Below are 55933 nucleotides of genomic sequence, written 5' to 3'. Positions count from 1 at the left end.
AGAGCTTGGCTTGGCTGAAAATCCATGCCCAGTTTGGAAGAACAAACATCTGAAATGGGCTCTGTCCTTCTGACAGGCAGAATGTTTCCAGGCAGGACCCAGAGGACTCAGGAGAGGCTTAAAACCCTGCAGTCCATGGGCTGACCTTCAGACCTGCCCATATTGTCCCTGTCCTCGTCCCCTGCCACCAGGGGAGAGCAGCACTCAGCACTCAGCAGAACCTGGGAGCTGCCCTGAAGGCACCTCGGGGGTGAGGGGCAGTGGAGAGAGAGGCTGAGCTCTGAATTCCAGGATGCCCTGCTGGGATGTCCCTGGAGGAGGGGGACTGGAGGAGAGAGGTCCAGAGGGCTGGTGGGAGGAAGGGTGTGCAGGGAGAGTGGGGAACACCAAGCAGGGAGCTCAGCTTTCTGCTCCAGGGTGAGGAGCCATCCCTTGGAGCTCCCGGGAGCACCCGGAGGGCACCCGGAGCAGAAAGGTTCCCAGGAGGAGATGCAGAAGTCCCCACAGTGGGACCCAGGGCTGCAGGTGACCAGCAAGGAGCTGAGGGTCAGGCTGGGGGTTGGTGGGCAAGCTGCTGAGCTCAGGTGGTGCTGGACCTGCTGTGCACCAGCCCAGGGAACCCCCATTAGTGCCTGGGCCATGCATTAGCAGATGGGTGCAGCTGAGCCACGGCCCAGCACCCAGGAGGGCTCCTCAGGCAGCCAGGAACTGCAGAGGAGATGTCAGCAACGAGCTGGGATTTTTCTTGCCTGGACCCAAAAAACCTCCCGAGTCAAGTGGCCCAGCCAAAGCAGAGGAGCTTCCCAAAAATGACGGAGGAGGGAGGGAGGGAGGGAGGGAGGGAAGGTGTGTGACAGGGCTGGGTCCAGGCTGCCTCACAAGGGCAGTGATGGCGAGAGGTTTGTCTGGCTCATGATGGAAAGGTTTCAGGGCTCCCTGAGCATGATTCCCATCACTTCCTGAAGGGATTTTGACTCAGGTCACGGGCTTAGAGCTAAATCCTGACCTCAAGGCTCTGAGCTTCCACTCCTGCAAAACCTCTTCCACTTGCTGGGAAGGACTCCATACCAGGTGGGGATGGGTGTGACCATGACTGGGCAGTGCTGAAGGCATCTCCAGCCCTTATTCCTGTGGTTTTCACCTGGTGAATGCAGAATAAAGGAGAAGCAGCAGCTGTCAAGGTTCATCTCATCCATCAGCTGTGGGCAGAGGCACCACAGAAGGTGAGTGGTACTGAGCCAGCCCCTCACAAGGCTTCCCTGGGTCCTCAGGGGAATATCCATGGCTTGAACGTGGATGAAACCCCCAGCCCTGGGGCTGAAACAGCTCCATCCAGAGAAGGGGCGATGGGTCTTGTGCCCCCAGAGCAGAGGCTATGAAGGGTTTGGTAGCCCTGGAGCCACCAGGGCAATATCTGAGGTGACTTCAGCCACCTAGGAGAGAACCCTTCATCTCCAGGGAAGGAGGAGCCCTCCAGACCTCCTGCTTCTCCTGCCCACCTCCATGTATCTAAGCCCAAAACTTTGTTTCATTGATCAAGGCCCGAGATCAATGGGCACCAGAGCTCTGAGCCACCATCCAAATGAAGACAATATGAGCAGCAATAAAATAGCACCATTGATTTTAAAATTCCCCATCTAAGGCTTTATAAAGTATTCATTAAATGTCTATTAGGATAAATTGAAAGCATCAGGAGCACGGGTAACGGGCAAGGAGGATTTGTGAGTGTTTTGGGTTAATTTTATAAACACTGAGCCCACACCAGGGGAGATGAGCCCACCCCAAAGCCCTTCCCTGGTTGCTCTCTGTAACCCCAGTTTGGGGGCAGCCGGGCAGAACAGGACTGGTTCCCTCCTCTCCCCTGTTGGAGCTCAGCAAGCTGAGGGACAGGACTGGATTTGCCATCTGTTGGGAGGAACAAAGCCACCTTTGGAGCAGGCATTGGGTGGGGACCAACAGCACCTCCTGAGCCAGGTCCTGGCTGATTCCTGGGTCAGGGGGTCCCAGCACAGGGTGAGCTGTGTCCTGCTCAGCCCCTCCATGGGGCTCTGGGTCATGAGGGGCTACCAAATAGCAGGGCAACCAGCCCTCATTTCATGGTTGTCAGGCAAGCTTGGAGCCAGGCTGGGGTTATTGCTCCACAGCAGAGAGCAGGGAGGTGGGAAATGGGCTCAGAAAACAGCTCTTGAGGGTCTGCTCTCTGTGGCTGTCCTGGGCTGCCTGTTGCATGGGGAAGTCAGAGAATGACAGAACACCAGTCTGGTGTTCTGGAAGGGACCTCCAGGACCATCTGGACCAGCCCTTCTAATATTCTTGTCTGATACCATAACCAGTGCTGGTGCAGTGTCTCTGAGCCTAAGGGCTGCCCAGCTCCAGCCTGGATGGGGTCACCAGTCACAGCCCCAAGCACAAACAGACCATCAGGATGCTGAGCTCCATCTCCAGCCAGCAGCCCTCAGCCTGGCCCGGGGCTCAGCCCACCTGTAATTAAGAACTAGAGTGATTAAGCACAAAGTTCCTGTGCTGCTGCCTTACTGACCCCTGCAGAGTCTGGGCGTGAGGATATTGGTGACCTTGAAGCTCTTTTCCAAGCAAACCATTCCATGATACTCTGATTCATCAGCTCCCTCCCTGCAGCCTCCAGAGTGAGTGTTGGAAGCACCTCTGAGGAGGGGGCAGGAATAAAACCTTCCCTTCTCACAGACACCACATCCCTCTTGTGCTGCTCAGGGGGCTCAGCTCGAAGCCTCCTTGGCCAGCCCTGGCCCAGAGGTGGCTTCCAGAGAGCCCCAGCCCAAAGCACCCGGGATGCAGCTGTGGGAGGGTGACCCAGAGTCCTGCACCTCCTTTCGTGACTCAGTTTCCCCACTAGCAATGAGAGCTGGATGTTAGGGAGATGAACTACACTGGAGGAACATCCCCAAGCATCCCATAATACTTCAGCTCTCCTTTCAGCCCTTTCCCTCCCCATTCCTGCACTTCCTGGCCTCCCCTCTCCTCCTCTCGCCGAATGCTCTGAAAATACCTGGTTCTGCTGCTTTGTGAATTATTAGAGGCATTTACCATAGGCCCTCTCATTAATTATTCACCGCTGTTTTGTTCTGGGGCTCAGATGTAATTAATGGCTCAATTAATATTTAAATATTAACTATTTTTAAAAACCCAAGACATCTCTGTTAAAGCTTCGTCCATTGAGAAATAAAAGGCAGGGCAGGGGAGCTGAGCAGGGAAGCCTGGAGTGGACAGCCCACAACTTCTGCAGGCACAGGGCCACCTGGAAGCAAGCCCTGGAGCAGGAGCTGGAGGCTGGGAGAGGACAGCTGGGTGGTGATGGAGCCTCCAGCCCCAGCAGCCTCCCCAGGAAGGCAGGGAGAGAGGAGGAGGAGGAGGTTTGGTTTGGTTTGGTGAGATCCACCCGTGGTGAAAAGTGGGGGTTTTCCATAGAGCCAGCAGCTCCTGATCTCCCCAGGACTTTGGATCTCCAGCAGCACCTGGCATCTTGCAAAGCTTCTCTTTCCATTTGGTGTTTCCATCTTCTTCTCCTGCCCCACAGCCCAGCATCCCATGGAAGGAGAGATGGAAGGGCAAGACCCAAAGCTTGCAGGAGGATCGGGCCTGGAGCTTTTATGGCCTCACTGGGGAGCCAGGAGCTGCTCCCCTGGGGGGACTGCCAGGAGCTGATGGGGTTTTAGGGCTGTGCTGCTTGGGAGAGTTAATTCCACAGGTAGGTTGGGGGGACACAGGGAGCCACGTGGGAACTGGAGTGGGAAAGGCCAGGAATGGGAGTTCCTGTCCAAGATGGGGTGTAGAGCAAGGGAGGGGGAGGCTGGCTTGGTGCTGGGGCTGGATGGGATGCTCCAGTCTGACAGATCAGGGTTATCCTGGGCTTGAAAAAAACAAACCCCCCCCCCAAAAAAAAAAAACCAAAAAAACCCCAAACAGAAAAAAAGAAGAGCAAGGTGTAATGAATTGGAACCCAGCTGATGTGGAAACAAAATAAAACTGCTCTGCTCTAACTGGAAACATCAGAGCTTCATTGCCACCGACTCTGCTGGGGTCTGTTTGGTGTTTTCCAAACTGAAATTTCATCCTGACAGCTTTGTCCCCCCCAGCCCCATTTCTGTCCCCTTAGGAGCAGTGCAGAAACATCTCCTGACACTGTCCAGGGGGTCCCTCACTCACTGAGCATCCCCAAGGCTTTGATGCTGGCAGGCAGGGGATGTGAGGGCTGCCCGGAGCACAGAGCCCCAGCCAGGACACTCTGCCCCCCCCCCCGGACCCGCAGCCCCTCGAGGCTCAGCTTTATCCCCCCGATGGATTTTTTGCCCCCAGTCCGGGAGCTCAGCCCCAGCTCCAAGACCCCAGGGAGCCCCCCACCCCTCAGCAGCACCGCTGGGCTGGACAAAGCACCCCGGGGGGGGTCCCACCATCCTCCTCCTCCCGTCCCCATCACCCCAGCCACCCCGGTGATTTCCAGCGCCGTCCCCCGGCGGGCAGGGCTGAATAATGGATGTCTGGTGCTTTGTGAAGGTCCCGTAACCTGAGCTGCAGCCCAGGGCCACACGGACAGGAACGGAGCGGGGAAGCCGCCCGATAAATGCGAGCGGCCGCCACCCGATACCCATCCCCGGAGCGGGATCTGGTGCCCGGCCAGGAGATGTGCAGGGGGGGGGAAAGGGGAGCCCGGCTTCTTAGGGACCGGCTGACACCCCCCCAACCCCTCCCCCCCTGCTGCCCTCCCCACGCTCTCCAGCTGGGCTTCCTCCGTGTGCCCCTCTCCTCAGCATCCCCGTGGGGACCCAGGCCCCCAGAGCTCCCCAGGGGGGGCTGTGCCCTCCTCCAGAGTCACCACCCCTTGCTCCAGCTGAAGAGTCACCTTGGCCTTTGCCCCTCTGCTCTCCTCCAAGGAGGGTGGGTGAGGCACAGTCAAAGGTTGGGAAGAGCTGGGAAAAGCCAGGGAGCATCAGACCCTCCTTGAGCTGAGCCTCCTGGATGCTGGAGAGTGGAAGAGCCCCGGTGAGAATCCACAGGAAGAGGTGACATGTCCCAGCCCTGCTGGGGCCTGCTGCCCCACCAGCTCCTCAGGTGATGGGGCTGAGCATCCCTCTCACCCCCCGAACATCTGGCGCCAGCATCTCACCACCCTCACAAGGAGAATCCCTCCCCTCTGCCAGTCTCAAGCCATCCCCCTTGTCCCCTTGTCACTCCCTGGCAGTGTCTCAGCCCAGGCTGGATGGGGTTGGAGCACCCTGGGCTGTGGGAGGTGTCCCTGAGCATGGCAGGGGTGGCACTGGGTGATCTCGAAGGTCCCTTCCCACCCAAACCAGTCTGGGATTCACTCTGATGGGGGGAGCAGCAGGAAGGGAGCTCAATGACAGCAACCACCCCTCCTGACTGAGGTTTCTCTCCCTAAACCCCAACCCACCCCCACCCCCTCTGCCACCACTGTCCCTGCAAGCCCAGGGGACACACGAGCCGGGAGCTGCTCCAGGGACTTCCATCTGCCAGCAGCTCTGGGGCTGTGCCCTGGCCTGTCCCCCCCATCCCCAACCCCCCAGCAATTCACACACCTCAGCACAGCCCAGAAGAGCATTTTTTTTTTTTTTTTCGGGGACAGGTTTCGCTGCAGGCAGCAGTGGGCAGCATTCCCAGCACACACCCAACACCCATCCCAGCTCCAGGGAGCAGACGTGGGGCGGGAAGGGAGGTGGGGGGCCCATGGGGTGACCCCAGCAGTGTCAGCTGCAAGGCAGGGACACCAGGACCCATCCTGGCTGCTGGTGGCCGGAGGGGACAGGCAGGTGGTGGAGGTGGGATGGGTCTGGGGGTGCTTGGGGCTGACAGCAAGGTAGGGGAGGGAATTCTGTGGTGAAACAGCTCCTGGCCCAACCTGTGCCAACAGGTCCAGAGAAACCCTAGGAGGCACGTGGGGAACAAAATCTGTTTGGAAGGATGGATGATTCATTTTTCCCCCCTCTATTTGGTGAAAAAGGAGAGGTTATTCTGAAGAAGGGGCCTTCTCCCCTCTCCAAACATACCATTGGGTTTCATTTGGGCTGCAGCCCTAGCCTGTGTTCAGCTTCTCATTGCCCTGTTCAGGGCTCTTCCAGAGCCCAAGCACTGTTTTGAAACAAAAAGGAAAAAGAAAACAAAACCAAAATTCACCCCTAAATCACTGTCTTTGAACATTTTCTCATCCCTCATCTTTGCTGCTCTGGAGTCAGATCTTGACAAATGACTCTGGGGCCTTCAGGATCTCTGGGTTCCCATCTCTGGGGGTTCTCCTGGGAGTCTCAGGTGCTGCTGAGGCTCTGGCATGGGGTGACACCAGGGCTGTAGTCCTCCCCCTTGCCTCACAGCCACCTCTCCAGAAAAACTGAATAGTTCGGGGACATCAAACCTGTCCTGAAGGTGCAAAGTGGTGGTGGGTTGGTGATGCCCTTGCAAAGCACGTGTCCACCACTGCTTGTCCATCAATGGGAGAGAGGAGGGGACAGGGCTCCTTGTCCCCACGCCAGATAAAAGCCTCTTTCTCAGACCCCTCCATGGCTCCTGAGCAGACTTTCCCCCATCCCTTCCCCTCCCACCACCCTCCATCCTCCCCTCCTGCTCAGCTGCTCCCTGCCTGGTAAAACCTTTACACCCCACGCAGCTCCACTCCCCCATTAGAGCCAGGCTCAGCTGCCAGATGGCTTCTCCACCTCCATCCCCCTGGCTGCTACAGCCAGAGGGAACAAACACCCTGGGCTGGAACCCCCCTGTCCCACCCTTATGGACACCAACAGTTTCTAATGACCCTTTAAATCAGTTCTGCTCCAGGGGTAGTTCCCAAAGCCATTATCTTCTGACAGCTACGAGCTGGTTGCTCCATCCCTGCTGCTTCTGCAAAACCCCCTGGTTTCCCCTTCAGGAAACTGGTAATTCTCTTCCCCAAACATCTTCCCCAAACATGCAGCTGGGCTGGGAGGGCTCAGCACACCTGGTCTGGAGGGAGTGGCAGCCAGAAGGAGCTGGAGGGAGAAGGAGGGAATGGCCTTCCCATCACTTGGGTTTCCCCAAAAGGGTTGTCAGGGCCTGGCCCAGGCTGCCCAGGGCGAGGCTGGAGTCCCCATCATCCCTGGAGGGGTTTCAGAGTCTGGAGATGTGGGGATGAGGGACATGGGGCTGTGTTCCCTGGGCAGTGCTGGGGTCACTGCTGGACTGGCTGATCTGAAAGGGCTTTTCCAGCCCAACCCATCCTGTGGTTCTGTTGTTGGGTAAAGGATGAAGCCTTCCCCATCCACCACGAAGCCTCTTCCAGTGGGCAAGCACAGACCCCGGGATGCAAGAGACGAGTCCCAAACCCACCCATCCCTCCTTGCAAGGGGCGATGCACCCATCTCTGCACCCATCTCTGCACCCATCCCTCCCAGCAGAGCACCCTGGCCACCTCCAGCCCTGCAGCAAGCGTGCCTGGAGCTCCCCAGGGACACCACGGGGATCGGTCCAGGGACACATCGCTCCTTCTTCTCCCCACGCGTGTCCCGGGGACAGGGGAAATCACCTCTCGGGCCACGGCTCCGGCTGCTGCATCGCCCCATCTAGTGGCAAAGGGATCTCCCGTCGAAGGCCGGGGAGATCAATGGGTGGTTGCCCCCGGGTGGGTATTTTTAGCCTGCAAATGCTGCAGGCTGCGAGCCCTGGAGGTGATTTAGATCCGCTCCGTTTCCTCCCCGCATCCCGAGGATGCCGCTGCAGCCGAGGGGCCGGGGCTGCAGCTCTCAACAGGAGGAAGCACACGAAGGAAGGGGGCTGGGGGGTGCCGGGCTGCTGGGGGCTCTGGTAGTTCCAGTAAAGGTACAACGGTTTAAGTGGAAATGACTGGTATTGATCCTGGCAGGCAGATCCCAGCAGAAGTAAAAATAAGCTGCTCTCAATTAACCCACATTGATCTGAATTAAAAGAAAAATGGATCAGCCCTAAATAAAAGACCCAACCTCTGCCGGTGCTGGTGGTGGCTCTGCAGCAGGAGCAGGTGTTGGATGGGGAGAGGGAGGCTCTGGTTTCAAAGTGCAGCTCTGGTGAGAAAAGCAGAGCTCAGGGTGTCCCCCTGCCCCCCCACCCCGGGGTGAGTCCCCTTCCAGCAGGGACTCGGTGTGCAGGTGGAAGGGGACACTTCCCAGCAGCCAGCCCCTACGAGGCCACCAGGAAACTTGTCCCCCCCAGCAGTTCTGAAGAGCCCTGGGCCAACAGATGGGAGTCACTCAGCCCTGGCACCTTGCAGACCCCCTCTCTGGATTTAGGGAGACCCAGGAGAAAAGCACCAGGTCCTCCTCCCCCAGAAAGTCCCTGGCACCAGATCTCAAAAGGTTCTGCTTGGGTTTCCACCTTCTCCAACACCCCTGCCTGTCCAGCACTGGGACTTCTGCTGGAGCTTCTCCATCAGGTCCCTGTTCTCCTCTCAAGCTGGATTTCACTCCTCCTGACCTGTCAGGTCCTCGTGGCAGTCATGGGGACATCAGCCATGGCAGCCCCTCCCCAGGCTCTACAGACCCCCAAAAATCAGATAACCTCCTCCCCTCCCTTCTTTCTGTCACCAGGCTTGAGGAGCCACTACCCAAGGATGTAGAAGCAGGATTAGAACGTGGAAGGACATAGGACATAGAAGTGAGGAATATAAACTGGGAAAAGTCCAGGGATGAAGCTAAGAGATCTTGAAAAAGATGCTAATGGCAAAAAAACACAACCTCAGGATTGAGAGGGAGACACAGATGGGCCCTGAGATCCCTTGGTGGGCAGAGCACCCGCCCTCTGGAAGAGGGAACCATGACTTTCCATGGAATGGAAACCCAAGGAGAAAACCCTCTGGACACCTCCTGACCTGACTGCAAAACCAGACCTGCCCCACACCAGCACGGCCACCCCAACCACAATCCCTCCCCCAGGAACACATTTCCATCCCTGCACTCCCCCATCCCACCACACTTGGAGACGAGCCCCTGATCTCCAGGCTTTCCACGGACACGGGAGGCTGCGGGACCCCTGGGAACAGCACGGAGCTGCAGCTCCAACCTCACCTCTGTTTCCAGGCAGTGCCTATGAGAAGTTTATGGTTTCCACAAGTTGCAGAGAGACACGGAGTCTAACTTGCATCCTGGCACCTCGCTCTCATTGATTTCAGATCAGTGTGAGGTGCCAGAAGAGGAGCAAGAAGCCAGCCCAGCCCAGCTCCTGCCCCACCACCTCCTCTGCAGCTATTTCGGGCACTCCTGCTCTTCCCACATGCACACAAAATGCTGGGAAAAGAGTGGCCCAGCAGCCTGGGAGAGGGGGACACGAAGGGCCTGGCTTCTTGGTTGTGAGTGCAAGGAAGAGGTGAAGAGCAAGGCCAGGAGCGAGGCTCTTCAGAGGTGAGGTTCCTCCTGTTGGTAAAAGAGACAGAAAAAGCTCCCAAGCAAATCCATCTGCACCCAAACTCTCCTAAATTTGCATTTGATGCCCACAGAGCTGAGTCTTGGGAGACCCATGCAGAGGAAGGAGTAGGTCGAGGTGTTGCTTCCCACAAGCTCCATGGGCAAAGTCTGCTCCATCCCCAGAGTTCTGCCTTTCTCACACTCTGGCTGCTTTGATTTGGGATCCCGAGCAGCGTTTGAAGCTTTTTTTTTTTTTTTTTGGAGAGCACATTTATTAGGGAAGCCCTTTAATTTTTTCCGTTTTGGAAGGACCCCAAATGGGCTTCCCGGCAAAACTAATGTGCAGGCGCTCGGCATTAAGCACTGAGTAATCCTGGAAGTACAGACCTGCTGTCTCTGCAGGCAGCAATAAACTTTTCAGCACAATATTGTAACCTCAACTCTTCCTCCTTTAATGGCTTTTTCTCCCTGCCATTAGCAGCACTGCACGGCACGCGTGCACCGGGGCACAGGGGGGTCAGGCTGAGGATCTGAGGTTTCTCCAACCTTCCTGGGTGGGAAATGCAGCCTGGGGGGTTAAAAACACACAGAGAAATCCCAGCCAGGTTTGGATGCTCCTGGTCTTCATCCTTCACAAGACTCACCGGGCTGCTGCTGGTTTGGGAGCTGAGGATGAGGGTTGCCCAGGATGGACCCCTGGGTCTGTGCCTCACCGAGGCTCAGAGCATCAAAGGGTGGTTGGGAGGGGAGATGGGCAGAGCCTGAGCTCCAAGAGAACCTCACAGGAGAGAAGGAGGAGGTCAAAGAGGGGCTGAGCCCCCGGGCTCACATCACCGAGGGGGTGTGAGTGTCCCCAGTGAGGGTGACACCAGCAGGGTGGGTTGGGACCCCCGGTGTTTACATTAACATCAGGAGTTGTTTGCTCCTCCCTCGGTGTCTCCCTGGACCCACCTGCTCTTCCCAAGCACTGGCAAAGCCCTGAGGAGGAGGAAGGTCCTGGGAAGAGATGCAGAGATCCCCACCCTCAAGATGTGTCGAGAGGGAGGGAGTGAGCTGGAGATGGTGCCTGTGATCCCAGATGGAAAGGGGGGGTGACCTTCCCTGAGCCAGGCAGTGGATGGATGGATGGATGGATGGGGTCAGGCACAGGCAGGAGAGAGGAGGAGGCTGAGGGACCAACGCTGCTTCTCCAGAAGGGCTTTGCATCTGGAGTGCAGGCACCAAATACAAACTTTAAACATCTCCCTGTGCTTTGGAGCCATCACCCAGGCAGCTCCCCAGCAGCCAGGGAGGGGATGGAGCTTCCATCAGCTCATCCCAACCTGGAGTCACTGCCCTGGAGGAGGCTACTCTGCAGATGGCTCCTGAGATGGGTGAGGGCTTGGCAGGATGGCAGGGGGGAAAGGGGCTTTGCTCCAGTCTGGAGCAGGCAAATAAATAAATAATAAACAAATCAGCCGTCCCCAGAGCTCCCCAAAGGTGCCATTAAGGAGCAGAGAGTTGGTGATTAGTGGCAACAGGAAGGGGGGGGAGGAATTATAAACAAAGAAGTCATCGTCACGCCCGTGGGGACAGCGCTTCTAAAAATCCTTTAACAGGGCTCATTAAATATACATGGCCCCAGAGCCTGGCTTCACATTCTGAGCAGCCCAGGAGTCCTCTCCTGCAGGGTGCTGCTGCTCCTCACCCAGGAAGGGAAGGCAGGAGGTGACCATGATGGGCACCAGGGACTGGGGCTGAGCCACAGGGCGCCCAGAGAAACCAACCCCATCCTGCTGGATGAGAAAGGGGAGGAGAGAGCAGCAGGGACCAAAAAAGGTCGCAGAGACCCTCTTCAGGGGCTTCCTTCCACCTCTGACAGCCCCAGTCTGGAGGGGGGACTCAGGGGAGAGGAACCTTTGCTGGTACCCAACCTGCTGGGTGAAACCTGTGGAGCACTGCACAGCTCTGTGATGCTGTCACCCTCCAGGTGACCAGGTTTGTACCCCCTGCTCTCCATCCTCTCAGGGTCACTCACACTCCTTACCCTCCATCCTCCCTTCTCTCTTCTGCTGGAGACCAGGCAGCTCTCCCCCCCCTCCCTGCCTCCCCCAGGGAGCAGACCAAGGCCTCTCTCGTCCCCCTCTTCCCTTAAGGCCATGAATATTTTATTACTTTTCATTGGAAGGAACATGCAAATGAACATGCGTGGGAAGGCCCTGGAGTCTTCCAGTGTTAACAAAACAAGTAAACAAGGATTGTCCTCCTTCTGAGTGATGTTAACACAACACACAAGTGTTGTTCTACAATCAATAACCTCCTAGGAAACCCGGGTGGCTGGAGGCCCCCTTGCTGCAGTCCCTCCCATCCAAGGGTTCTGCTTTCCCCACTCAGATAATTTCCTTTCCTCAAGTAATGTGAGAATTCATTTCAAACACTGCAGCAGAATCAGCAGAACCTGGGGCTGCTCAGGGCTCCATGGCTTGAGGGGACCAATTCCTACCTCTCAGGAGCTCTCCTCAGCCCTCCAGATGTTCTGTCCTTCAGCCTGGACTTTGGCCCCAGGGTGATGGAGTCACTGACTGTAGCTTCATCACCTGGGGCAGTCGTAGTGTAGCAAGGAAAGCAGCAGGAGAAGGGCTTGAAACCACCACCAAAACTGCCCCGACATCTCCCACTGGGAAGGGAGATGAAACCAGGGATGCCCAGCTCTGTTCCTCCTGCCTGAGCTGGAGGAGGCTGCAGCTCTCTGAAGCTCTTACCCAGGATGCTGCTTGTAGGAGATGCTCAAACAGGGGACCTGGAAAGGCCCAAGATTAAGGATTGACCCAACCCCCCGGGGGAAGCATATTTCTCACTGCCAATTTTCAGCCTGATTAAAAGCTGGAGTCTGGTGGGATGCAAACCTTCCCAATCCAAGTCCTGCAGGATGCAAACCTTCCCAATCCAAGTCCTGCAGGCACTGTCTTTGCCAAAGGTTTTGTTGTTATCTTCACAGGGTCCAGGAGGGTTTTGTGTAAAAGTACAGCAAACCAGGGGTGTGAGCCCAGGAGAGGGCAGAGAGCAGAGGCAGCACCTGCTGGGGTGCAGTGGGGACTGAGAGCAGCACTGAGAGCAGGAGGAGGGGTGCAGAGCAGCCTGGGCCTGGGGACTGTCCCACACTCTGATTTCTGTGGCTGCCTAGGGTGTGAGGAAAGGGTCTGAGGTCTCACTGCCCCACCCCACGGGTCACCACGCTGTCACCCTGCTCCTGGTTTTCTTCTGCTTTTTCTGATCCTTCCTGGTCTCAGCCACCCCCCCACCCAACCCCATGGGTGGAAGGTAGAAATGGTGGTTGCCCAGCAGATCCCAGGGGGCTGGATCTCTCCAAAATCTGCCCCAAAACACTTCTGCCCAAGCAGCAGCAGCTGCAGGGAGCAAGGGGGAGGCTCAGCTCCAGCACAGCAGCCGTGGTCCTCAGGACCCTCTTCCCGTGGGGAGATGGAGGAGGTCAGTCCTTCACAGCCTCAAAAGTGGATAAAAAGGCTCAAATGAAAACACCATCCCCAGCTGGAGGCAACCAGCAGTGCCTGAGGCTGGCAGGGCCCAAAGTCCTTCCCTCAGCCCTGGTCCCTGCTGGGTGCCTCCCCAGGACCACAGCTTTTTGTCCCTTCTGCTTTGAGGTGTCCCCCACGGGATCTCCAGCGCTTCCCTGGGAAACCTTCCATGCTCTGACACCTCTCTCTGTCAGGAGCTTTTCCCAAGCATTTCATTTTGAATTAAAAGCCCTATCCTTCTTCCTCATGGTCCCTCCACCCCCTGCCTGCCATGTCCTCAGCAAAGCCCCCCAGGGATGCCCCGCTGTGTCACCCCGTGTCACCACTGCTCACACGTGTGTGACACACTGCTCCTGCCACACCTCTGTCCTCATCCTCAGCACCCACGGCACGGGTTCTGCCCCTCCAGCACAGCTCCCAAGCCCTCCGGGTCCGTGTTTCTCCCTGTGGGGACAACCAGAGTCCCTTCCCTGCCAGCACAGCCGGGTTACAGGGTTGGGACGAGTCCACCCTTCCAGGAGGAGCTGAGCTGTGACCACTACGGAGCAATTTGTCTCCTGCTGACCTGTCTCAGGCCAGCTCCTGCTAACTGGAAGTGACTCCCAGGGTCTCCCGGGGCCACCTCCCCATTTATCTCCATGAGAGCAGTGACATCCCGGACGGTGATGCATGAGCCTTGGCCACCATCCTGCCCAGCACACGCCACAGGGTTCTGCTCTGCTGCCTCTCACCACAGTGTCCCAGGAGGTCCCTGTCACTGCTGCGGGGGGACACTGCGGGCAGCAGGGATTCTGAGGAGAAAAGACAGGATTTGTACAGTTCAGAGGAGAGGGAAGAGAGGGAAGAGAGGGAAGGAAGAGAGGAAGAGAGGAAGAGAGGAAGAGAGGAAGGAAGAGAGGAAGGAAGAGAGGAAGAGAGGAAGAGAGGAAGAGAGGAAGGGAGGAAGGGAGGGAGGAAGGAGAAGGGAAAGGGAAGGGAAGGGAAGGGAAGGGAAGGGAAGGGAAGGGAAGGGAAGGGAAGGGAAGGGAAGGGAAGGGAAGGGAAGGGAAGGGAAGGGAAGGGAAGGGAAGGGAAGGGAAGGGAAGGGAAGGGAAGGGAAGGGAAGGGAAGGGAAGGGAAGGGAAGGGAAGGGAAGGGAAGGGAAGGGAAGGGAAGGGAAGGGAAGGGAAGGGAAGGGAAGGGAAGGGAAGGGAAGGAGCAGGGCATCCCGCTCCTCACCCCAGCGCTGTGCTTGCACTCGCAGCCTGTGTCACAAGATGGAGCAATTGTCCCATTTCTCAGCCTGGCCGGGAACCCCCCCGGACCCTCCTCGCCCCCCTCCCTGGGTGTCCCCGCAGCCTGGATCCCCGGGTCCTTCTTTGCCCAGGTCCCCCGGGGTCTGTGTCCCCGCACCCGAGGGTGTTGCGGGGCAGGGCCCGGAGCTGTGCCCACCCCGGATTTCGGGTGTTCCCGATGAGGAGTGGGGGAACGGGCCCGGGGCAGCCCCGGGGGGCTTCACACCCCAGTGCCCTCAAGCTTCATCCGGCAGCTGAGATCCCACCGGGAATGCAGAACTCCCCTCGGGAAGCGCAGGGGTCCCTGGGTTGGGCTGTGCTGCACCTCCTGACTGCAGGAATGCTCCCGGGATGCCTGGGACCATGAGGCAGACACCCAGCATGGCCCTGGGGACACTGATTTGTGCCAGCCAGGAGCCTCCCAAGGGAACATCAGGCAGTGGTGACTTGGGCTGGAGCTGCTCCACCTCTCCTGAGCTCCCCTCATCCCAGACACGTTTGCAATGTCCCCTTTCCCACAGACACCTTTCTCCCAGGACACCTCCTGGAAGCCTCTCTGCAGTTGGCTGTCTCCATGCCACAGCCTCTTTGGAGTGAGCAGCCCCAAAATAGTCCCTTGGCCACGCACTTACCCAGAGCTCTCATCAGGATGGGAAAGCTGTAAGAACTGGAGGAGAAATCCTTTCTCAGCAGCTTCGGCCACCAGAGACCAAGCCCAGCTGCTCCCTGGCCAGGCCAGGGCTCTGCCCCACTCAGGACCCTCTGCCCCACACAGGACCCTCTGCCCCCCACCCCGAAGCTTTCCTGGAAGCTCAGGGCCACCCAGCAGAAAGCAAAGGGCAGAGAGCTGCAGCTGTGTAAACATCAGGGGGTGCTGGCCATGACCTCCCAGCCCATCTGCAGCAACCCAGGGGGAACTGCTGGAGCCTCCAGCCTCTCCCCAGTGGGCTCCAGATTCTCTCCCACGGAGCGGGGAGCAGCTGGGGTGCAGCCAAGGTCTTGGTTTTTCAAGCAGCCCTCTGTGTTCATCCCGCTAACCACCCCCAAACCCTCCACCTCCTGCCAGCAGACCCAGGAGCAGGGATTAAAGTGTGACCCCCCCCGGGGCTGTGGGTGCAGAGGGTGCTGGGTGCTCCCATCAGCAGTGTGGGTGCAGGAGGAGGGAGGGATGGGAAGGAGGCCTCAGGCTGGGTCCTGGTGGGACAATGAGTTTGACCCCTTTGCTTGAGCCCACCCAGGTTTGTGGGTCAAACCCCCCAGTCCCAGCCCAGCAGGACCAGTGCTGACGGTTTGATGGGACTGGGACAAAATGTGTGGGTTCCTTCCCAGGGTTCCTCCCCAGGATCTTCTCATCCCATGGCACCTGCAGGGGAGTGAACAGACCCAGAGCAGGATCGGGTGTCCCCAGCAGGGACCAGAGACGGGTGGCAGGAGGAGCTGGGCAGCACTGAGGAGCTGAGCTTCCCAAGCTGCCCCCCCCCCCCAGCAGCACCAACAAAGCCCACACCAGAGCCAGGAGTCCCATCACCCCCAGCTGCCCCTCATTCCAGGCATGTTTCTCCTGGTTTCTGGAGGAATGCAAAGCCCTGGGGGGGTTCTCCCAGAGCAGCTCCAGCTCCAGCTCAGCGGAAAGGGATTTTTAACCCTATTTTTAACCCCCGCTCGGGTGGGGAGGAAGCGACCCAGAGGAAACACATCAAAAATAAACACACACAAAATAATTTAAAAAAAAAAAATTCCTCCTGGCAAGGCAGAGCCTGGCTTTGCTTTCAAGTTTTGCTGTTCCCAGGACACTGACTCTCTCCTGTCCCCATCCAAGAGGGGAAAGAGGGAGCAAGGAGCGTCCCCATGGACCCCCAGGGGAAACATCAGCTGGAGAAAGATGGAAGCAGGACATGGGACCTGCCAGGGCCATGGGGTCTCCAGCAGCACCTTCACCCTGCATGAAGATGGACACGTTGGCCAGGGCAGTCTGGCACTGTCCCACCTTGGGAGGGACCCTAAAGAACACCCAGATCCACCTCCCCTGCCATGGCAGGGACACCTTCAACCTCACCAGGATGCTCCAAGCCCCATCCAACTGAGACAGTATTGGACCAGATGATCCCTGAGATCCCTTCCAACTTGGTGCTCTATGATTTTCCTCCCAGAACTGAATTTCAGGCCAGCAGCTCTTCCCCAGACCTGCTCAGGGGAGTTATTTTTAGGCCAAGGAGAGCTTGGACCTGATGGCAGGAAAGCAGAGCTTGGCTTGGCAGGAAAGAGCTGCTGGGTGGGTATGAGGAGCACTCCCACTGCAGCCACCAAGGCTCCTTCCTCCATCCCATCCCATCCCATCCCATCCCATCCCATCCCATCCCATCCCATCCCATCCCATCCCCTGCCTGGGATTGGGCACAAAAGGACCGGGATGGGCTCTCACGTGGGGCCTGGGACAGGACAGGAGAGGGTGGACGTGGTGGGAGGAGAGGGGATCCCAGGAGCATCCCAGTCCCAGGGGATGTCCCCAGCCCAGGGAGGTGACCTCCACAATGACTTTTGCCCCCACCACAGCTGGTGGGAGAAGATGCTCTTCCAGCAGTGATGGAGGGACCTCGAGGCTCTGTCCTCCCCTGGAGCTGCCCCAGAAGCACCCGATGTCCCCAGGGTGCCCAGCGAGGTTCTCTGGGGGCTCACGTGGAGCTTTCTTCTTTCTTGCCTCGTAATTTTGGGGAAAGCTGGTTTGCCTCAGTGATGTGATGTGTACCTGCCATTCCTGGGACTCTGAGCTGAGCTGACCCCTGCTCCAGACCCATCTTCATCCACTGAGCAGGGAAACAGCTCCTGGGGTCTGATGGGCCTGGGAAAGTGGGGCTTGATTGTAGGGGAAGAGGTAGAAGGGGAGAAGCAGGGGTTTGCTTTGCTGTCCCTTGTCCCAGCTCCCTGAGATGGTCCCCAGCCTGCACCCCCCCCAGCTTTGATGGACAACTTCCTTCAGGCTGAGTGACACTTGGGGACCCTCCAGGGTGTGTGGGGGCTGTCGAGGAGGCTGACCCCATCTCCACCTCACAGCAGTGACAAGAATGAGCCCCCAGCCCCTCCTGCAGCCACGTCCAGCCCTGTCCCCTGACCTGCCAGACGTCAAAAGGCAGCTGGGGGAAGGCAGGACCTGCCCAGCGTGCCCATCCCCGGGGACTCGGGGCCACCCCCAGCGCTGGCCACCCCGCATTGTGCCTGGAGACCCCGTGAAAGCCCCTTTGTTGTGGGGCTGTCACCCTGGCCTCTGGTTTCCAGGACGATGGGAGGAGGAGGAGGAAGAGGAGGAGGGTGGGCTGATGGGGAGGAAGATGAGGGCCAGCAGCAGGAAGGGTTTTGGGGCATGGTGTGTCCTGCTTAGCTTCCCAAGGGCTCCTCTCCCCGCCATCCCCCAGCACCCAGAGAGGGAAAAACAGCCAAAACAAAAGGGCTCAGAAATGTTTTTCTTGGTCAAATCCCTCAAGCCCCATCAGCAGTTTCTGCCATGGCTTTTCCAGACCCAGGGAACTCTTCTTCCCAGGGAACATAAAACCCCCCAAGCCCCACATCACCACCACGTGCCTTGCTGCAAGCATCCTCTCCATGGCAAACCATGGTGTGACCAGGAAAACCCCTGGGGAATGCTCCACCTGCTCAAAGGGAGAAGGAAATCCCAGCCTGGCAGCCCTGTCCCCTGCAGCTGAGCCCAGGTGAGGGTGACAGAGGGGGTGGCTGCAGCACAACCCTCTGGATGTGTCCCTGTGTTCCTTCAGCTCCTTGCTTTGCCTGCTTAGCTACCTCTTAACTCACTCAGCTTCTGAAGGGTTTCCTGACCACCCAGGAAATCACTGAATCATTTTGGTTGGGAGGAGAAAACCTTCAGGATCATCACATCCAACCAGCATCCCCAGCACCACCACAGTGAGAGGTGATGCTGGACCCTCTGCTGACTTCCCAGCTCCCTCCCTTTCTTTCTCTCCCTTTCTTGAGGAGCTGAGGGACATTCAAAGCCCCACAGAAACCCAGCTGGGGAAGCCCCTAGGTGCTGGGCCCCTCTTGCATCCCTCCCTGGCTGCAAACAAGGAGGTTTTACCCCCCATGGGCATCCTACAGCACCTCAGACTCAGCCACCCCATTTCTCCCCCTCTGACACCTGGTGGGCTCCAAGCCCCAGAGCTGGTGATGGGCTGGGGGGTGGGTGATTTTTAATGCTCCCTTATTTATTTTTGACACCACAGAGGCCATTCCAGCACCCGCTTTATCTGGGGTGATCTTTGACCCCTGCCTGTCAGGAGTTCAATCTGGTACGTTCCACTCTTTGCCCCCACTTAATTCTTTTTGAGCTGCTCAGCCTTTGAAACCCGGTGCCATTTGCCAGCCCCAAAGAGCCCAGATCAATGCTGGGGGCACCGGGGCTGGGTGACCTTACAACCTGCACCCCCCAGGGCAGAGCAGAGCCTTGGCCATCTTCTCATGAGGAGGTTGTGCTGGAGGGGGAGGGATTTTCGGGCAGCTCCATCCATCTGGGACAGCAGAGCTCCTGCTCCTGCCTCCCTGCATGGACCTGAGCAGGAGCCAAGCACCAGGAATGAGGGGAGGGGAGGGAGAAAGCTGGGGATCTGGGGAGAAGAAGGGAAGGGTTCATGTCTGCCCTGGGCATTCAGCCAGGGTGCTTTGGGGGTGCAAAGTCTCAGTCTCCTTTGAAGGACCCCCCACAGCCCAGGTGTCTGAGACCACCCCACACCCTCGATAAGGAATGAAACCAGAGGGAGAGGAGAGGGAGGTGTTGGTTGGTGTGGCTTTGGGAGCCCGGTGAAATGCAGAACTCCTGGTGCCCCAACCACTGCCCCAGGGGCTTCCTCACCTCCACTTCCAGCTCCCCGCAGAGGGAGGGACCTGGGGTCCCACCAGGAATGAAAGCACTCCAGAACCATCCTTCCAGACTTTGGGGTGGGTGGCTGACACCCAACCCTCCCAGAGGACCTTTGGGGGCATTTTGGAGCTCAGAGGTGTGGGTGACTCCCTCCCTGGGGTGAGAGCCCCAAATCCTTGCTCTGCCCAGGATTCCTCCCCAAGGCTGGAGAGCCAGGGAAGCCCCAGCTCACACTGATCCACATCCCAAGTGTTTGCCCAAGGACAAGAAGGAGGGAGCACCCTACCCTTGGTGCTCAGCCACTCCCCCAGCATCTAATTAAGGGTCTAATTAACCCTTCTGGCAGCTGCCATTAAAAATAAAGGGGCCTCCAGGTCCCTGCTGGAGTGGCCTAATTTAAGGTGTGCATCTCCTTGGTCTGGCCTCCTCCTCTGGTGTCCAGGAGGCAGTTATTTCAGGATGAGGAGGCTATAGATAACTGATCTGCCAGCCATATCTCATCTCCCTTCATTTATTTTCAATTACTTTGTCTCCCCAGCCCCGGTGAGGATCTCCTGGTGTCAATTCATTTGGTCACCTCTGTGCCTGCAGCACCTCCCTGGGCTCCTTCTCCGGGCTGGTGTGATGGCTCCCCCAGGACCAGGCTCTTATAAAACAGCTCTGCTTCTCTTTCAGTCTCTTTCAGCTCCCCCTTGTTCACCTCTTCCCAGACACCCCCCCCCCACCCACCCACCCAACCTTCTGTCCCCCTTTGGCATGAGTTTCTGGGAGCTGCCATGGTGGAAAGCTCTGTGCCTGCAAGAGCTGCAGCCTCCAGGGTGGGACCATCTCCTTGGTGTGCTCATGGACACATCCCAGGGGTGGGAGCATCTCCTCAGCATCTCATGGACACATCCCAGGGGTGGGAGCATCTCCTCAGCATCTCATGGACACGTCCCAGCTGGACACCTGCAAAGGGCACCTGGATGTCACTGCTTCCCAGGTGGCAACTGCCCTGGCCTTTCTGTAGACCTCCCGTCATGGCTCTGGAGCTCACTGTCCCCTCAGGTGCTGCAGACTGGGACAGTCTGGGTCTCCACCAGCACAGGCAGTGACCTGGAGGTTGTTCCCCTCCCTTTGCTGGCTCGGGCAGCCCAGGACCTCCTGTCCCCTGCTGTCCCTGTCCCTGCTCTGGTGACACACACAGAGGTGCCTGGGGCTCTGGTGCAGAACCTCAGCAGATGGTGACCCTTCCACTGGGGACACCACTGGAGGTGGATCCCTGATTCTCAGCCAGCAGAGCAGAGGCTCCAGACACGTTGCTGAGCAGGGAGATGGAGGTGGCAGCCTCCAGGGTGGGCTCCTTCCTTCTGGGAACTCTGCTTTTATCCTGTTTCTCCATCTCACCACACACCTTCACCCTTCCTTACACTTCCTGGGCAGCTCCTCACCTGCCTGAGCTGCTCTCCAGGTGCCACCTGAGCCCTTCCTGGCATGTCCCCATTCCTGGTGACATCGGCTTGCTGCTCTGCCTGGTCACCATCAGCAGGCACGGACACCTGAGGTGACAGCAGCAAGGGCCAAGCAGGGCATGCTGTCATCTCCAGCTCCATCAGGAAGTTTGCAGCAGGGGTGGCTGGAAAAAAAAAAAAAAATTAAAAAGAGCCAGCAGCACTTTCCTGTGGAAAAAACAAAACAAAAAAAAGGGCACATTTGCTCCCGTTTCAATGAGAAAGAAATAAATAGCAAGGCTGGTAGTGACTGTCCCTAATTGATTAGTCATTTCTGCAGATGATAATTGCACATCAAAAGACTGAGATCCTGCTGGTTCATGCAAATGTCCTCAGCAGCGAGGAGCAGGGGAAGGGAGTGCAGGAAATAAAACCTCCAGAAGCTGCCCAGGAGAAGCTGGGGTTGGAGTTTTCAGGCCAGGAGAAAGAGTTTTGCTCTCAGGCTGCCTGGGAGAGATGTCCTTGACCTGAGCTGCTTCCCTTAGGGCCAGAAGCATGGAGAGGGAGGCTGGGTGGGTGGGTGAGGAGCAACCCAGGCAGGATAAGCAATGCTTGTCAAACCCCCAGGGAGAGATGGGGATGGGATGGTGCTGGCCTCAAAAATTAGAAAAAAAATCTCCCTGGAAAGGGTTGTCAGGGCCTGGCCCAGGCTGCCCAGGGCAGGGCTGGAGTCCCCATCATCCCTGGAGGGGTTTCAGAGCCTGGGGATGTGGGGATGAGGGACATGGGCTGGGGGTGGCCTGGGCAGGGATGGGTTGAGGGTTGGACTGGATGAGCTTAAAGGGCTTTTCCAACCCAAAGGATCCTCTGGGGGTGCTTGTCAGGGCTCAGCACCCAGGAGGAGCAGCAGCTCTCAACATCTGCCAAGGTCTGGGGCAAGGAGCTGAGGTGTCCAGAGGAAGGGATGTGGACTGTGACTGGGAGAGGGACCCCCTGCCCCTCCTGCCTTTTCTGCATCTCCCCCAGTTTTAGCTCCTTCTCCCCCAGGGCAGCTTTCTGCTCTCTCTGACCTTGTGTGCAGTCCCCAAGTCCTGCTGCCCAGGCTGCCACCTCAGGAGCATCCCCTGTACCCCCCTCTCCTGGGCTGGCAGGAGAACCTCAGTGCTCATGGAGTGGCTGGAGGGAGCTGCCAGCCCTGGTGTCTGGCAGAAGAGGAGGTGAAGATGACTCAGGCAGCCTCCAGCAGCCACCAGAAAAAACACCAACCTGCTCTGAGCTGCATCTTGATGTCTCAGCCCATCTCCTGATGCTCTGCAGGGCCATGGGTCTGGAGGATCAGGACAGAGCCAGGGCCCCCACCAAGCTTTCCTGGGGCTTGGAAGCAAGATGTCTGGCAAAAGGACCCTGACAGATTGTCACCTCTGGGGTACAGGGACCCTCTGGGCTGTGGGGAGCTACAGCCAGGGCTACAGCCACAGCATGGACCTCACCAGGGATGAACCTTTCCCAGGATGAACCTTTCCTGGGGTGAACCCCTTGCAGGGCTCAGGTCAGGTCAGGGCTGTGTCAGAAGGTCCCCACTGCCCTCACACCTCTGCTCCAGGTGATTCCCAACCCCATGAGCCCTTCAGGGCTTCTTTTCCCCAAAGTCCCTGAGCAGCTCTGAGCAGAGTGGGGCAGAGCAGACCCAGGGAACATTTCAGACTGTGCTCCCCTTCCCCTGCCTGCCCAGACCAATGCTGGCTCCTCCAGCCCAGTGACCACTGAGCTGCCCCCAGCCCCACGGGCAGGATGCCTCTGGCCACCAGGGAGGTGGTTGGGGTTGTGCCTCAGCTCCTGGTCCATGGTCTCTACAACCTAAGGGACAGCAGGGAAGTAGATTTGGCCTTCTGCATGGCCCTACCCAACTCTGCCCTCCCAGCTTCCACATCACCTGCAGCAGGAGTTCCAAACCAGCTGGAATTCCGTTCTTCCTCCCTCTCCTCATCCCCCTCACTGATGAAGTCACATCTGAAGCATCCCTCTGGATCCTCCGGGCAGGCTGCACTCCCCTGCTGACCCACAGGACCAGCTGGGTTCAGCTCCCTTCCCTTCAGATGTCCTGGGCATGGAGGTTTGCCCAGAGCTCCTTCCCCCTTCAGAGTCAGGGAAGAGAAATGGGCAGTGGGAGGGCGTGAGTCATCTGACCCATTTCCCCAGCTTGGGAGGAGATGAATGAGCCCTTCAGAGGTCCTGTTTCTTTCCACTGTCTAGACCAGCCAACCTCTGGGCTGTAGGCACCTGCCCTTGCTCTCCCGGAGGACCAGGCAGCCTTCCCAGCCCTGGGAATGTCTGCTGGGATCCAGCCATGGGGTCCCAGCTGGGCACCCCCAGAGGATGGGAGCTCAACCTCACTCTGCTCCCTCTGAAGCCAAGGGAAGATTTTGACACCAACAAAAGGGGGGAAATTCACCTCTGGAACCCTTCTCTGCTTCGTGGAGCTGAGCCTGGGCCAGCTCTGAGCAAGCGATCCTGATGGAGAAAGATCCATCAGCTTGGAGAGAAGAAGGGCTGGAGGGGAGCTGGAGAGACCCCCAGGCCCAGGAGAAGATGCTGGGGGTCTGCAGATGCAGAAGGGCAGCAGAGCCTCCCCCGGGAAATGGGAGGCACCAGATCCAGAAGCTCTGGGGATGCTCCTGGAGTTTGTGCTGATCCCCACTGGTGCACTGGGTGCCCAGCACCCCATGGCCCAGCCAAAGCAGGAGTCACCTCAGCTGTGCCTCCGGCCATCCAGGAAGGAACAAGAAGAGACCAGGTTCAAAATTAAGAGAGATTTTTAATTGAATAAGTTCTGTAAGTGGGCTCAGGAAGCCCACCCATGGAATTTACTTCTTCCTCTCAGCAGTGGTTCAGTAGACAGTTATCAGCTTTGCAAGAGGAGCAAAACCAAACAGAAGAGGGGTGGCATTAAAATAAATAGTGTTTTTTTTCTTTTTTTCTTAACTTTTAAAATAAACTTTTCAAAAAATACTTTGGTTGGTTGCTTTTTTAACTACTATATTTTTATTTTTAATTTATTTTTCCCTTTCCCCTTAGAAGGTACAGAGCTAGGCAGACCCCAGCCCCCAGGTTCCAAACATGCTGTTATAGCCTGCAGAGAAAAGGGACCCAGACAAGGCAGCTGGGAAGGGTCCTCCTGTATGCCACTGGGCAGAGAGCTTAGGACCCACATACCACAGCAGATTCCAGGCCTTTGGGTTCCTGGGAGGAGGACTCTCCGGGAACTGCCAGAAGGTGATGGCTCTATCAAAGAACTTTGTGCTGAGGACACCTGGGGAAGCAGGAGGCTGCAGAGCTGGGGCCAGGAGGAAATGTTGGAAAGGTTGGGAAAGGGAGGGGAGGGGAAGGGGATGGGGCTCAGCCTGGCAGCACAGGCTGCCATCCATCCATCCATCCATCCATCCATCCATCCCTCCCATCTATAGATCCATCCATCCATCCATCCCTCCCATCCATCCATCCATCCATCCAACCTCCCTCCATCCAGGTGACTGTCCCATCCTGGCATCCCACTGGCCTGAGCTCCATGGAAGGAGACAAACCTGAGCTGGATCCGATCAACCCCCCAGGATGGGCTTTGGGATGAGGCTACATCCCTTCCTGGCTCTCCTCACAATCTGATCCCAAAATGGGACCTTCCAGCACCTGAGGACCTCAAAAGAGCTGAGGGGCAGAGAGGAAACCAAGGAAGGGGTGCTGGGAGGAGGAGGTTTGGGCTGTGCAGACATCAGCCCCCTCATCCCCTTCACTGCACCTCAGCAGCTCTTTATGTTCTCCTGGGCTTGGGAAGCTCTGGAGGATCAGAATTCCCCAGGTGGGCTCCCAGGTGGGGATGGGGAAGAGCCAGCTCAAGGGGATTTTTTGGGAGCCTGAGAGCAGAGCCCTGGCAGAGGGGTTTCTCAGGGATTAGGTGGAGAGCAGCCCAAGAACCACTCCTGCCTTCCCAGCAGGAGGTTTATGGGAACTGGGATGGGATGGGATGGAGACCCCAGTGAGCCCTCCCCACACCACGTGTGGCAGCAAGGGAGGAGGGGAGCAAGCACCAGCAGGAGCCCTTGTGTGGATGGACCTTTGGGTTGGAAGAGGAGCTCCTGGATGGGGAGCAGAGCTGGGGGAGCTCAAGTCCTGCTGAGCAGCTCCCTGTCTCCTGATCTGTGGAACCTGAGCCTCTTTCCCCACCTAAATCTGCCCAACAGCCCCACAGGTTTCCTGGCAAAGGAGCCCATGATCTGCAGAGACACAAAAGGTCCCTTGAGAGGGAGATCTGTCCTCAAAGCCCAGGAGGAACAGAGAGCCCAGCGTGTGATGTTCCCAAAGCAAAGCACAAGACAAACCCCCAGTGCCAGGGCAAGCAGCTGCTGGCAAACATCTGGAGCAGCTGGGAGCTGAGTCACGATGGGGTGGGGCAGGAAAGGGGCTCCCAGCCCAGACCCAAACTGGAGTCAGCTGCAGGGAAACCAATCTGCCTGGCAGCTGGGGCTGGGCAGGGAGCAGGATGGATCCAGGCTGAAGATGTTGGGAAAAGACTGGGAGAAAAACGTGTCCAGAGGCTCCCCACAGCTTCCAGGGAACTGGAGGTGGCCTGGGGAATCCCAAGGGTCCTGTCTGCTGAGAGCAGGGGGAGAGGAACTGGAGAGGAACTGGAGCAAGAAATGGGAGCAAAGAACAGGAGTAAGGAACAAGAGTAAGGAAGAGGAGTGAGGAACAGGAGTGAGGACTGGGAGCTCTCCTCCTCTCTGATTCCCTTCAACACATCCCATATTTCATCAAACACCTCTCCCAGGTTTCTCATTTCCCAGGGATGAGCCATTGAGGAGGCCCAGCTGGACTCTGGCACCATTCCCTGGCAGAAGCAGGAATTCTGTGCTGACCCAGAAAAATCCCATTGTGCGGGAGGGTCCTGGAGGTGCCCCGGGGGGCAGGGGCTGGGGACAGGGGCTGGGGACAGGGCCATCTGCTCCCCCCCCCAGCTCCAGCACCCGGGGGAGGTCACCCCCTCGTTCGCACGACTTTGGAGGCCGTGAAAATGATGAAGCTTCACATGTTGAGTCATTCCACCATCAGGAGAGGAAGCAATGAATCGCAGAGATACAGAGGTGGTAACTAAATTTACAAGTAGGAGCCATTTAAGAAGGAGAGGGGGAAAAAAAATAATCAAAGTGGAGCAAGTTGGAAAACTGCTCATTAGTTTTCTTTAAAGAAAGTTTCAATGAACTGTTTCACATTCCCATTCAAGTTCCTTGCATCCTCAGTGAGAGAAAAAAAAAAAAAAAAGACCTTTTTTGTTTTCCCCCTAAAAAAATGTTGCATTTTTTTAGGAAGGAGTGGAATCAGCACCAACAGGAAAGTGAGCTGAGTGTTCCAGAGGGAAGATATCTCTTGGTGGAAGCCTCTCCCCCAGACATGGCTTGGAAGTAGGGAGCCAAGCAATTATTGGCCTACAGATAAATATGATTGCAATCTATTTTCTAAGTGCTGCCCCAGAGCCAGGGGCTGATCCCAGGGGCTGATCCCACAGGGGTGCACACAGCCACGGGGCACCCTCAGAGAAGGTCGGTGCCTCAAAACCCAAACGGCTTCAGAGTCCAGGGCCAGGCTCTGGGGATGGGAAGGTCTCTCCAGGACCAGGAGATCTCTACCCAGACCAGGGCATTGTCCAGAATTCCCTCCATGCGTGGAGGTGGGGTCCCCTCTTTGGCCAGAGGAAGCTCCTTCCAGCATTCCCCTCGCTCAGGCTCCGGGTGGGAGCGAGATGGGGGTTTGGGGTCCTTCCCAGGCACACCAGGGGTGGGCTCCATCTCCATCAGCTGGAGGGGCAGGCAGGAGGCAGAGCTGGATGCAGGACCTTGGCACAAGGGATGAGTCCCTGCCTGGGCAGAGGGAGCCTGGAGCAGCCACAGGTTTCAGAGAGCAGATGTAGGGAAAGAGGAATCCCACGGCCGGGCTCCGCCTGGCCCCACAGCCAGCAGGAACCCAAACCTTCTCCTGGCAAAGAGACCTCCCCGTCCCCCTCTCCCAGCTCCAGGGGAAGGGGAGGTTGGGATTAGCCCTGAGCAGAGCAGGAGCTCATCTCCCAGCATGTGCAAGAGGACCAGGAAGCCAAACCTCGCATCTGGCACCCTTCACAGCAGTCTCAGGAGTATTATTAGCACTAGACCAAGGCAGCCTAACGGGGTATTTATATATACAAAAATAGATCCACAGAACTCTGAGTTGAGGAGGGGGGGGTGGGAGGAGCTGAGGGAAGGTGACGGATGAGCCCCGGGGTGGTGGAGGAAGCCAAGGGACACGTTGCATATATATCTCCTGGGGAACCATCTGCTTCCCTCTGCACTCATACACACACCTCAGAGGAGACCCAGCACTGGGACATCACCCCAGATCCTGACCCCCCCTGAGTGAGGGGATGATGGGGTCACAGCTCCACACCTTGTCAAGAGGAGATGGGGCTGAGCCCAGCACCTGGAAGAGGTCCCAGCAAGGGCTTGGGTTTATTACTGTCACAGCAGGTAAACCACGAAGGCCTGACCCTCACTCAGGTCTGACCCTCACTCAAGTCTGACCCTCACTCAAGTCTCCTTCTGCTCCACAGATGGTCCAGCCCCGGGGCTTGGCTCAGACCCATCTCCAGGCAGAATACCCTCAGAGGGGTGACACTGGTGGGGGGTGACACTGGTGGGAGGTGAAGGAGGCCCCAGGGACAACATCTGCAGGAAGGGAAGGTCCAGCTTCCCCCTTTCAACTCCCCCTTCTGCTCTCTGCTCCTCCCGGGCCCCAAGCAGGGGCTGCAGGAGCCCCCAGGGGCTTTTTTTTGTTCAAGTGAAGCCAGTGCTGGTGGAAGGGAGCAGGGAGGTGGTGGCATCTGCTGGGTGGTGGGATGGATCCGGGCAGCAGGTCCCACCCTGCCGGGCTCTGGCAGCTCTTCAAGGCATGGAGACATGAATGGCAATTTCAAACCAGCTTCTCCTTCTCAGCCAGATCCCATGGAGGGCCCTTCCCCTCGCTGCAGTCGGGCAGAAGCGAGTGGGCTGGGCTGCCTCCAATAGCTCCTTCCCCTGCCAGAAGGCTTCTAAAGCTTCCCACACCTTTCCTTCCTCTTTGAGACAGCAAAATACGATGCTGCCTCCCCTGGAAGCTCGCTTGCTTCTCTCCAGTGGCTTCCAAGCCTGGAGGGAAGGCACTGCCACCGGTGGGACCCCCTGGCTCCCGGCGGAAAGCAGAGCCACATGAGAGGAGAGAGACCACCACCAAAGGTGCTGGAGGGAGCTGGAGAGGAGGAGGTCTGGCTCTTGGAGGGCTCTTGCACGGGGGTGTGTTGAGCTGCCTCTTCCCCTCCATCTAGCAGAACCACACTGTGGGGCAGCAGCAGCTCCTCAACCCCCCTGAGAAGTCCTGAGGACCCTTCATGTCTCCCTTCCCAGCGGGGCAGGGCCAGGGAGGCCACCAGCAGCTCTCCTGGTCCCTCACCCCTGCATTGCAAACCCACCCTGTCCCACCAGCTCCGTGCTGCCTCCGTGGTCCCGGGGGCTGGAGGGGCCCCCAGTTCACCTTCCTGGGAGGTGATGGTGGGGAGTGGGGAGCTTGGCAAGGCTGAAGGAGGAGGAGGACGGAGAGGAGGAGGAGGAGGAGAAGGAGGAGGAGGAGGAGGAAGTTTGCTTCTCCTCCCCGGGAGGGTCATACCGGCTTATCCAGCGTCTTGGGGAAGGGGGTGCTGGAGGAGGAGGAGATCTTCCTGCAGACCGTGTTGGTGTGGCTCTGGCAGCGGCAGCCGGGCCGTTTGAAGCCGTCGTAGCCCCGCTGGCAAAGTTTGAGGCAGCCCAGGGTGGGGAAGTAGCAGCAGAGGCAGGGCATGAGGAGGGAGAGGAGGCTCATGGCAGCCCAGCGGGCACAGCAGGAGCCCGGCCCGCAGGAGCAGGGGTCGTCGGCGCAGGTGTCCTCGTCGTCGGTGGAGCAGTGGTAGAAGAGGCCCTTGACGCAGCAGAGACACGTCCCGTAGTCCAGGAGGCTCTCGGGGGAGCAGAGGCAGCGCTGATTGCAGAGCCAGCAGGAGGGGAGGCTGCGGGCGGCCGTGCAGCGGGGACACTTGCAGCGCCCGCACTCCTCGCACACCAGCAGGAGGTGACCGGCGTGGTGCAGGCTGGCGGTACCGGCGGTACCGGTGGCGGCGGTGGGCTTCTCCCCGTCCGCCCCTTTCAGAGGGGATTCCTCCTCCCCTTTCAGCTCGCCTGGCCGGGGCTGCGTCCGGATGAGGGAGTGTCCGGAGTGGGATGGGGTGAGGGTGCTGAGGAGCCGCTGGTCGGAGGCGGTGGTGCCCTGGGAGACGGAGCTGGCGGTGCTGGAGTGGCTCATGGGCTGCTGCTGCTGCTGCTGCTGCTGCAGGGGTGGCACCTGGTGCTGCTGGCTGTGGCTGCGGTGCAGGTCCTGGAAGGCGGAGGAGCGGTCCTGGGAGCGGTCCTGCTTGTGGGGCGGCTGAGCCAGGGAGGGGTTGGAGCGGGCTTGCTGGCAGCAGGCAGCAGGGCGCTCCACGTAGTTGTTGCTGGCGCGGATGGAGCGGATTTGGTCGATGGACAGGACCTGCTGGAAGTCCTCGGCGGGAGGGTCCATCGTCTCGTCGCAACTAAGCTCAGCCACGCTGGAGGAGAGCTGCATCGCCGGGAGCGGGGAGAGCCCGCAGCATCAGGGCACATCTAAAAATCCTACGGGACGGGGCGGGGGGAGGGAAGAAAACGTCGGTGTTACCTCCTAGAAGGGATCCATCCCTCCCCACCAGAGAGCCGAGGCTGGCTGGAGAACACCTCGTGAAGTTACTCCCACCAGCTGGGCTCAGATCACTCCGGTGCCCGGGGGACTGAGGCTGGATGCATCCAGAAGACAAAGGCCTCTAGAGCTGTCCCAAGAACCAGGCAGGCACAGCCTCTCCCCGTGCCTTCGGAGCTTTCCCTCTCCTTCCAGAGGATTCCCACCCTTTGGTCCTTAGGAGGCAGGGAGAACCTTCCCACTGCTCCCAGGGAGCTGCCCAGGAGCAGGCAGAGGAGGGGAGCCACTCGTTGCATGCCCAGTGCCCAGCTTCCCCCCAGCCCTCCCCAGCCCCAGCTGCAGTGTGGGGTACGTGCTCCCCGTGCAGAGCCAGCTTCCCCAGGACAAAGCCATCCTCCTCTGGCAGACCCAAGGCGTGATCCCTCAGTGACACAGACGTTGTCACCGTGCCCGGAGCCAGCAGGAAAGAGTCTGTGTCACCAGGAAGGTCCCCACTGACGCTCGCACATGGCTGGTGGCAGCTGAGGCTTTCCAGTAGGTGAGGGGCCACAGGTAGAATCTGCTCATGCAGCAGAGAGAGGGAAGATTGATTTTCACCAGCTAGGCTGACCTTGGAGAGCAGGGAAAAGCAAAGGCAACTTCCTTCCACTCTTCAAGAGAGATCTGGTCGCTTCCATCCCCCTCCCCGGAAAGCCAAGGCAATTGATCTGCTTAGATTTGGTTTTTTCCTGCACAAGGAGCCCACCAGCCACCTCCAGCAGGATGCTCTCCTTGCCCTGGGAGATGCAGGCAGTGGCTCTCCCAGGACACCCACAATCGATCAGGACACCGGGATGGTTAGCAGCAAGGTGAAGGGGAGCTGGGAGGGCAGGGCTAGCCCAGGGAAGGTTTGATGAGCACCCTGACGGGACGGGAAGGAGCCAGCGAGGCCAAACACCCTCCTGTGAGCTGTCACCTGCTGCCACCGAGCTCCTCACCAGGAGAGGTCCCACTACAGCCCAGCCCCCGGAGGAGATACAGCCCATCTCAGCCTGCAGCCGGGCAGCCAAGAGCAAACTCAGCAGCTCCCCACATCCCTCATCACCCTGAGCCCACCCCAGGCTGGGATCATTCAGGGGATGATGCTGATTTACACCCAGGGAGGAGCTGCTGACCCTCTGGTGTCCATCCCCTCGGTCATGTGTGCTGGGGGGCATCAGGACTCAGCCAGAAAGACCCCCCGTGAGGTTCCCCTGAGGGAACCCGAAGTGACAGACCGAGGTGTGATGGAGCCAGCAGGACCAGGAGATGAAAAGTATCCAAAGGGCCTGACCCAGCACAGCTACACCCAGCCCTCTGTGAGAGGGGGACATGAGGAGACCCCTGAGCCCAGCTTAGGCAGGAGGGGCAGAGGCCTGGGGACAGCAGACGGGGAGGGGAGCTGGCAATGGGGCCACAGTGCAACCAGGACAGGAAGGATCTGGGTCCAGGGCTGGGACAGAGCATCCCGGGTGAGACAGGTCCAGGGAGGACCCCAGCACTGAACCCCAAGGCTCCTGGAGCTCCGAACCCTGGGCATGGGGAGTGGACATGGATCCTCTGCCCCCCACAAAGGTTTATCTGAGCTGAGATCGCTCTTCTACACCCCCCCCCCCCCTCGCCTCCTGGTGGGGAGCCCCGAGCCCCCTGCTGTCTCCCAGCCCCATCCCACGGCTGCAAGCTGTCCGTGTCCTGCACGGGTGCTGCTGCCCCCTCCCTGCCTACCTGCCCGGCCAGGGGGACGGGGGCAGCGTGTCCCCTGTCCCCTCCTCCTCAACCCTAGCCTGCCGGGCAGACATACCGTCCCCCCCCCCCGGAAACCGGGCGAGCTTTATGGCCCCCGGCAGCCCCAAACATATAAAGTTCCCGTGATAATTGGCCAGAGGAGGGATCGTAAAAGCAAATGATTTACAGGCTGGAGGTGACTGCAAGCGAGGGACAAGCTGCACAGGGCACCCAGGTGGGAAAAAAGGGGTTTTTTCCCTCCGGAGGGATCCCCGCACCATGTCCCGGGGGAGCAGGGGGGGGGGGTGGGAGGCAGCCCCCGCTGCATCCTCCGTGCCCAGCCCCGCCGTGTGCTGTCGGCACCCCCGGGCCTTCCCCGCAGCACAGCCCCCGCCTGCCTGGCACCCGGATCGGGCCCGCAGCCCACAGCCCCACCGGGCACACCTCCCCCGCCCTGCCGGAACCCCCCAGCACCGCCCCTTCGTGTCCAGAACCCCTCCACACACAGCCCCACCGAGCACACACACGAGTCTGACACACACCTCGCCCCCAGCCCCACCGCGAAGCCCCCACGCGTGCCAAGACCCCCATCCCACTGCACACACGTGCCCACGATCCCCGTCCCCACTGCACACACATGCCCAGGAACCCCGTCCTCCGCGGCACGCACAGCCCACGCGTGCCCATGCCCCCCACTCCTCACAGCCCGGGGTCCCGCCACCCCCAGCCCTTCTCCCCGTGCCCCCCCCCGGCACTCACCGCAGCCTCCTCCGGTCCATCCGGAGGCAGCCCCGGGGGCACCGGGCAGCCCTTAGGGGGGGGGAAGCAGCACCCACCCGCCCGGCCCCGCAACCGGGCCGTGCTCCGTGCCCCAGGGAGGGGGAACGGGGCCGGGACGGGACGGGACGGCAGCACAGGGGAGGCGGGGGGGGGCTGCGGGGAAGGCGGGCGGGTCCCCGGCGCTGCCTGTGAATGGGGGCAGCGAGGAGGGTGGGAGGGAGGGATTTAGCGCTGCCCGGGAGCATCTCTCCCTCCTCTCCCTCCTCTCCCTCCTCTCTGCCGTTCTCCTTCCCGGAGCTGCAGCTCTTAACGCTTTACCGAAGTGGCGTCATCCCGCTCGAAATGGCCTCGGCCCATTAGCGGTCCCCGCAGAGCCCCGGCAGCCGCTCCCCAGGCAAGGCGGGCGGCCCAGCCGGGGGTACCGGTACCGCTTCGGCAGCTCGGGCTGCGCTCTACCCCTCTGCGCCCACCCGGACAGCCCGGCCGCGGCGTCCCCCAGAACACCACCACCCCCTCCCCGGGGACACCCGTGGGGGAAGTGCCAGCACCACGGGGATCAGCTCGCCTCGGGGCTCAGCCCATCCAAGCCAGGGATCATCCCATCCCTGCAGTCATCTCATCCCAGGAACATCCCACCCTGGGTGTCATCCCATCCTAAGGATCATCTCATCCCATTCCAAGGATCATCTCATCTCATCCAGGGGTCATCCCACAGCAGTAGGGATCCGGTTCAGACCCACACCTCGGGCAGGTTGTATCGGGGCTCGACTGGAGGAGCCGGTGTCACCTGTCGGGCTCTGTCACCTCGGGTGAGTCCCTCGGCATGGGCTCCATCACCTTTTTCCCCCTCAGCTCCTCCCGGGCACCCCAGGAGGCACCGTGGGAGCCCACTCCACACCTGATACTACCAAAAAGTATTAAGCTCAGACCTGAATCAGCTCAGGACGGAGTCTGGGGAGAGACTTTGCCATCCCGAGGTCCATAGAACGGGTCCACACACATCCCCGTTCTCCCAGAAATAAAAACCTTGGTCTCAAGGTCCAATCAGGACCTCCTGTCCCAGACGTTTCCCAAGCCACCGTGCACTCCCTCCTTGTGCTGCTCAGGAGCACCAAGGACCCCTGTGACACCCCTCAGCCACATCTATACAGAAATCAGACCTGGGTGACAGTCCCAAAGACTTTTCTTGGTGACACCGGGCATCGGCTACAGACCCCACCAGAGCTCCCACCCTGGCCTGAGCTCCCCCAGCTGGCTCACCCATCCCTGCTGGGAGAGTTCACCCCATGAGCTCACCAGCCCCAGCAGCTCAGGGAGAGCTGAGGACCCTCTCCATGGAGTCCTGCAGCCCCCCAGCACTCACCCATCCCCTTCCCAGCCCCGGGACCCGGGCCCGGTGGGCAGCCCCGGGTGCGGGTGGGTGCTAAGGGGCTGGACGGGGGGGCTCCAGGGGAGGAGAAAAGAGTCTGAATAAGGGCGACAAAACCCACCCTGCAGGTGGACATCATCACCAGGTGATCCACAACCTCGGTGGTCCGCCCAGGCTGGTGCCAGCAGAAACCTCAGTGTCCTCCCCCAGCAGGAGCCAGGGACCCCACTGACCCCCTTTCAGGCTGGTTTTGGGGCATTGCAAGGCTGAGCCGTTCCCTCACCTCCACAGGATCCCACCCGAATGCTCCTCCCAGGAGGAGTTATTCTCCAGCAGGAGCGAGTCCCTGCCCGCATCCCTCAGCACGGGGAGACTCCGAGCCTTCATCCCTCCGCACCAGCCTCTCCCTTCTCCCCAGGCTCGCAGCTCCCGGGGCTTTTAAAGGGGCAGAAAGAGACGAAGTTGCCCGAATCCACCAACCGACCGGGCAGCACCTGCCTCCCAGAAGCAGGTGTGATGTCTTCATCCTTTTCTCCCACCTAAAAATCTCTTCACTCCCACCTGAAGGTGCCGGCGGTGGTTGAGGTTCCCCTGGCAGCATCCCTCAGCCCAGCCTGGCGTCCTGCTCAGCCAGCGCTGCTTTATTCCTCGCCCGCTGCCGAGGGAGGGCCAAAAAGGCATGGAAATGCCGAGAGAGAGAGGGAAGTGGGAGGGTGGGAAGCGGAGGGAGAATAGCAGCAGCCTCCTGGGGAGTTATTGACCGCAGCAGCTCCGGAGAGGAGGGCTGAGAACCCGACTGCATTCGCAAAGGAAAAAGAAAAAAAAAAAAACACAACAGCAAACCAACTTTCCAGCCGCTCCCCAAGGAAAGGGCCGGGGCAGAGGCTTCGTCAGGATTTCGGGAGGTTTTGGGGGCTTGTGGGAATAGGGATGCTGTTCCCTGAGAGTGCACAGGGAGGTGGAAGACTCCAGTTTATGACAATCTCTCTCCCTGCAGGGTCGGCGGCTGCCCCCGAAGGGTGTCACCGGGAGGGTCACAGCTCCCCCCGGACACCCCCACATCTGCCACCACCTGCAGCCAGCCCAGCTCCTCTCTGCTGCCCTTTTGGGGCTGTTTCCCCTCCTCCTCCCAGTCTGATCCGCCACCTTTTAACCCTCTCGAACGCCCTCGGTTGGGGTCCTGTCCAAAGGGGTGAGGGGAGCCGCAGCCCCCGGGTGTCCCACTCCCTGCCTGACTTCCCAGGCTGCTGGCAGATCCCCTGCCTGGGACAGCTGGTGGCACCCAGAGCCGAGCAGGGAGGTGGCACCAGCAATCCCGTGCTCCCAGCCCTCAGCACCTCTTGTGCCTCCCTGCTTTGAGGGAATCCCCGGCAAATCCTTGCAGGCCACCAAGCAATTCCTGCCTGCTTCCCCCTGCACATCCAGTGTTTCTAGAGGCACACACCACATCTCAGAACCCAAAAGAGCACAACCCGCAGCCTGAGGGGTTTATTTGTCATTTAAAACCAGCGAGAGAGATGGGCAATGTTGGTTTGGGTTTTTTTTTACCAGCAGGTTGTGGAGGTGCCTCCACCTCTGGTTCTGCTGGAGAAGACAACCAAAAAAATGACCCGCTGGGAACTAGTGGGCAGCGGGCAGGGAGAGGAGAATATCCCTGTGCAAGGCTGGGGATGTCTGAGCTCTTCCATGCTATCAGCACAGGGGGAGGGCAAATTCATCTCCAGTTAAAGATGATGCGGAAAGGGGGAGGGGGGGCGAAAGAGGGAAAAAAAAAAAAAAAATGAGGGGGGGGGGGGAATGGAGGGGCTAAAGAGAACACGCGATTGCCCTGATTAAATAAGCCAGAAACAATGAGATGCTGGTGCCCTCTAATTTTTAGATTGACAGATTTTAAGGCCGGAAGGGACCGCGGGTGCTCCTCTCGCCTGACAGTCTGTATTATGTAAAAAGCCAGACTTGAAGCCAAGGCAGTGCCACTCGCTCCCTACCAGCAACAGCCGGGCTGGGGACTCGCCCATGAGAGGGGCTGGGGGACCGTGTGGGCTCCCAGAGTAAGGAGGCCGGGTACACCACCCCCCCACCCCGCTCCCCTTCCCCCCGGGCTTCCAGGAACAGCCCTGCCTGGGGTCAAGGATACAACCGTTTCCCTTCCCTACCCTGGCCTGGCAGAGAGGGATAAGGAGCAGGGGATAAACGCCAGCCCTCCCTCGCCTTTTCCTTTGCGACCTCCCCCAAGACCCTGGCAAGAAAAGTCCTTGCGAGGATTCCGTCCCGAGGCTTTCCTCCCGGGCTGCTTTTGGGTGCGAATCCGAGCAAGGTTGGAGCGTGGGTGCTGAGCCAGACGGAGCTGAGCCCGCCGGCGCTGCCCGATGCCTGCCAATTGTGAGTCCGGGCTCTGAAGATGGAGCCAGGCAGCCCTGAGACAGCAATTAACGGCTCAGGATGCTCCGCTTAAGGAGCCGAGGCTGGGAGAGGCTGCGGGACTGGAAGAGGCTGCGGGGCTGGAAGGGGCTGCGGGGCTGGGAGAGGCTGCGGGGCTGGAAGGGGCTGCGGGGCTGGGCAGAAGCCGCCGCCCGTTCTGTCGGGAGGAGCAGATCCTGCCGGTGCGGAGCGGGTCCTGCTGACTCACGGGTGCGGGTGGCGGAGCTGCTGCCACCCCAGGGGACAGCACCCAGGATGAGCTGGGACACCCCCCCACACCAGCTCAACACCACAGCAGGACTCTTTTTTTTTTCCCCACGTCCCATTGCACACATTGAGCAGCAATGCTCAGGGTGTCCCGGGGTGTGGATGAAGGAGCTCCCACTCCTCTGCTGCAGGAAACACGGCTGTCCCCACCAGGTCCCCTGCCCCCACCCACACTGCCCTCCCAGCAGAGAAGCCAGGGCTTGGGCTGTGTGGCTGAGGTGACACCGGGCCCTGCAGAAAGCTGGGAGGGACTTTCTGTGAGCACCCGGAGTGATGGGATGAGGGGAAGCATTTCCAGCTGGAAGAGATGAATTCCCTGGAAGAGAGGGAAATTCTGTGCTTTGAGGCTGCTGAGCCCCTGGCCCAGGTGGAGCTGTGGCTGCCCCATCCCCTGGCAAGTGCTGAAGGCCCTTGGAGCAGCCTGGGCTGTGGGGAGGTGTCCCTTCCCCTGGCAGGGGGCTTGGAATTACATCACCTTGAGGTCCTTTCCCCACCCAAACCAGTCTGGGGTGCTGGATGGGGGCCTGTCCATTACACTGTTTCCTCACTGGGAAATTGGTCCCAGCTCGGGTCTCCCTTCCGTCTTCCCAAGCTCCCCCCCAGGTGTCCCCTCCTGCAGATTCCCACCTCTGCTCCTTCCCAACCTGGGCACTGCTCGCTGAGCATCCTCGGGTACCACCGCTCCCCAGCGGGATGGAGGCAGCGGAGGGACGGGGGTGGGATCAGGGGGAAAGAGCAGGCTATCTCCCCCCAGTTTTCTCATCCTCCAGCCCTTGGCGATGCCGTCCTCAATGTCACTTTAAGTGGCGGGAGAAGGGCTGGGTGTTTAAATTGCCAATCTGGTCACATGCTGCCTGGGATTTGGCCGTAGCTCAAGCAGCCACACCCCCCGCGTTCGCTTTTTTGGCTGGTGACTCCTCTTGTGCTGGGCGTGAGGCAGAGCTGGGGGAAGAGCAGGAGAAACCGGAGGGGGAGGAAAAGTTTTCTTTCTTTTTTTTTTTTTTTTTTTTTAAAAAAAAAAAAAAAACACTACCAAAAAAACCAAAAACCTCACAACTAAAAGTGAGGCGAGTCATTGTGAATGTCAGGAGCTCGGGTGTGACAGCGATCCTCCCCCTCCGAACCGGCTCCAGTGAGAGCCAGAGAGAGGATTTCATGAGGCTCGGGCTATTTTTCAGAGCTGACATCCTACCCGGGCTAAGATAGAGCAGAGCAGGGTTCCTGTGCTCTGCAGCAAACCCCAGCAGGGCTCAGCCCCTGCCCTCAGCCCCCCCACACCCCTCCCAGTACCCCCAGTCCCGCCTCTCCTCTCCCCTCTGCCTCTGGTGTGGCAGCTCCAGAGGTGTCACAGGGTGTGACAGGGTTGGGGTCACCCCCGCTGCACCCAGACAGGAGCTCTGGGAGGGCACAGAGGCTTTGGGAACCCCCAGGTGCTGCCAGGCCCGGGGGCAGGGAGCCTCCCGCTCCCTCCGGAGCTCAGCCCCGCTCCTTGGAGCACCCCGACAAGGTGAGACCAACCCAAAAAAATGCCGGGACCCCCCCGCCGCCTCCCAGGAAGGTGCAGAAGCTCAGCCCCGGGGCACCATCACCTCCCCCAAGGCAGCTGCCGGGCTGCGGGGCCGATGCTCTCGGGGGACACAGGGAGGGGTCCCGGCAGGAGCTGTCCCAGTCACCTCCAGGAGGGTTCTCCTCAAAACGCTCTCTTTTAGCCTAAAAACCGCCCGGCCCTCCCTCCCCCGGTGCCGCAGCCAACTCTGCTTTGGGCCCCCCTGGTCCACAATTCCCTCCCCTCATTAGCCCCCGACACCTCCCGGGTATTTATAGCCTACTCCCCTTTTTTTTTTTTTTTCTTCTTTTTTCTTCTTTTTTTCTTCTTTTTTGTCTTTTTTTCTTTTTTCCTTTTTTTTTGTCTTTTTTTTCTTTTAGAAGAGACAACCCCAACTTAACTCCTTCCCCTGCTCCTCTTGCCTCCAACCCAGCCCAGAACCCCCCGGTTTGGGGCACCCAACCTCAGCAGAGCCCTTCCCCACTCTGTGCATGTAACACCCCGGCCCCAGGCTGGGGGCTCAGCTGCTGGGGATGGAGCTCTAGAGGTTCCTCACCCCCCACCCCAAAAAAAAAAATAAAAACCATTGGAGAAAGGACCCATCTCCTGGAGGGGTGTGGAGACATCACCCCTTCACATAAAAGGAGCGGAGCTGGGGTGCGATGAGCACGGGGGGACAGGCAGGGTGGTGGGGGGGAGGTGTGGGTGCATGGTGGGCTCCTCCTGGGGGTCCTGCTGGCCTCTCCCCCTCCAGCCGGCGCGGCTCTGGCTGGCGGCCAGGCTGCCATTTCCTGGTAATCCAATCAGTGCCGCAGATGAACCCAAAAATCCATTTCCTGCCGCCCCACCCCCCGAGCTTCATTAATGCGAGGAGAGGGGAGGGAGCCCGGGGCTGGGGAGGGGGGTGCGGGGATGCTGTGGCAAGGGGAAACTGAGGCACGGGCAAGGGAAACAAGGCACAGGCGAAAGCAGCAGAGGTGGGTGCCACGAAGCCACCCGAGGTGGGTGCTGCGGATCCTTCTCCTCACGGTTCTCCTCTCCCAGGGGCATCCATCCTGCTGAGGGAGGATCCCAGCCGGCACCGGAGGGGCGGGCAGGACACATCCTGTCCTCTGCCGGACATCCCATCCCCCTCCCACCTCCCCTCCTGGCCTGGGCTGACCCCTTCCCGGCCGGGGGGACACCCCAGATGACACCCCCCACTCAGACGGTCCGGCACGACCAGGAAATTGTCACCCCGGGCCACCAAGTTGTCCTGGGGAGGGACCAGAACCGCTTTTGAGGGAGAAAGCAGAGCTCTGGGCCAGCTCAGCACCCTGCTCCCCACTCCCCCCACCCCCGGGGGTGCCCACGGAGCCCTTTTCCCCCCGGCCCAGCCCCCCGTGGGTTTAGGTTCGGTACCGGGATGTAACCCGAGCCGATCGATGCGGGCAGGAACAGCTCCCCCCCTGCACTCCCGCTCTGCGCTGTCCCTTCCTCTCTCCCGTTCATTAATGCATTCTCCTCCTTACATTATTGATGAACTTCCTTCCTTCCTTTCTGATTTTCTTTTTTTTTTTTTTTTTTTAATTTAGAAAAAATACAAATTAAGAACAAGTGGTTACGCGGAGCCTCGGCCAAAACCTTTCGGGAGAGAGGAAAGAAACTTTGCTGACCTTCCCTCCTCCCCCTCTGCCTCCCCCTAACCACAGACCCTGCCCCACACCTGGGACCCCCCCTTCCCCACAGGCTCCTGCTCTGGTGGGAGCCCCAAAACCCCCTCGGACACGTCCCCCGTGGCCCAAAGTCCCAAAGCCGAGGGGCTGCAGCCCCCTGCCCCCAGCCGTGGCCAGCAGGGTGGGGAGGGGGTGGGCAGAGCCGTGTCCCGGCTCCTCCCCGGGCTGAGGGAATTTGGGGAGGGATCCAGGAAGCCCCCAGAGGTGGCCGCTGCCTCCGAGGTGCCACCACCCAAAGCGCCTTTGCTGGGACCATCCCGGAGCAGGAGGGGCCGGGCTTGGATGGACCCGGGGGGAGCAGGGAGAGCTCTGTGCAGGGTGCGTGTCCCCCCCCGGCTGGGGGAAAAGCCCCCCAGACCCTGCAGATCGGAGGACAGAGCCCTGGGGGGCTCCCCCCAGCCAAGTCCCCATCACTCCGGGGGGACCCCCGAGGCGGAGGGGCAGCTCTGGGTGCGGGGATTCGCCTCCCGTGGCCGCGGGAACCCCGCGAGTGGGGAGGGACAGGCAGGGAGGGGAGAGGGGAGGGTAAAGGGGAGGATGCGGGGGGAGGAGCGGGGCTGGGGGCGGGGGGGGGAGCGGGGTCCCGGCCTTTCCCAGGCTCCGTCGTGCTCCCTGCTCCCCTTCTCCCGGTTTCTCAGCCGCTGGAGCGCGACCAAGAGCCAGGAGAGGACAAACAAACATCCGAGTTTGGGTTTCCTTCCTCCCCTCCTGCCATCACCGGGGGGAAAAATAAATACATTAAATAACGGGGGCGGGAGCATTAAATTAAACTTAAAAATTAAAGAAATAGCGGAACAAGCGGAACAAAGGAGCGTTTGTGTGTCCGTGGGGCAGCTGTGGGAGCTGAGCCTCGGGGTGGTGACACCCGTGGGCACCGCAAGGACCCGGCAGTGGCCCCACAGCTCTGGTGATCCTCGGGTCCCACTGGGGACATGGCCACGTCCTGGGCTTTGCTGCAGCTCTGGGGTTGCTCTCCTGGGGTGGCTGTGGGGTTGATGTCCCGGGGAATGGGGTTGTTGGGGTCCCCCTGGTTCAGGGGGAAGGCAGGAGCAGCACCCAGAGCTCCAGCACAGGGACCCCCCCTCTCCTCAGCCTCTGGGTTCTCCCTCTGACCCTGCTGCAGCCTGAGGTCCCTGGAGGGTGGGGTGGGGTTGGGTCGGTCCTGTTGGGTTGGGTCATTGGGGTTGAGTTTGGTGGGGTTGGGTCGGTCCTGTTGGGTTGGGTCATTGGGTCAGATTGGATCATTCTTATTAGGAAGGATTGTGTTGGGTCTTTGGTGCTGGGTTGGGTCATCGGTGCTGGGTTGGGTCATGAGGGTTGGGTTGGGTCATGAAGGTGGATTTTGGTTGGGTTGGGTCATTGGTGTCGGGTTCTGTTGGGTCACTCAGGGGGATTTTGGTCGGGTTGGGTCATTCCTGTTGGGTTGGGTTCCTGTTGGGAATGGGTCCTGGGCACCCTCGGGGTTGGGAACGGGTCCGGGACACTTTGGGGTTGGGGAAGGGACCGGGGGCACCTCCTGGGGATGAGGAGGGGCAGGGGGGTGCCGGGCTCTGCAGCCGCCATCCCCGTCCCTGCATCCCCACTGCCCCCCCCGGCCCCCCCCCATCCCCACTCCGCTGTTTCGGGGATTTGGGGACATCCAAAGGGACATTTGTCCCTCAGTCCCGTCTCCGCTTCCCCCCAAGCGCCCCCGTGTACCCCCCCCCCATCATGGCGGTGCCCCCGCGCGGCGCTCTAGGCCGCAGCCGCCTCTCTATGGTCAGCCCCGCGGCGCTCTGGGCTCAAGGCCGCCGAGGACCGATGAAGCCCCGCGGGGAGCGGCTCTGCCCGCCCGTCCCGCGGCAGCGGCTCCTCCGGGACATTCTCCCGGCACGAAGCCGCCTTCCTTCGCTCCGCTCCGCTCCGCTTCTCCCCCGGCCCGCCGCAGGCGGAGGGCTCTATGGTACGGGCGACGCTCTACCCGCCCGACCGGCTCTCGATGGTGTGTGCGTGCGGCGCTCTACACCACGGCCTCCCCGCTCTCGATAGCCGCCGGGGCCTCTCCCGCACGTGTCTCCCGTTGCCGCCCGGTTCGGTCCCGGTGCTCTGCTCGTGTCCCGCGGGGTTCGGTGCCGGCCCGGCCCTGCCTGGCCCCCCCAGCTCCTCTTCCCGCCCCGTCTCGGTGGCCGCCGGCGCTCTCCCAGCCCCGCTCTTTATGGCGGGCGGCGCTCTAGCCCAGCCCGGCGGCTCTCGGTGGTGCGGCCCCGCCCCGGGGCGGCCTGAGGCGGCTCCGGTACCGCTCCCGGTCCGGCCCCGCGGGGTTGGGGTCCGGCAGAGCCGCTCGGGAGAGTCCGAGGTCCGGGGGGAGCTGCAGAGGTGGGTCAGAGCCCGATGCTGGGAACCCGAGGGCGGGGGGGTCCCGGTGCCGCTGCTGCCGGGGTCGGTACCGGGGTCGGGGTCGGGGTTGGTACCGCAGCGGGCGGTGTCGGGGGTGTCAGGGAGGGACCCGGGAGGTGCAGGCTCGGGTATAACGTGGCTTTCCCTGCATTCCCGTTGGGTTTGGTTTATTTGGGGTTTATTTTTTTGGGGTTTTTTTCCCCAAGGCCGGCGGGATCCCCACCGGAGGGGCTTGGTCCGTGTGTGGCAGCCTCGAAGCGGGGGCTTGGGGTGCAGGGAGGTGACCAGCGACACAGACCCCATCGGGACCCATCCCAGGACCCATCCCAGGACCCTTCCCAGGACCCATCCCAGGACCCTTCCCACCGGCTCAGCACCGTCCCAGGTAACACAAACCCAGCAGCCCCTGGTGGTGGGGATGGGGATGATGATGATGATGATGATGATGATGATGATGATGATGATGATGATGATGATGATGATGATGGCGACAGAACTGGTTTTTTTGGTAAAAAAAACCCCAAATCCTTCCTGCCTGGGAGAGCTGCCCCTCCTTCCCTCCCTCCCCCCAGTGCCAGGGCAGGACCCAGCGTGGAGGAGTGAAATGAGTCAATAATTGGAGTTTCCAGCAAGAAGTGTCCCGGGGGGATGAGCACCACCAGGGCTGGCAGCTCTGCTGGAAAAAAAAAATAAATGATTGGAGTTTGTGTCTGTGCAGGCTCTGCTGGGGAGGGGGGGAGAAAACTCCCAAGAGAAGGTGGGGAAAATGAGGAAGGGGGGGTCTGGCTGCAGGTGTGAAACTGGAGTGAGCCCTTGGCTCCCAGGGCAGTGAAGGAGCTGTGAGGTGGTGTCTGGGATGTCTTGATTAAGCCTTAATTTGATTGAAATTCCGTGCTGGGAAGAGCTGAAAGGGGAACCTGAGAGCTGAGATCTAACAGAGCTCTGTCCCCTGTCCCCTGTCCCCTGTGCTCTGGCTGGGGCTTTGCTCAGCCCTGCTGCTCCTGGTGGCATTCACCAGCTGAGGGGGCTGAGCAACCTTTAACTGCTGCTCTGGGAGCTCCCCTGGGGGTCTGGCACCTTCCCTGGGTGCTTCCCCCCCCTCTTTTGGAAGCCTCAAAGCCCGTGGTGCTGCTGACATTTTCCTCTTTCTTGGGGAGCAGAAACCTCTGCTTGCAGCAGGGGGGTCTGGGGTGGTGTGAGTGGCAGCAGCCCAAGGTTTGGAAACCCTGCACAGGGATTTGTTGTCAGGACAGGCTGTCAGGGGGGGTGAGCAGGGGCTGGGTGGCTTCTGCCAGACTGGGAGATTCTGGCTGAAAGCTGCCCAGAGGTTGGGGTGGTTTCTCCTTCCATCTACATTTTCATTGCTGAAACTGCTCAGTTGCTAAGTGGCAACTGTGGCTTTTTTATCAGAGAGCTCAAAGCCCCCCAAGCACTGGTTCCTTCAGCTGCTCCTCGTGTCAGGGAGCTGGGGAGAAGCCCCCTCTGCCTCCCCCCTTCCCTCACCACACAGCTCTTGTCTATTCTCTTCTCTCCAGGCTTGGGGTGATTCCTCCAACCACTCAACAGAGTTTTCTGCCTCTCCCTCCAGCTCTGTGTCCTTTCTCCCCCCCAGTGTGGGTTCCCTGCCTCCTCCTGCTGCCCTCCTGCCCCTGGGGGAATCTTGGATGAGCTCCACAGGAGCTCTCCAGGGTTCAGGAGCTTCACATCCTCCCCCCATTACCAAAGTCTCCCTGCAGGGTGCTTCAGTGTCTCCTTCCTCTTCTCCTTGCATTTCAAGGGAATTTTTGTCTCAGAATCCCTCAGCTGCTGTTTTGCTGCTGCTCAGGTGAGCTGTGGGAGGGCTGGGGAGGGCAGGGGGCTGGGGAGCAGACACAGCCAGATGTGACTCCTCTTTTTCAGCTCCTCTTTGGGAAAGCTTTAATTGCAGGCTGGCAGCTGGCTGGGCTTTGCCCCCAGCAAGAGCAGCAGAGGAGCAGGAGGTCTGGCTGATGAGATTAAATATCTGGATCACTCACCATTCATTACCTGGGCTTATTCCCTGGTAACTGATACTGGAAGAGGCAGAGATAAAAGGGACATGTGGAGGGAGAGATAACCAGGGCTGGGGGCCACCTCCTCCTCACTGGATTTGCAGGCAGAGGGGATACCAAACAAGCTGCCTTCTCTTCCCCCTCTGCCAGCCTGGTGGGGATCCTGGGGATCCAGGAGCCAAACTGGAGTCTTCCCTCCTGCCTGTCCTTGTCCTTCCCTTGGATACTCCTCACCTCTGGGAGTTGCAGTGCTTGCTTCAGGAGTTAAATAATTTCTTTCAGCCAGACAGGCACTGGGGGTTCCCTGGAGCTGCAGGTTTTCTGCACTTAGTTATGAAGTTTGCAGCTCAGCCCTGGCCTGGTGCTTTTCCCTGTGCTCCCTCTCCAGAGCTGGGCTGGAGGGTGTTCTCCCAGCACTGGTGTCTGGGGGCAGGGAGCAGTGCCAGGGGCAGCCAGCCAGGAGCTCCCAGTGCCTCCCCTCCTGCTCTGAGCAGCAAAACCTCAGCTCCTGACCCCAAGCTGGGGCTTTGCAGAGCAGCCAGTCCCCCTGCAGCCCCTGGAGGGCTGGTGCTGTGTTTTAGCTGTCACTTTATGAGGAGGTTTCCACTTTCCCCAGAGCTGGCTGCCTGGGCTGGTGGTGTTTGGGGTTTTTTTTCCCCTTCCCAGCAGGTTGTTCTGTGGGAATCTGACCCCTCTCCTGCTTTTGTTGTTCCCCATCTCTGAGCTCTCTGGGACGTGGAGGAGCAGGTTGGGCTGCCACAGCACCTCCTGCCCTTCAGACAAGGAAGGGAAGGGAAATCCCAAGTCTGAGATCAGAAATTCTTTCCCAGCCTGGGGCTGGCCCGGGGACACCCAGCAGAGCCCTGTGAGCCCCAGCTGGGTCAGGCCTGACCTCCCCAGCTTCCCAGGCTGAACCTCAGCACACCTCAGCTCTCTGCTCTGTGAGCTTGGAGGAGCTGTTGCAAACCTCCCCCTGACAATTCCTCTCCTCACCTCTCAGGTCACACCAACCACAGTTGGTTTCTCTCCCAATGTCCTTCAGCAGAACCAGGGATCCTCCTCCTTGTTTTGCATACTTCTTCCAGAAGTGACCTAATTGCTGGGTCTCTCTGGTTCTTGCTTCTCAAGGTCACTTTTCTCTGCTTCCCTCAGCCCCATAGCTCTCTCCAGGCAAATCCAAGCCCTGCAGCAGATGACACTGCTGGGGTTTTGTCTCCCCTGGAATTACTTTGGCCTGATCAGTCCTGGGCTCTCGTTTGTTCCTTTCTCTCTGGTCCATGGTGGTCACAAAGCCAGCAAGACTCCCCCTTGCCTCCCTTCCTCCTGTTTCCAGCTTCTCCCTGCAGATTGGGGTAGAGTGGCTAAAAAATCCCAAACCCTCAGTGCTGCCTTAGGAGTGGGTTCCCTCCCCCCTGGCACACAGTGCTTGGGTGTGTTTCATGCCCAGATGGTGCCAGGAGGTTGTGACTCTGCTCCAGTGCCCCCTCCCCTTGCTGTGTCAGTAGATGTGGATGGTGCAGGGCACTGGGATGTGACACCTTGCACAGCTCATCACCTTCTCCTGTCCCCTCTCTCTCCCCCAGGCACCCAGGATGTGGGGCAGGAGCCTGGCCTGGCTGTTCCAGTTCCCATCCAGACCCAGGTGCCCAGGGCTGCCCTGGGGCAGGAGGATCCTGCTGGCTGCTCCTCGCTGGCACCACTCTGCCCCAGAGCCCCTCAAGTGTGCCTGGCAGCTACACGGGGACCACCTAGGTGGGTGTGGGGGTGGGGTGAGGGTGCTGGCTGCTGCTCATAGAAGGGTTTGGGTTGGGAGGGACCTTAAAGCTCCCCCAGTCCCCCCCCTGCCATGGGCAGGGACCCCTCCCACAGCCCAGGCTGCTCCAACCCCATCCAGCCTGGGCTGAGACACTGCCAGGGATGGGGCAGCCACAGCTTCCTTGGGCACCCTGGGGCTCAGCACCCTCAAATTAATTTTTTTCTCAACGTCCAACCTACATCTCCTCCCTTCACCATTTCCCTGCAGAAGTGAGGTCTTCCTCACCTCCTTCCTCAGAAGTGATGTGGGGTTTTTTTTCCTCTCTGAAACAGCCTGTGTCAGAGGGGTGCCTGCTGGGGCTCTGTGTTCACTCCTCCCCATCCCAGGTTGCTCCAAGCCCCATCCAACCTGGATCCCTCAGCACCTCCAGGGTGCTGGGGACACCTTGCCTCTCAGCACCCTCACACCACAGGCTTTCATCCTTACATTTCCTTTCCCAGCTCAAACCCCCCTCATCCCACCCCTCCCCGCCGTGTCCCGGGTCCCTCCCCCTGCCCTGGAGCCCCCATTGTGTGCGGGGCTGGGGCGGGGTCCTCACGGTGCCCCCGCCCCTCAGAGCTGCGCTACGCGGAGACGCTGATGCGCTTGGACTTCGTGTGGCTGCGGGATCACTGCCGCTCCGCCTCCTGCTACAACACCAAAACTCACCAGCGCAGCCTCGACACCGCCTCTGTCGACCTGGACATCAGGCCCAAAGCTGTGCGGGTGGACGAGGCCACCCTCTTCCTCACCTGTAAGCACCCGGGACACCCCCGGGGGGAGGGAAACCCGGGAGTCCTGCGGGAGGAGGGGTCGGGCTGGGGACACTGCTGGGACACTGCTGGGATACTGCTGGGGACAGTGTGGGGACACTGCTGGGACACTTCTGGGGTCACTGCTGGGGACACTGCTGTCCTGGGGCTGGGACACACCTCAGCCTTCACTGAGTCAGAGTCCTCCGGGCTGGAAAGGAGCTCTGGGATCACCAACTCCAACCCTTGATCCACTCCCCCCGTGGTTCCCAGCCCATGGCACTCAGTGCCACATCCAGGCTCTGCTTAAAAACCTCCAGGGATGGAGAATCCACCCCCTCCCTGGGCAGCCCATTCCAATGCCTGATCACCCTCTCTGGAAAGAATTCCTTCCTGATCTCCAACCTAACCCTCCCCTGGCAGAGCTGAAGCCCATGGCCTCTTGTCTGACTGATGGAGCCTGACCCTCCCCTGGCTCCAACCTCCTTTCAGGGAGTTGTAGAGAGTGATGAGGTCTCCCCTGAGCCTCCTCTTCTCCAGCCTCAACACCCCCAGCTCCTTCAGCTTCCCTGCCCCCCAGGGCCTCTGTGTGCAGGGAGCTGTGTGTGTCTGTGTGTGTGTGTAGTGTGTCTGTGTGTGTGTGTATCTGTCTGTGCAGTGTCTGTGTGTCCCTTCACTGGGTGTTTCCCTGGGCTCTGATCACACCACAGCTGCCCAAGCAGCAGTCAGGATCCTCTTCCTTTCCCTGTCTGCTGTGGGATCAGAATTCCCATGTGCTGTCCTTCCTCCTCAGCTTCCCTGCTGCTTCCCTGCTTTCCTCATTGCTTCCCTTTATTTCCAGGCCTGCTTTGTTCCTCCTGGGATTCCAGAGGAACCAATCCCACCCCCTCCAGAGCTCCTGGCTCTGAACCCGGAGATGTGGCACCAACGAGGATGCTTTCAGCCTTAACCCCATAATACTTAGGGGTGCCATCAGGGTGCAAAGAGCCCCCCAGGAGGCAGTGTTGATGGGGTGAGGGCTGCCCTGGGCTGGTGGTGGTGGTGGTGGTGGGATCCATGGAGTGGTGAGCAGGTTCCCCCCTGTCCCCCTGGCAGGGCCGGACGGGCACGTGACGCGCTACGGGCTGGAGTGGCTGGTGAGGAACAGCTACGAGGGGCAGAAGCAGCAGGTGATGCACCCTAGGATCCTCTGGAATGCTGAGATCTACCACCAGGCCCGGGTCCCCTCCGTGGACTGCCGGAGCTTCCTGGAGACAGACGAGGGGCTGAAGGAATTCCTGCAGAACTTCCTGCTCTACGGCATCGCCTTCGTCGAGAATGTGGCACCCACCAAGGAGGACACAGAGATCCTGGCTAAAAGGATCAGCTTGATCAGGTCAGGGGGTGCCCTGGGGGGGTTCCTGGGGCTTTGCAGAGCAGCCCTGAAGGGCAGAGTGGTGTTTTCTCTCTGCTCAGAGAGGTGCTGCCCCTCTAACCCCTGCACCTGGGGCAGGCTGGGCTGGTTAGCAAACAGAAGGTGTTGTGCAGGCTCCAGGCACTCCCCTGGTGGAGCCTGGGGATCCAACCCCTTTGTAGGGAGAGAGCCTGGAGCCAGCAGGTCCCAGGGATGCCTCGGGAGCTCGGGATGACTTTGGGGGTAGTGGAGGAGAGGAGTGAATGGAGGAAGGAGCCTGTCTGGGAAGCCTTGAGCTGTGCAGGGAGAGACATTTCCTGTTATGACTTGGAAGGTCAGGAGGGCAGCTTGGCCCTGGGAGCTGGGGCACATCCAAAAAAACAATTTATAGCTCTGGATGAAGAAAAAATAGTGAGAGATGTTTCTTCTGTGTTGTTTGAAACATGTCAGCAGCATGGCAAGCCAGGCCTGGAGCCCTGGGGTTTATCCAGGGGTTTCTGTAGTGACACCAAACAAATGAGGGGAATGGCCCCTCCAAGGAGTAGCCAGACACCTTTTTTTTTAACCCTTCAGACACCCTCAGCCTGTAGCCCCTCAGCACTCTGTCCTTGCCTTCTGCCTCTTCCCAGCAGGCTGGAGGGAGGAGGATGAGGGTGAAAACAAAGGATCCTAATAAGAAGAAGAAAAGGGATTTTCAGGTAACCCCGTGGTGGGTGCAAGCAGAGCTGCACTCTGGCAACTCCCTATGTCCTTGATTTGACTGGGGTGGTGTGGGGTACAAAGAAGGTATTTGTATTTGTATTTGTATTTGTATTTGTATTTGTATTTGTATTTGTATTTGTATTTGTATTTGTATTTGTATTTGTATTTGTATTTGTATTTGTATTTGTATTTGTATTTGTATTTGTATTTGTATTTGTATTTGTGGGGGAAAGCCAGGCTCCCTCTTTTGGAAGGAAAGAGAGGAATTGAATGCTAGAGGAGGCAGTAGTGTCCCCGTGTGTCAGTGCCATGGATCTGGTTCAGTTGCTCTGCTTCCCTTTACTCAGCAGCTGGGATGGAGGGGCTGTGCTCTGATCCCTGCAGCACTCTGATCCCTCCTGCTGCCTCCTGCAGGGAGACCATCTATGGCAGGATGTGGTATTTCACCTCTGACTTCTCCCGGGGGGACACTGCCTACACCAAGCTGGCCCTGGACCGCCACACCGACACCACCTACTTCCAGGAGCCCTGTGGGTAAGTGCAGCTGGGGTCAACAGGGATTTTTTTCTTTTCCCCCCTGTAATTGCAACTTCTAAGTCTTCCAGAAGGCAGGCAGGGAAGGGCCTGGCTGTCCGCTCTCCCCTTCCTCAGGCTCCAAGGTGGCAGAGAGCATTCAGCCTCCCAGGAACCTTCCGAGGCGTTGGGGTTTGTGTTCTGGCAGCAGAGCAGCTCTGCAGGGAGTCAGAAACCATCCCCCCCCGGCCCTGTCTCTGCTTGGAAAAGCAGTTGGTGGCTGCTGTGTTGGTTCCCAGGGGCTCTTTTGCAAACTACTTTGCTGCTGTAGCCTCTGGGCTGGAAGTTTCACACGCAGCTGGATCAGGAAAGGCAGCAGGGAAGGTTGGGGCTCACAGGATGTGATGTGCAGGACACTTCATTTCTGGCTTCATTGTTTTTTTGTTGTTGTTTTGGTCTGCTTTCATCTCCATCAAGAAGGGGAATTGTCAGGGAACAGCCTGGAGGAGAATGGGTGGGGGGTTCAGAGCACCTTCCCCCCACAGGACAGGCAGCCAAGGTCTTTTTTCTCTTCCCCCTGCAGCATCCAAGTGTTCCACTGCCTGAAGCACGAGGGCACGGGTGGGAGGACACTGCTGGTGGATGGTTTCTATGCAGCAGCCCAGGTTCTCCAGCAAGCCCCAGAGCAGTTTGAGCTGCTCAGCAAGGTGCCCTTGAAGCACGAGTACGTGGAGAATGTGGGAGACTGTCACAACCACATGATTGGGGTGGGACCTGTCCTCAATGTCTACCCCTGGAACAACGAGCTTTATCTCATCAGGTAACCTCAGCAGGACAAGGAGGGGGATGGTTTTCCAGAAGATCTTTGTGAATTAAAAAACAATGTGTTTTAGGGGCAGGGGTGAAACCACAGAAGCTCCTCAGCTCCTCCTGGGCCTTTCTGCTTTAGGGTGGGTGTCAGAACCACCACTACAAGGGGGAGTGGCAGTGCCAAGCTTTTGCTTTTCATTCCCGTCCTCTTGCCCTCCTCTCCCCTCGTTTGAGGGACAGGAGAATTCAGCCTTTCTAAGAAAGAAGGAAACCTGGGCTGCCTTTGAATCTCCAGCTCAGTTTCAGGCCTTTATTCTCAATACCCCTCTCTCCTGCCCCTTGCTGTGGCACATCCTTCCGTGGAGAAACCAGTTCCAGATGTGGCTGCCGACTGCTCCTTCCTTCAGTGCTCTACGTTCTCCTGGAGGAGAGAACTTCCAGAGGAAGCACAACACAACCTCTGCAGCCTCCCTGAATACTGACCAGTTCCCCTGGGAAGGCCTGGCTGTGCCCCCTGGGTGCTCTCTGACCCTTCCTCTCCTGTCAGGTACAACAACTACGACCGTGCTGTCATCAACACCGTGCCTTACGACGTGGTGCACCGCTGGTACGCTGCCCACCGCACCCTCACCACGGAGCTCAGGAGGCCAGAGAATGAGCTGTGGGTCAAGCTGAAGCCAGGCAAGGTGGGCTGGAAATCAGGAGACCTCGGGTGGCTTTGGTGAGGGGGAAATGCTCCTGGGGGTGTGCAGGGTGGGTGCCACCAGAGAGGATGCTTAAAGGTGAGCTGCCCGTGCTGTGGATTTCTTCTTCACAGCTGTTTGAAGGTGCCCTGTGCTGCATCTGGGGGGGTGTTCTTGCTGCCCTAAGAGCATACGAGCTTCCAGATGGACAAAAGTGTTTAATTCAGGCTCAGAGGAGTCACAGAATGTGAGGGGTTAGAAGGGACCTCAAGACCCTTAACATTCTGGAACCATCTGGCTGCAGCCTCCCCTGCTGCCTGGCAGTGCCAAGCAGGGGGGGCCGTGCCCACCCGTGCTCCCTCCTCTGGTCTCCAGGGACCTGCAGCTTCAAGACCTGTCCCGTTGGAGGGTGCTGGCCCTGCCTGTGGTGTCTGACCTCCTTCTGATTCCCTTCCTCTCCTCCTCCAGGCCCTGTTTGTGGATAACTGGCGGGTGCTGCACGGGAGGGAGGCGTTCACGGGGTACCGGCAGCTCTGCGGCTGCTACCTGACCAGGGATGATGTGCTCAACACTGCCCGCCTGCTGGGGCTGCAGGCTTAGCCCCCAGCCCTCCCCCAGAGAGCAGCAGCCCCACCAGCACCACCCTGCTGGGGCTTGGCCACCCCAGGACCTCACACATACCTCAGACACCTCCGCCCTCTCTGGCTGCCCGCTCAGGGGAGGGAGCAGGGGGAAGCCAAAGGTTACAGGAGCTTTACAGAACCACCTTCTGCCTCTGAATGTGGGGGGGGGGGCTGCTCTCTATGCCCCCCACCTGCTCTTCCCAGCCAGCCAGTCTGTCTCAGCTCTGCTCACACCAGTGCTCCTCCAGTCAAGTGCCTTCAGGATGTGAAACCTCAGCATTTCTCCCTGGTGTTTGGCCACCTTCTCACCTCGAGGTCCTTGTGGTTTGTTTTTATTTAGTAGAGCAGAATGGCAGCTTCTGGGCTCTGGGCTCACCCCAGGCTGGGCTTCACACCTCGAGGAAACAGGAGTCTGTTTGATGAGAACACCACTCCTGGGGGGCAGGGCAGGTGGAATATTTTAGTGACTTTCTTCTCAAACATCCTCTGTGCCTCTGTGAGTGTCCCTGCCAGGAGCTGTGCTGCTGGAGAGCAGAACCTGGTGAGCTGAGGGATTCCTGAGGTGTAGGCTGGAGGGAGAGGGGGAAGGAGCAGTGCTGGGCAGGACAGAGATGGCTGTGGCAGATGAATGTTGCATTTCTGACGTTTCCTCAAGCCCAGGGCTGTCAGGCTGGGTTCCTCCTGCCCCTTGCACCAAGGCTGAAGGCTCAGGAGGTGCAGTGTGGGTCCCTCTGCCTGCTGCAGGAGCTGAGCTTGGGACCTGGGGTGCTGCCTGCAGGGCTCTGCTGAGGGCTTGTGGTGACAGGGATGCCCCTGGCAGGGACTGTCCTGGGGCCTTCAGCCACCCTGCCCCTCAGGGTGGCATCCAGTGCTGGAATCCCCGTTTGGGAGCAGGTTCCCTTTGCAGGAACCACCTTGGACCAGCTTTTGTACTCCAGGTTTTTCAGTTCTTTCAGTAAAAAAAAAACAAAAAGCAAAGCTGAACTGCTTGAACTGCTTCCTTCTCTCCCCCACTCCCCCTGTGAGCCCACAAAGATGTTCAAGGTGTTCTGCTGAACCAAGAAATCAAGCTTTTTAAATCAACGATTTGTAAAGTGTTCATCTTAATAAAAGATCTGTTACAGGCAATCATGAACTTGACAGTAAAGGTCTGTGCTACCCAAGAAGTCGGAATAAACGAGAGGAGCAGCAAGCCCATGTTGTTTCCCTGGACTTTCCATAACTCACTCTTTCCCTGGCCACACGATGGCAGGAGATGACAGGATTTCATTTTCCCGTTTTCCCTCCAGCAGCCGTCGGGCTCCTCCCCGTGTGCTCCCCCCAGAGCCCCCAGCTCAGCCCCAGCGCTCGGGATGTCTCTGCTTCACCCTTGGGCTCAGCCTCCTTTTGTCCTTTTTTTGTCCTTCTGTCCCCTCCGGTGCAGCAGATCCTTTCCCTCCGGCTGCAGAGGCTTTGAAGGCATTGAGGTGATGGGGTGGAAGGGCTGCTCCCTGCATCAGCAGGGATATTTATCCAGGATAAAACCCAGATGGAAGGGAAGGGAAGGTGGCAGGGGGGGGGTTTCCCTGTGCACAAGTGAGACTAAACGGGTTTGCATTTAGTTTCTCTAAGTTTAAGTGGGAAATACGGTTTTAAAGTTTTCTATGAAGAAGCTGGGAGGGTTCATGTGGCCAGCGTGGCCTGGCTGGTTACAAACAACAACAAAAAAAGGCCCAAAAAACAAGAAAGCCAAACCACTCTTTGGAGCAGGTGAAGTGGAGGTGATGGTGGGGATGTGGGTGCAGCAGCTCATCCTTCCTGGGAACAAATGAAAATGCCTGGAGGAGGCACCTTCAGGTGGTGCCCAGGTGGGGACAGAGAAGCTGCAGCTGGGCATGGGGAGGAGGAAGGGGGGGGAGGCCACTTAAAAACAAAAAGGCCACAAAACCCTGAGAGGGGCAGAGCCTGAGCAAGAGCTGCCCCTTCTTTTAATGCCAAAAAAAACACGAACAAACAAAAAACCAAAACAAACAAAAAAACCAACAACAAACAAACAAAAAAACCCAAACCCAGGGAGGTTGTGGGGAGCAGGTTTGCCAAGGCAAAATGGCAAAAATTGGTGAAACCAGCTCGGAAAGAGCAGCCAGAGCTGGGGGGTGTCAGGGATGGTAAATTTGGGGGTGAGTAGAGCAAAGTGGGGGGGTGGGGGGGTTGGGAGGTGACTGCAGGGGTATTTATTTGGAAGGTGACAGAGAGAGGAAGGGATGAGCAGTGGGAAAAGGGCTGGGGAGGGGGAGGTTGGATGTGTCCCAGGCTGGGAGCTTCCCCTGCCCACCCTCTCCTCAGCCCTCTGCTCTCCAGCCCAGAGCATCAAACCCAAGTCCCAGGCTCTGTCCCTCTGCTTGATGTCCCCTTGCTTGGGGACAGGGCTGCTCCCAGCCCACACCTGCCTCGGAGGAGCAGAAAGCCCCTTGCAGTGGGACAAGTGGGTCAGAACCGGCTGGAACCCGCCGGGTAGCACAGAACCAGGCTGGAGATGGGAGATGGGAGATGGGCTCCTCTCCTGGGCTGGAGACAGACGGACGGACGGACATAGGGACAGACAGATAGATGGACAGACAGACAGACGGACGGACAGACGGACAGATCCCTCTCCAGGGCTCGGCGGGGCTGGGGCAGCGATTCCTGCCCCGGGGAGGGTCCCAGGGTCCTCAGCAGAGCCAGCGAGGAAGAAGCGGAGGGAAATCACCGGGATAAAGCGGGGGCTGAGAGCATCCCGGAGCCCCGGGAAGCCGGACCCGACAGACGATCCGGTCCCCACGGAGCTGCCCGCTCGGTACCGCCCCCGCCGCTTTTATTCTCCTCGCAGCTTTCCGGGGCTGTTGGAGAAGCGGAGGGACTGCTGAGCTCTTTTTATTTATTTATTATCTCGGCAGATGCTGCTGTGCCGGCCCTGGGAACTGCTGGGGAGCGGCTGGGTGCTCCTGGCAGGTAAATCGCCTCGGGGCTGGGGAGTGGGTGGGGGTCTGGGGGTCTTTGCCATGGGCTCTGCAGAAATCAGAGTTTTTAGGTTGGACCCGCAAGGGAAAAGTGTCTGCGTTCAGCTGCAGCTCCCAGCACCCTGCCCGGGCTAAAAATCTCCTGCAGAATGGTTTGTACTGGGGCTGATCCCTGTCACGACACGAAGTTTATCTCAGCTACACTCGTGTCAGAAAATCTCCCCGCGGTGCTTGTCTGCACCTCGAAGCACCGATGGGCAGAGATGTTTCAGAGTGAGCACCTAAAATAGAATATAAAATAAATATAATGGCAAATGGGGAGGTGCTGAGCTCTTCAGTGTTTGCCATCACCTAATGCCCGTGGCAGCCTGTGCTGTGTAAGAGTCTTCTCCCGGGGACAGGGGGTGAGGGGGGATTTGCAGAGCTGTGAGGTTGTTTCTTTACAGGGGGGGGGGCACAGAAATAAAACCCCGAGGGGTGTTTGGTGAGAGCTGGGCATGGGAATAATCGGATTGACCTGGACTGCTGCACCCCTCTTCTTTCCCAAGAGCAAAACTGGGAAGGAAAATCGATGGTGAGAGCTTGAGGGAGAATTTTCAGGCTGGTTTGCTAAGGCAGCAGCAAACATCTGCTGGGAGGGGCAGGGAGCTGAGCCCGCCCGGGGGGAGCATCCAGGCCCCCCCAGTCTGCCTGCCCAGCATCCCCCCAGGGCCCTGGGAGCTGGAAATGATGATGGTGATGATGATGTTAATGATGTCCATGCTGTTAATGATGTTGATGTTAATGATGTTGTTGTCCTGTCGGGAAGCGCGGCTGCGGTGGCAGTGGCTGGGGACAGGCTGGGGACAGGCAGGGGACAGGCTGGGTGGCTGCCACCCGTCCCCATCCTGGCCTTGCAGCTTTGGCCAGGACGAGAGGACCCTGAGCAGAAGTCCTGGCGCTTTGCTCCAGCTCCTCTTCCCATCCTTCCCCTGCCATCCAGGGCTGCTGCTGCCTCTGCAGATGTTTGCAGGAGTGGTGGGAGCCCTGGAGAGCAGAGCCACGGCCGTGGGCTCCTGGGTGCTGCTGCCCGGGCTGGACAATGTCACACACATCGACTCCACCAGCTGGGAATTCCTCAACGGGTCCAGGTCCCAGCCCATCCTGCAGCACTCCAGGGGCTCACCCAGCCCCACCATCCAGGAACCCTACAAGGGAAGAGCCCTTTTCCATCCCACCAACGGGTCTCTCCTGCTGGAGGATGTCCAGGAAAGTGACAGTGGCATCTACAAAGTGACCATCAACGTCAAGGAGAGCCTGGAGATCTTGCTGGAAGTTCTCAGTGAGCAGTGGGCAGGGGAGGGAGTGATGGATGCAAGGAGAGCAGGGGGCCTCGTTCCCCTGGCTGTGGAGCAGGGGACAGATAAAGGGGTTTGGAGAAGGGGTTTGAGCCTGATGGGCCAATCATGAGCTCATCTGAACCTGCCAAGCATGGAGCCATCACCCAGGAGACTGGGAAGAGGCTTCCAGCCTGTCCCAGTGCAGGTGATCTGCCCAGGGGGACCTTGCAGGTTGCCTGGCTGTGACCGAGGGCTGGGAGGCAAAGTCCTCCTGGCATCCCCAGCCAGCAGAGACAACCCCCTCCCTGCTTTGCTCCTCTCTGTGTGGGATGGAGAGAGATGGGATGGAGAGGGACCACCCCTGGGTGGCAGAAAAGCCCTGGAGGGTGGGCTGGGGGGTCAGAACAAGCCCCCCCCTGGCCAGGCTGATGGGCTCTGGGCAATCTGCAGCAGAGATGAGAGCTCTGGCTCCAAACAATCCAGAAACGCCTCCTCCAGCCTGCTCTGCCCAGCCCATCATTGCCTCTGGCCTTCTCCCTGGTGCCACCACAGCCCTGGCTCCTTCCCACCTCACACAAGTCCCAGGGTGATCTTCACCTCGTTCCTCCGGGTGTTCTCATGCCCTGATGTGCTCCTCAAGGCTCTGCTTTTGCCCACACACAATGAGACAACGACAGCTCAGCTCGGGGAAGAAAAAAAAAAAAACAACCCAAAAGCCCAAAGCTGGTAAGGTGCAGTGGCTCAGGGATGGTGTTTCTGTCCCTTCTCCAGAGCCCGTGTCTCGCCCTCAGCTCTGGACCAGTGCCCTGGTGGCCCAGGCTGCTGGTCAGGTGCTCTGCAGGGT

General features: G+C 59.2%; 3 protein-coding genes across 8 annotated transcripts; 2 read left to right on the top strand and 1 right to left on the bottom strand.

Moving 5' to 3' along the window:
* Positions 1-23284: 23284 nt before the first annotated feature.
* Positions 23285-31842, bottom strand: SPRY3 (sprouty RTK signaling antagonist 3). Of its 3 annotated transcripts, none has more exons than XM_030449424.1 (3): positions 31777-31842; positions 28198-29213; positions 23291-23384 (listed from the first exon to the last, which is right to left on the bottom strand). In XM_030449424.1, exons 2-3 carry the CDS (start codon positions 29164-29166, stop codon positions 23367-23369), a joined length of 987 nt encoding a protein of 328 aa, XP_030305284.1. In that variant the 5' UTR covers positions 29167-29213; positions 31777-31842; the 3' UTR covers positions 23291-23366. The 3 variants fall into 3 exon arrangements, with proteins under 3 accessions (XP_030305286.1, XP_030305284.1, XP_030305285.1); XM_030449425.1 differs by having other exon boundaries at positions 28198-29204; positions 31777-31837; XM_030449426.1 differs by having other exon boundaries at positions 23285-29213.
* Positions 31843-32295: 453 nt separating this feature from the next.
* On the top strand, positions 32296-34609 carry LOC115598224 (WAS/WASL-interacting protein family member 3-like). The gene is made up of 3 exons (XM_030449427.1): positions 32296-32606; positions 33458-33677; positions 34164-34609. Exons 2-3 carry the CDS (start codon positions 33470-33472, stop codon positions 34523-34525), a joined length of 570 nt encoding a protein of 189 aa, XP_030305287.1. The 5' UTR covers positions 32296-32606; positions 33458-33469; the 3' UTR covers positions 34526-34609.
* Positions 34610-41013: 6404 nt separating this feature from the next.
* Positions 41014-51770, top strand: TMLHE (trimethyllysine hydroxylase, epsilon). Of its 4 annotated transcripts, XM_030449168.1 has the most exons (10): positions 41361-41470; positions 41698-41797; positions 41834-41876; positions 45105-45273; positions 45894-46070; positions 47164-47443; positions 48578-48697; positions 49260-49496; positions 50034-50172; positions 50638-51770. In XM_030449168.1, the coding sequence occupies exons 4-10, from the start codon at positions 45114-45116 to the stop codon at positions 50767-50769; spliced, it is 1245 nt and encodes a 414-aa protein (XP_030305028.1). In that variant the 5' UTR covers positions 41361-41470; positions 41698-41797; positions 41834-41876; positions 45105-45113; the 3' UTR covers positions 50770-51770. The 4 variants fall into 4 exon arrangements, with proteins under 4 accessions (XP_030305026.1, XP_030305027.1, XP_030305028.1 ...); XM_030449166.1 differs by lacking the exon at positions 41361-41470 and adding an exon at positions 41014-41057 and having other exon boundaries at positions 41698-41876; XM_030449167.1 differs by lacking the exon at positions 41361-41470 and adding an exon at positions 41016-41096 and having other exon boundaries at positions 41698-41876.
* The last annotated feature ends 4163 nt before the right edge of the window (positions 51771-55933 follow it).

The sequence above is a fragment of the Calypte anna genome, chromosome 4 (assembly GCF_003957555.1).
Source record: "Calypte anna isolate BGI_N300 chromosome 4, bCalAnn1_v1.p, whole genome shotgun sequence".
NCBI classification, from domain to species: domain Eukaryota; kingdom Metazoa; phylum Chordata; class Aves; order Apodiformes; family Trochilidae; genus Calypte; species Calypte anna.
This window is presented reverse-complemented; position numbering and strand designations above follow the sequence as displayed.

What these genes read in the sequence shown, in the direction of transcription:
- SPRY3 (XM_030449424.1), bottom strand. Translation starts at nt 29,166, where the DNA reads ATGCAGCTCTCCTCCAGCGTGGCTGAGCTTAGTTGCGACGAGACGATG.
- LOC115598224 (XM_030449427.1), top strand. Translation starts at nt 33,470, where the DNA reads ATGCTCCTCCCAGGAGGAGTTATTCTCCAGCAGGAGCGAGTCCCTGCC. An exon ending in CACCTGCCTCCCAGAAGCAG is followed by an intron (nt 33,678 to 34,163) that starts GTGTGATGTCTT and finishes CTCTCCCTGCAG; the next exon opens with GGTCGGCGGCTGCCCCCGAA.
- TMLHE (XM_030449166.1), top strand. Translation starts at nt 45,114, where the DNA reads ATGTGGGGCAGGAGCCTGGCCTGGCTGTTCCAGTTCCCATCCAGACCC. An exon ending in TACTTCCAGGAGCCCTGTGG is followed by an intron (nt 48,698 to 49,259) that starts GTAAGTGCAGCT and finishes TTCCCCCTGCAG; the next exon opens with CATCCAAGTGTTCCACTGCC. An exon ending in AACGAGCTTTATCTCATCAG is followed by an intron (nt 49,497 to 50,033) that starts GTAACCTCAGCA and finishes CTCTCCTGTCAG; the next exon opens with GTACAACAACTACGACCGTG.